General features: G+C 39.6%; 3 protein-coding genes across 3 annotated transcripts; 1 reads left to right on the top strand and 2 right to left on the bottom strand.

Annotated features, from left to right (window-relative positions):
* Positions 1-6,516: 6,516 nt before the first annotated feature.
* On the bottom strand, positions 6,517-13,494 carry LOC146618106 (peroxisomal biogenesis factor 3-like). Its single transcript, XM_085372435.1, has 12 exons — positions 13,358-13,494; positions 11,844-11,975; positions 11,670-11,751; positions 11,404-11,447; positions 11,124-11,245; positions 10,144-10,210; positions 9,988-10,042; positions 9,657-9,795; positions 9,499-9,569; positions 9,283-9,405; positions 8,230-8,326; positions 6,517-7,601 (listed from the first exon to the last, which is right to left on the bottom strand). Exons 1-12 carry the CDS (start codon positions 13,428-13,430, stop codon positions 7,518-7,520), a joined length of 1,089 nt encoding a protein of 362 aa, XP_085228561.1. The 5' UTR covers positions 13,431-13,494; the 3' UTR covers positions 6,517-7,517.
* Positions 13,495-14,128: 634 nt separating this feature from the next.
* On the top strand, positions 14,129-17,533 carry LOC146618107 (tRNA-specific adenosine-34 deaminase catalytic subunit ADAT2-like). The gene is made up of 6 exons (XM_085373130.1): positions 14,129-14,325; positions 15,584-15,688; positions 16,733-16,883; positions 16,966-17,072; positions 17,267-17,339; positions 17,493-17,533. The coding sequence occupies exons 1-6, from the start codon at positions 14,230-14,232 to the stop codon at positions 17,519-17,521; spliced, it is 561 nt and encodes a 186-aa protein (XP_085229256.1). The 5' UTR covers positions 14,129-14,229; the 3' UTR covers positions 17,522-17,533.
* A 5,859-nt stretch (positions 17,534-23,392) lies between these two features.
* Positions 23,393-54,328, bottom strand: LOC146618108 (androgen-induced gene 1 protein-like). The gene is made up of 6 exons (XM_085372790.1): positions 54,065-54,328; positions 44,751-44,906; positions 40,857-40,958; positions 27,010-27,125; positions 26,542-26,708; positions 23,393-23,834 (listed from the first exon to the last, which is right to left on the bottom strand). The coding sequence occupies exons 1-6, from the start codon at positions 54,203-54,205 to the stop codon at positions 23,815-23,817; spliced, it is 702 nt and encodes a 233-aa protein (XP_085228916.1). The 5' UTR covers positions 54,206-54,328; the 3' UTR covers positions 23,393-23,814.
* Between the last annotated feature and the right edge of the window lie 17,761 nt (positions 54,329-72,089).

Here is a 72,089-nt window from a genome sequence, read left to right on the forward strand (position 1 = left end):
CTGAACATCTGTGCACACTTCCCATCCAGTTTGAAGGTTTTTATACAGATAAACCTGCAATGACATTCAAAGGAACTTCTGCAAAGTCCTAAATTTAGTGGCTGAACAAGAGATATTACTCTCTTTAACACATTTGGGAAAAAACTGTTTTCCTCACCTTCACCAGTTATTGAGGAGGGAAAATAGCATTTTAACTTTGAGTTAATATTAGTTGCCCAACAATGTGTAACAATCAGCAAAATGCTGTTTTTCTCTCTGCACACACACTTGTACGTGTACAGTTTGTGGGGCTGATGGTGAAGAAACAGCCACATGAGAAGAAATGCCATGTGCTTTGACACACTGTGACTATAAGGGATGAGTTTGACCCCCAGTGGTTTTCAGACTTTCAACACAGTGTCATGTCTTGTGATCTACTCTGGACAACAGATACAAAACTGGCAACACTCCTCTGACGAATGGACATATTAATTGTGCCAGTCGGCCAGTTGCGCTGACGTAATTTGCTGCGTGCTGAAATAATGACCGAGCTCAACATAAACAAGCAGAATCATGCAGCGCAAGAGAATGAAGGCTTTGTTTTATGATAAAAGGCCTTTATATGCTGAGTAACTGTGTGTGGTGAGGCACTTTTCCATGAAAGCACTGCTGGGCAGAGGCACGTTCAACACAGCAAAACAGGTTCAGCTCAATATGGCCGCTCACCACATGACTGTTTGTAACAGTTTGAACTCTTGCAGCGGCGCTGTTTGTTCCTGCTCCACACTGTGACTGTCTTTGTCCTGTTTGTGGTACAGAAATGGAAATCCCCTTGTTGTTGAGTTAAAGTCTGACCCGGTTCATGTTTCTGCATGATGATAGTCACGCCTGAACTCTCAACCCTCATTGCAACAGAGGAACAGGTAGTTCCTCTGAAAATACATGCTGCAATGTTATGTGGAAATTCTGCCACACTTAAATCGAGGAACAGAGGAAATTGCTTCAGTCTGTGCAGTTGTCTGACTTCAAATGCTAGATAAAATTATCTCTAAAAGTCTTTATCTCTACCTTACAAAAAAAACTCTTCCGACATTTTTTTTTTATCCTAATTTGATATTTCAAAGTACATCTTTTGAAAATTGGGGTGCCCATTCATTTATTTATATTTTCGTTTTTGAATGTGGCCTCCAAAGTGTGAGCAGTTACCCCAATGTGTAAAACCCCCGAACAAAAACACTGTTCCCTCACCTCCCTCTGTGGGGGAACAGTACTAATCTATGTTCTGAATAATTTAACTTAAACAATCAGTGAAACAGTAAAAGTTTTTTCATATTTAGATTAATTCAATCTAATTTTATGCATTTATTCATACATTAGATCCCTAAAAGAGTACAGTTACGAGGTCCAGTGGTTACTCCTACTTAGCCTAATTCCTTTGTTTCCATTTACTGTAAATTAACTGAGTTGCTCGGTTTGTTGTAATGTATCATTTTATTATTTTAACCATTTAATCCACCCACACCCAAAGGAGAAAAAGGGCTCATATTCTCTCCTCCATATAAGGGAAATGTTCAGGTCAGAGAAGATGAAGTCATGTTGACTCACACTCCACCAGGAAGAAAATGAATGTCATTATGTGTGTCAGTTACACACACACACACACACACACACACACACGACTTTAAACAGATTTTCGATTAAAATCCCAAAAGGACACCACGGCACTGGAATATTAAAAATCAATCTGAGTGAGGTTGATGATTGATTGGTGTTTTGATTGTTCCTGCTTCCTCACAGCTGACCCTTGTACTTGTGTGCAGCCGTGCCTCTTTTGTCTTCCCTGCTGCTGATGTTTAGTCTGTTTTTTTTCCACTGTTTGCACTTTTATTTAGATAAGAAGAGTGCTCACAACATTATTCAAATCTTCTACCAGCTTCTGCTCAACACTTGTGCAACAGCTGATTCATCGATTATTTTGATAGACTGTATACAAAAATAACCCCCCACCTGGACCTTGGGTTATCTGGAACTGTGGTGACACAGAGGCAGGTAAACATTTACGAATTTAGCTGACTCCGGAGCTTTTCTCTCCGGTTGTCTGTCAAGTCTGGAACAGAGACTGAGGTTAGATATGTGAAACTTTAATTTAAAAGCTCAAACTTGGGAAACATGTCAATCAGTTAAGATCTGTCCCTCGGTTGACCTACAGATCGAAACACTTCCTCCACCCAGAAAGGAGACAGCCTAGAGGTTACTGAGTTTCTTAGCAGGAAGTTTTCTGTTAGTGTCTGGCTTAGTTTAAGAGTAATCTTTTCTGTCTGTAGTTTGACATTTAAATTCAAAACATGATGCATAAGCGGAAATGAGTATCGGGGAAATATGTCTACATAATGTTTGTACTGTAATTACATTAACTTGCCTCACAACCTTTAGTATACGCTTCTAAGTGAATCCACATTTTGAGAGCTAACCTTTCACTTTCTTTAAATGAATCTCTTTAAACAAGCATCATCGTCATCGTGCTATGACTGGTGTCATTGCAAATACTATGGCGTTTTCAATGAGACAGTCCAACAACAGCATTCTGACTAAATAGACTGGCTATGAAGTTTTCTGAAAAAGCTGAAAATGGCACTAAAATGGGACATTTTCTGTATTTTCTGCCATACTGTTAAAAAGATGGATGCTCTTCCTGATCATGGAAAAGTTTCAAATAATGAGGTGAACTAGGGCTGCCACAAACGATTATTTTGATAGTCGACTAGTCACCGATTATTTTTGCGATTAGTCGACTAATCAGATCATCATCCATTGGACGTACAGCTTATTGCACCAGCAGCATCTGGTCTTATATAACTATCATTAGCTTACAGCTTGAAGTGTTTGTGCTAACTAAAAATAAAGACAAGATGGTAGTTTATTAATTTTTAATGAAATTTGCAGATTGTTTCGGTGAAGTTTAATAAACTCCTTGCTTTCTAAAATATAACAGGACACCGGAGTATATTCTCCAGCGTCTCACACTTCTGATAATCAGCTGTCTGCTTGACAGTTTTAGCTGTGCAAAAACTATAACTTTAATCTCAGCCAAACCGATTTACTCAGGAACAAATAAAATACTAAAGAAAGCCAAACAATAACATTTTTAAGTTATCTAAGTGACTTATATATATGTTTAACCTGACTAGCGAAAGACGGCGGTGGGTTTGAAAACGATTTGCCGGGAGTCCGGTGTTCTCACGGCTCTAGTTAGCCTTGCCCCCGCCTAGCTAACGAGCTAGTGGGTAACAGACGTCTCCGAAAACGTCGGAGCGCTTTTGAAAATATGTGGTGTCTTGATAAACTGAGCAGATGTTTGAGGTTTACACAGCTACATTCTCGCCTGAAAATATGTTAAACGTTTATTTTGTGACCAAGAAAGAATAATAAGAGTAAAGTTAAAACTAACTAGCTGCCGCCATTGTTGACAACTGCGCTGGGCTGCGCTATGAATTCTGGGACACAGCTTCTTCTTCGGGGTTTAACGGCAGCTGGCATCCTTGTACATGCAGTGCTGCCATCTTCTGTTTCAGTCCGTTATTACACTCTTAAATCCTACTACTCATTCCTGCGTCCTTTGTGATCTTACAAAGCTTCAAACGATGCGTCGACTATTAGTCGTCGACGATTTTAATAGTCGACATAATCGTGACTAGTCGACTAATCGTGGCAGCCCTAGTGCTGGAGCATAGGCCTGGCTGTGTCAATCTTTTATGCTGTCTGTGCAAAACTCCAATATGGGAACAAAAAGTGGTCAGCTAGAGGAACGGCAAAAATCACTGGGTGATCAAGGTGGCAACACTTCTTATTAGACACTAGTTAGTGATGTTCCTTTCTGCTTTCTATGTGGAGTTTGCATGTTGCCCTTGTACCCGAATAGATTTACGCCAAACATGTCCATGTTAGGTTAACCAATTATTCTAAATTGACTATGGAGTAGATAACATGCTGTGTGACTCTAGATTAAAAATCGAATTCTAACCATAAAGTCACTTTGAGTGGTCGGTAAGACCAAATCAGTGCTACAAAATGTGGTCGATGAAGTCGATGGCACTGGTTCTAAATTGAGCACTAGTGGAAAAGGGTTTTAGTCTTGTGTTTTCCGTTTTGGTTGGAATAGTTGCACATTATAACCACACTGTGATTTTCCAAAACTCTAAAGCTTAACTGGAGCGTTTATGATGGGTTTGATATGTTCGAGGGCATGTGAGCTGTAATCTCTTCAACTTTCTCTGATCAGATTTAACCTTCAGGTCATAATAAACTGCATCAGATCTGCGAGTAAACTTACACTTCTATCAAACTAAATACAGACAACATTACATCAAGTCGGCAAATAGAAAAATTTAAACTCTGATGAAAAAGTTAATCCACAAACTACATCTGAATAATAATAATGACAATATTTAATCTGCTTTCTCTTTTTGTCTTAATTTTCAGTGTGACCAACTTTTTTCACATCATAATGCAAGTTCAGCCAGCCTTATCGTGGTTTGCAATGCAAGAAAGCAATGAGCTGGGCGTTTAATAGCACACACGAAGAGGCTGTCTCAATCTATCCATAAGACTACAGTGGAAACAAAATAATGTGACTGTGATTACAAAATGTTTTATTTCTATTTTAGGAAAATCTTTCCACTAAAGTAAGTAATTAAAAGATTATTTATTCCTTTCATACGTCACAAGAGTGACACAATTTTTAACAGCCACAATGATCATTTTCCAATACCAGCATTTTCCAACATGTGGGATCTTATCTGAGGATGATAAGAGCCCACAGTAGAGTGCCCCCTAGTGGCACAAAAACTCCATGACAATTTCCAGTTTGAACCTTTAAAAATACACAAAAGAAAGACAGTATATGAAATCACGTGTCATATGTATTATCTCTTTAATAAATTGATACAAACATACATTTCAGCTGTCATTCAGGACATTATGCTTCAAAAAGGCATAACATCTGTGATTAAATACAGAGTTTTACATTCTCACCCTGCTGCGTTTATTACGCAACTCGGGAACCAGGAACTAAGTTAGTCGGACTGTCACCTGATGTTTCCTCATCTTCTGAGAAGGAAACTAAGTGAAAAATCTGCCTTGACAAACAATTAGTGGAAAGTCAGACTCGACTATAAGGGATGACTTAGAAAACTTAGTCTGACTCGACTAAGTTTTTCTCCATTACAGCTGCAGGAGCATTTCAGGTCATCAAAAGTGATCCCCAACTTTGCTTAAATTAAGACTTTTAGGAGGAGAGATTTTTATGCAGCAGATATGAGAGTGAATACACCTGGCTGGATGTTGTAAATTCTTGCAATCAAAGCCAGATGAGACATAACATATCACACATCATATGAAAACTGTGATGGAGACAGAATTCAAAACTGAAAGCTGGCACTGACTTCTCTGCGATCTCATTCCTCTCAGTGAAATAGTGACTCATAGGGGCTCAAAGTGCAGTATTTATCACAGTTCTACCTACACGATCAGCTGATCAGGTGTGACTATTTCTTTTAAACTCTTTTGCACATGCACTTCTTCCTCCCCACAACCCGATGGCATCTCAGTGTCAGCTTCACATCTAAAAGCAAACAGTGGCTGCTCCTTTGTAAAACTGCAATCATACCAGCGCCTAACTAGTATTCATTTTAACAAGACTGCATACACGCTGCCATACTAACGGAAAGGCATATACAAGTGTGCATCCTTGTGAGTTGCTTGTGAGTTCGATTTCATAAAACAATTCATCTCACAAACTCAGTTTCTGATTTACCGGATGAATTTTTACTGTTTCAAAAATACAAAAGACGTTTCTTTCTCAGAGGACAGCCCAGGGGTAGGTACACCATCCAACATTCAAAGGTTGGGTTACACTTTTCTAGAAACAATGCAAACAACACACAAAGAGTGCAAAGGTTTGTCTGCCCTTGTTGCAAATGCACACACTGCTGCTCTTTCCATCACCGTGAGAGGTATGCACAAATAAAGCAGTGATATGCACCCATGTCTCAGAAAAGGGCCTGATGTAGCATGTGTAGGCAGAGAGTGAAAATATGTAGCACAGCAGGACGACAGGAGAAAGATTGGGCTTTGAATAACAGTCCTGTTGTGTCTATACAGATGAGTCTAAAGCCAAGTGGTCAAATACATGAGCATAAGAAAAATGGGAAAGATTAGAAAGATTTTGCACCAAAAATAACATTAACTTGAAATTAATGAGAAAAATATCTGTGCCATTTAAATAAAATGATGCTGCATTTTCACAAAGACCAGAATATTATACCAATAACTTCAAAACAGGGGAAGCAACTTCATGTGAAGCTAAAGGTTGGAAATAAGCATATAAACAGTTGAAGAAGTGTGACACCTTCTGGACAACAAAGGAACTGCAGAAGTTAGAGTTAAAAGAGCCTCCAAAACAGATCTGTAGCATGAAAACAGATTAAAATTCAATGAAGTCTTTATGTAATTTATAGCTCCATATAAAAAAATAAAAATAAAAAAAAACAGTTAACTACACTGGGTGTTTCCAGGATGAAAGACAACGCCATTGGCATGTCTCAGCTATGCACACTGTCTCTTTCCGTAGCTATATACACTGGATTACAGCATTGGTGACATACGACTGTCACTCCCAGCCTGTCATGCTTCACACATATCCTGTTGTGGAGCGCCCCATTTCAACCCAAACCACCACGTCTTTTCCTAAGACCAGCCGAATGAATTTTAGTGCCCAAACTCAACCAGTAAATAGGAGTGAAAACATGTGAAAAAAGGTCCAAAGGTGACACAAACCACTGTGCACTGACTGATCAACCTGTGACCAGAGACCTCACGCCATCAGCACCCTTCAAACCTCCCAATGTTTGTAGAGCTCTAAAAATGGGTCATTTACTCTCATTCCATCACCATGTGACACTCCCAGAATGAAAACAAACATACAGATTTAACTATCCATGACATTTTCATTAGCTTCTTCATCCAAGTTTAAGTTGAAATATTCTGAAAACACCATCTGCTTCAGCAACCCCACAATAAAAAATACTGATTAATAACAGAAATGTGTCCACACCTGACCTATCTTACAAACAGGCCACTACAGAAGTTTGAACAGAAAAAGAGAAACACACTGTAAACTCTTCTGATCTTCAAACACACAGCTGAGGTGCAGAGCAAACAAAAGCCACCTTACTGGGTTAAATGGGACTCCAGTTCCCAAGCAGCAATGGTCCTAAAGTTGACTGCAGGCTCTGCTCTGACTAAAGACTCAGTGGAGGTCTCATCTTCCTCCTCCCGTTTGGTAATTCATCACGGCGCTGAGCTTGAACACCCCTGCTGTCCTGCCGTGGCCACAAATCACGGAGTGAGAAGTTTGCGAGATGCTGAGGAGGAAAAGTGTCTCAGGAGGAGCTGACAATCCAGGACTTTAATAATCTCCACTCTTCTTCCTCTCGAATCCTCCCTCTGCTTCTCCTCCTCATCTCGTCCAATCCAGACAATTACTTCTGCAGCTCCTGCGGCGTGCTGAAGGTCTCGTAGACATTGGCTGCAAACTCCTTCACCTGGTCGTTCATCAGCAGCTCCTGCAGAGATCGCACAGATTTAAACATGTTTGATTAACATACAACCAAGTTTGTAAGAAAATAAAAGTGAAAATAAACAAATCTCTCAGTTAAACAATGCGATATGTTGTCTTTGTACAATTTTTTTATTAAGTAAAGGATATAAATGATTTGGTTTTATTTACATGTTACACAAATCCTAACTTTTTTGGAAATAAAAAAAATTTATATATACTCAGACAATCCTCTTAAATAATTTCAATCAAAATAAAGGTTTGATAAAGAGCCCAAACGTGCAGATGAATAAGAATAAAATAATCTAAGACTGTTTGAAACACATTAAAGAAAGTGAAACGGATCGTGCAAGATTAAAGATTTCATAACCAATCTGACAGTGATTCTCTAGAACTCATTAACATGTGTATTCTGAAATGAGAGCTGCACCTGTCAGCAGATTGGAACATGTTTGAACATTACGCTCCCAACAGTAAAGAAAATCAAAAAGCAAACGGTGTGGACAATGACCGATTGACAGATAACTAACAGCCACAGCAGCTGCCTGTTCCAACTGTTTCACCCTGAATCTGGCTGTTTGCCATAATGCACATCACTCTGATAGTTCACTCCACCGTCTGGTGTTCGATGTTACCTGAACAAAGTGACTGGGGGTCTCACTGCAGATGGTGTTGATCTGACCGTTGATGATGGGGATGATCTTTGCCAGCGGCAGACTGACTGCAGACAGACTGAACACACAAACACAGAAAAAGACAGCAAAGTTAAGGTAATGCCCACTTCATGCTAATGTTTGCTGGGAAATAACAAGGACAAAAAAAAAAAACCCCACCCACCTCATAACACTTAATATGTGTATAAGGAGTGTGTTTTACATTACATTACACATGGCCGGTATTTATGTTCAGACAAAACCGAGGAGTGATCACGACCTAAACAGAATCATATCTAACAACCCCAAACAACCGAAGCACATTAGATGTTAATGTAGTCCTCCTGAACAGGTAGGACTATATTAATGTCCATTTTGGAATTCCAAAAGGAAAAGCTTAAAAAGAACTACCGAAGTACACGTCTGAGACCTGACTTGAATGTTAAAATCTTCTAAATCATTTGTGCATTTTCAGTTTCAGCTTGTGAAACTGGCTCTCTGGTTACCTGTCTAAATCACTGCGTCAACCCATACTTAATATATGCCCTGTTGAGGAGCTGGTTATGCTCAGAGGTTTAGTTTAAAATCGCCAGGAGGGCCCACATTTTCTTATTCTTATACTCGCAGCACATTTTAAATGCAATATCGATTCTCTGCTGGAGGGACATTCACAGGAATGAAATTGTATAAATGTCTTAATATTTGATGGTAATCTGCTGCTTGGTCTGTTTAACACTGCTGGAACTGCAGCTGCTCGAATGCAGGACACATAGGGATTATTTTGTGTGGAAGAATATGAAGTGCCCCGTTTTATGTGAGCAGAATGAAGCAGTTGTCAAGCCAACGAAGCCAAAGAAAGCCCGGCGTTATTGAAATTTGTTCATAGTGTAACCCTCAGGTCACTAAACTCCAGTGACAGAATAATAATATCTCCAGCTGCTATCACATATGTAGGGATTTAATAAGATTTCTCCATGTTTCAAATGCAAATGATAGCAGTAAAACAAATAAATAAAACAGGTGTCTATGGCTTACCTATCAGGTGCACAGCTGGGGGCAGAGTCACTTGGAGGCGGGCGGAAGAACTCGGCCAGGTTGTCACAGAGACGGGAGAAACCTCGGTTCAGACAGACTTTGAGGACAGTGGTGAAGTCTGGACTGAAGTCAGACACAAAAAGCAGAAATTCACCTTTCACAGGAGCACAAACACAATCTTGTTAAAGCATACCTACAGACAGGTGTGTCATTTACCTATCCAGCATGTCTCTAGTCTCGTTAAGCAGCTTTATGGTCATAATGTCATTCTCTGTGAGCCCGCACGCCTACAGGAGCAGAAGAAAAGAGATCTGTAAGACTCTGTAATGGGGTTTTCCTGTGAACGGCAGTGTAAATCTGCTTTGAGCAGTCACCTGATCGGCCAGCACGTTCTCGTCATCTGCAAGCAGGTACCAGGACAGAGACCGCCTCGAGCTGGCCTCCACCTCCGCTCTGATCCAGTTCAGCTGCTGCTCCAGCTCCAGCAGAGACCAGGTCTCCTTCAGAGACACGCTGGAGATGAGAAATAAACCACGTTGATGTTTTGATGATTGATTTTTTTAATTTAAAAGATGCACAACAAAGATCAATACAAAGAATTTGTTCCACATTGTTTTTACCAGCCTAAGCTACGTTGTTAATAACTTGTTCTGTTGCTTTATAGATCACTGATGGATAATGAAGAGAATAATTGTTGCAGATCACCTTCCCAGTGAGCTCTGTACCGCCTTCTTCACTACCGTTATCAGCTCTGCCAAACCTAGTGTGAGACAGAGACAGAAGTCTGTTACTACAAGAGTCCTGCACTGACAGATGGAAACAAGGATTTTACAGGTTTATGCTTTTGTGTCAGTGCTATACCGTCTCCCAGTAGGTGCTGGATACTTGACAAGTACTGCTGCTGGACGTCTGGGGGGGCAAGAGGGGTCTGCAAGCAGACACACAACACAGACACACTCCTGAATAATATTCACCTCAGCTTTAAACAGGCAGAGATTTTTTGAGCCAATCTAAGCTTATTTTAATCAACAGGTCATTAATTAAATCTTTAACGTATTCTCTTCTATGTTATTCAGTTCAGGCAAAAAGCACTGCTGTGCTGCTCTCTTTAATCACAGCCATGTGTTACACTGCACCGAAAAGCTTCACCAGTTTTACTGGGGAATCAAATTAACCTGTTAACATGTTCGTCAGGGAAACCTTGGGTCCTGGCATATGTGGATATCGATTCAAACATTTTCACACAAACCTTAGATAATCTTTCATTTTACAACAGGAAACAGGTTTCTGGTGCAGGAGTCAGTACACAGGATGAGTATTTCCTAGCTGTGGGTACACCAAAATATTACCCGTCTTACTCTCAGACTGACACAAATCAGCATAACTGGACACAAACTGGGAACTAGCAGGTCAGAAATGGGCATTCTCACATTCTCATATCACTGACAGATGTGGGAAATATTTTCTGACATGTACCACCCACCCAAACAATGTCCACCCTGCCAGTGGACATGTATGGAGCATGACAAAGAACCCAAGGCTTTGCCCTGGGCTCCAAACTCTCCAACAGACAAACCACCCCACAATTCATCACCTCAGTGTGGCAGAAACTGCAGGACAGCCCGAGAGGTTCACAACAGGTCAGGGCTTTTTTGGGGAAACCAGGTAATGTTTAAAAGGTGTATTTTTTATGATCATGGATAAATATTATCAGACCGATATTTAACCTGTCTAATATGTATCTCTCTTTCCAAACAGTTTCCAAAACTCCTGACACAGTGAGCTGCAGCTGATCATTTTACACACAGTCAATCAGTTCTAGGAGTCACTGTGCTCCTCACCATTGTGCTCTTTCCCACTGAGTTATCCAGGTACAGGTATCCTCCAATGATGTTCAGCTGGACTCTCAGTAAAACCACCAGCATACAGGTGCTGTACACCGCCACAACTGTGCGTGTAAAACCTGAACGGAACGACAAGTTCTGTTATCATATTTTAAGTTTTCTTGTGTTTGTTTTTAAATCCAATAAGTCAATTATTATTTATTATTATTAGATTATTTAGAGGCATTTAGATTTTACTCAGATACACTCAGGGACATCTGAACTGAAAAACACTTACTGATGATCTTTAAATCTTCCCAGATCTCCAGTTTATTAGCCGGTCTGTAAAGTAGATGTGAATGAGGGAAATGGTTGTCAGCCACTGTACACATTTATTTCACTACATGAACTTGTGCTAATTTCAAAATTTAATGTTTTCCTCAAGAATAAAATCAACAACTGCAATAATCAGCATAAAATAACAAACAAAAGAAAAATGTAGCCTTAAACAATAAACTTGTGTACTACTACTGTTTGACCAAGTTAAAGAAGCTTTTTCCTCACTTGGACTTGAGTAGTGTTGTGAGACTTTCTGAGTTGAGTTGCGTGACGATGGCTTCTTTGAGCGCTGGGAGCATGGACAGCACTGCAACACATTTAAAACTTTCACTGTAGTGTTGGTCCTCACCTTTTTCTGTCAACTGTTAGTCATAACCAGGTCAAGTGTAAAATAATTACCAGTCATGTTGCAGGTCCTCTGGTTGCTCTCGAAGTGGAACTGTCTTCTGGCCTGAGCAATGTACTCTGTAGCCTCCCTCTCTTGGATCTCACTGAACTTCTTCTGGGCATATTTACCTAGAAGGTATACGCCTGAGGAGGGACGCAGAGAGCACAATGAGGTCACATCAAATGCAGAAAACTATCCTTGGCTTTGGTACGATGCAAAAGCTAACCAGGATTTGCCCTGCAGATATTTATGACATGGAATAATACCAGAGGGCTGTACTTTAAGTAGCAGATTTACAGACTTGTGACAAATTAAAGGTGTTGAATCACTGTGTAAAATGTAACAGCTGAAATGAGACTTGAAATGGATTCTCCAAGTTTCTCCAGTGCAAGGATAAACACTGTTTTTCAAAAGTATATTCCCTAAACCTAACCATCCAATAATTGTAACTGTGAAAACATTATGGTGCAAATTACATAGGACGAGCCATTGGGACTTGATTAAATCACCTTTAGCACCTTTATGGGGAAAGAATTTTAATTGGTGGGTCACAGGTTGACTGGCTACAGTGGCGTAAGGCAGGCATCCTCTATGTATCACATTTATTTGATCGCAGAACCAAACATTTCCTGAGCTTCGATCAGATTGTTAAGCTATATAATTTGCAGTGCAATCAATTCTGGAGATATGTCCAAATGCGCAGTTCTTTATCAAAATGGCTGGAAAGCCCCATGAGTTGTCCTGCAGGCAGCCCTGTGGAAGCACTGCTTTCAAGATCACCCTTTGGTAAAGGTATTACCTCTAAGATGTACCATTTACTGCAAGATCAGTTAGCTGACCCTCTTTCCAAAGTTAAAAGTTGTTGGGCCCAAGATCCCCCCCACCCCCATATTTACCACTCAGTTTTAAACCAGTAAAGTCAAATAGCCACCGGATCCCACTTACAAATGTGTGCATATGTTACGACTTGCTGCAGATGCTATAGCTTATCAATTAATATGGTAAGTGACACTGAATTTTCCATAATGCCACGTGAGATAAAAGGCCAGCAGTTATGTGGAGGTCAGCGTACACTTACTTAATTTTAAACACGAATAATGAACAGCTACACCAAACTTCATTCATTTGTTGGCTATTTAAAGAGCCCCAAATAAAATACACAGTAAGAACTCCAATGAATAGTATTTAACTTAGTAATCAACTACCACATAAAGCAGTGTTAATTTCGGTGAAACTAACTGGTTTCCTAAAAAGGTCTTTTCAATGCAAACACACCTTGTGGGTTGTTAAAAAAAAAAAAAACAGGGTAGTTTCACTAAATATTCTGCGGCACGATGGAGAAAACAAATTCCGAATAAACCAAATACCATTCTTTCTTTATGCTTTTGAAATATGGGTTAGCGTGCATTTCTTCCGTCTTTATTTTACAGGGAGATAAAAAGCCCAGTCTAAAGGCTGTTCTGCGGAGTCTGGCGTGTTGCTGCAGTCTTGCATTAGCACGGCGGCTAACAGGAACATGACTTACCTCCAATTAGAGCTCCGGTGAAAATAAATTTCTTTTTATGGCGTTTTATAAAATTCCACGCAGACGAAAACATCCTCGGACAGAGAGAGGGCCACCAACTAAAACAACAAAAACTCTATTTCTAAATTCTTTCTTACTATTTTACGGACATGTTCCGGATAGCAGCTTGCTAACTCTCAAAAGTGCCAAAGTACTTTGGTCATGGTAACTATTGTAATGACTTCCGGTTATTTATGTCAAAATAAAACCACAAGTCGAACTACAGTAGTCATAAAGTGACTTTGTGTCTGCAACAAGGCTCCTGGAAACATTCTTATTTATTTAGGCAAGGAAAAAACACTTAATATTTTTAAATGCTTTTAAAATATACAATACAATGCAATATACCAATGCACATACAAGCTTTGCAAAACTGATACACAAATTTTAAAATAAAATATTTCAAAATTTGACGAAAACAAAAAATGAATATCTAATATATAGATAGTTTTGGGACACTAGTTTGTCACCATCGTCAGACTGGTCTCTGAAGTAAAACACAATAGATTTTTTTTAATCTTATAAGCGAATCGTATCGAGCCCTAAAAATTTAGTTTCTCCCTGTATAAACTAAAAAAAATTTGTTCTTTTATTTTTGGGGGTAAAATCGATAACATCCGGTTTAGATCCCTCCACAATAGTCATCAACTTGACGTCATTAGACCAGAACGAGCGTGGAGCGCAGGTGCAGCGAGTGGTCCGTCCAATATTATCTTCCCCCCACCGGTGTGAGTTCGTTACATCGGCGTGGCTACGGGTAAAACAGGAATTAAAAATTAGCAGGTGTATTATATGCAGCTTTTTTATATTGAGTTTTGGTCACAGCAGTTGAAATGGGAACAGAGGAGGGTAGTAAAGAAGAGTCTGTGGAGCTGTTCTGTCCGAGTGAAGAGGAAATTGAGAGGTGGATGGCCAGAGCTTTTGACATGGTGAGCTCGTGTTTTTAATCACTCCGTTAACTCTTCAGCCGAGTCACGGCGACTTTGTTTGTTTTGTAAAATTTGCAGTTTTAAAGTAATTATTTAATTTTCATTTAAACTACTCGGTATGTGAACTACGAAGTTTCTATTTTTTTATTTGCCTTATTGTATTGATTGAGGTATTGGTTATTTTTCTAGATAATTTTATATAGTAATGCTACTTAGATGTCTTTATTTGTATTTCAGTTTTTCTGTTATAGCCCTCTGATGCCCTTTTTCTGCTGTTTATCCAGGCTCTGATCATGTTTAGGGATTAAGTAGTGATATTATATACAGCTGGAAAAAAGTTTCTTTATAATAGTAAATAATAAATAATGTAAACATTTGTCAGATGTGGTCACACAGGTGTCTCCGTGAACCTCGTGGATGTTTGTAGATAGCACTGTGATCTGTAGTAAACAGGTGGAAGAGAGTGTAATGAAAATCAGAGAAAATCTGTGTGTGAATGAGAACGAGATAGGTGTAATAGTCAAGGTAGACGAGTATAAATACCTGAGGTCAACCATCCCAAGCAACAGACAGTGCACAAGAGAGATGAAGAAGAGAGTACAGCCAGGATGGAGCAGGTGGAGACGAGTGTCAGGGGTGATTGTTGACAGAAGGTCAGCAGCAAGAGTAAAAGTGAAGGTGATGGTAGTGAGACCTGCTGTGATGGTTTGGAGATGTGGCACTGAGAAAAATACAGGAGGCCGAGCTGAAGATGCTCAGATTTTCAGTTGCAGTGAGCAGGATGCACAAGATTAGAAATCAGAGGGAAAGCTTAAGTATTTGGAGATAAAGAGGCAAGGCTGAGTTGGTTTGGACATGTGCAGAACATTTACTGGATAAAGGGTGTTGAATGCAGAGTTGCCAGGCAAGGCCACAGAGGAGGTTCATGGATGTAGTGAAAGAAGGGTTAGTATGGCAGAGGAGGATGATAGAGATGGCAGGAGGCAGATGATCCACTATTATAATCCCTAAATCCTTAATAATTAGTGTATAATGTTAAAAATAATTTCATGTGCCTCCTTTATGATATTAAGAAATGTCTAAAAGTTTAATCTAGAGAACCCTAAAGACACCACGCTCTCAAAGCTGTGAGCTGCAGCCAGAGATCTGTGCACAGGTGTATTGGGGATTTTTCTCTTCTGAAGTTCTTCTTAACACTAACCAATTTTCCATCTTTAGTTGCTTCCTGTTAACTGCCTTTTTAAATGTGTTGCTGCAGGCGAAAGAAGCTCTGGAGAATGGAGAGGTGCCTGTCGGATGTCTCATGGTCTACAAAGACGAAGTTGTGGGGAAGGGAAGGAATGAAGTCAATGAGACTAAAAATGTAGGCAAAGTGTACAGCACAGTTATTTGTCTCTGCAAATGGAGATGTATGTATGAGTGGTCTTCTTTCAAAACTCATAAGTCAACAACTAAGACAAAGCAAAATGAATAAATTATAGAACTGATACATTAACTATTGGTGAGGAGAAGAAGAAATAATATATTGGTATATTAAAATGTAACAAGTTCAATAGTTTGAACAATTATCTGTTCAAACTATTGAACAAACAGGTCCCAGAGGGTCTGGGTTGATGGTCTCTGTACAGTAATCCCCCACTGTGTAGTTTGCTTTGACCGACCTAATTAGTTTCTGTAATCTGCGAGTGTCAGATCAATCACTGATCAATATTTGTCCTTAAGTAAGCCGGTGACTCTGCAATAGTGAGTCCTCTGCGGCGTGTGGAGTGAGAGCCCATAACTGAGAAAATCCTTTCATGGTGTGAACAGTTTTCCTTCCAAGTAAATGTGGCTCAAACTAAGGAAAAGTCCCCGCTGTCCCTGCATCATGTCTGATGAAAGATGAGCAAAAGGGAAAACACTTTGCTCCTTTTATTTGGTTGCTTGGGTCATTTTTGTCTTAAAGTCTGAATAGCATTATTTTTAAAGTCCATACAGGTACAGGAAATCCTTTCAGCTTTACATTTGAGTGCAAAGAGAGATGGTATCAAAAAGTGTTTTTACTGCTGAAGAAATTCAGAGTTAAAGCGTCACCTTATCTGGACCGAAGTGCAAAAAGTTCCCACCTGACCTCCACAGAATCAGCTGTGCTTTTTTGTTTAATGATTTCAGCCCATCTCATTAAATTACAAAGAGTCTTTTGTAAGTTTTGAAAGTTTCAGGGCTGAACCTCTGTTTAAAAACTGCAACCAAATCAATTTAAAGCCACTCTAAGGGTCACACTCGCCATTGGCTTTTGAGCATCAGTATGATGGGATATATCAGAGTTTCAATCAGCTGTTTAATGAAGTAGAGGAACAAATACCTGAGCGTCAACACGATACCTGAGGTTTGCATACGTTTCTTTGTGCGTGGTGGTTTTTTTCAGGCCACTCGGCACGCTGAGATGGTCGCTCTGGATCAGGTCCTGGACTGGTGTTGGCAAAGCAGCTTGGACGTGAAGAGCGTGTGCGAGCGGATAACGCTGTACGTCACCGTGGAGCCATGCATAATGTGTGCTGCAGCGCTGCGCCTCCTCAGTATCCTCGCCTCACCTCTCTGCTAGTGTGTGTGTGTGTGTGTGTGTTGGGATTCAGTTGTTGTTCCTTTACCAGCTGTCAGACATCCCCGTGATCGTGTATGGCTGCAGGAACGAGCGTTTCGGAGGCTGCGGCTCAGTCCTGGATGTCTCCTCTGCAGACCTGCCTCACACTGGGACCCAGTTCAAGGTCAGTGTTTGCTCCTGATGTCTTTCTGGATTCCGCCTGCATGTTTGTGGAGTAGTTTGTGCTTCCTGCAGCTGAGCTCAGAAATCTTTAGGCAAGCAGATCAGCTCCTTTTCTGAATGGGATGTTCAAGAGTTACATGAATGTAAAGTCCTTGTGTGGTGCAGTGTGTATTATATGTGTGTGTGTGTGTTCAGTGTATTTCAGGTCACAGAGCAGAGGAAGCCGTAGACATGCTGAAGACTTTCTACAAACAGCAGAATCCAAATGGTGAAAAACAAAACCACTCTGCATGTCTTTTTTTTCTCCTCCTCATGCTCCATTATCAAAATGTTTTATATTTTCATACTTTACTGTTGCTTTTTTTACACTATTATTCCTTCTCTTCTTTTCTCACAGTGTTAAACTTTCTGTCTGTTTCAGCCCCCAAACCCAAAACAAGGAAGGAGTGATCTCCAAGAAACATCCTATTACAAGGATTTTTTTATAATATTATTAATTAAATTATATTTTACATACATTTTTGTCTATTGTTTTTTTTTTTTTACTATTTGTCTAACCTTTTCTTTACCTATTAATATGACCTTAATAAAGGACATCTTATTTACAGTTAGAATTTAGCATTAGTGTTTCTGTTCATGCAGACTGCCACCAGAGGGCGCTATAGACCAGCGGTCTTCCTGTCACTGAACCTCCACATAGAAGAAATAAAACTATAGTCTTTGGACTAATAAATACTATATTTAAAATAAATTTATGATATTTTCCAAAAGTAAAGGCTCAAGAATGTCAATAAGAAATAATTTTTAGGAAAGAGGAGGCAAATCTTCACTGGATGTTGTGTGGGTGAACTTTACACGCTCTTTTCTCCGTCTTGCGTATTGATTTGTATCGTTCAGAAGCACACTCTTGGCCTGCTTCAGCTCTAAATGTGATGCATACCACTTCCTGTGATATTTTTCCGAGAACGAGTCAGGCAGTGTGAGAAACTAAGGAAGTGTGCTTGAGAGCGCTTCTCAACGGGAGTGACCTTCACAGCTGCTCGTATAAGAGAAACACACATGCTGACACAATTCAGCTCGTTTCACTTCCTCTCAGACACACACACACTCTGTGGTGTGTCAGTTGGTAGCATTAGCAGTTAGGTTGTATTGACAGTGTCTGTGTGTGCGTTGCTGGGTATGTGTGTCTGTTTCATGTGTCCTGCTGTTTTTATTCCTCCCCCTGGCTCAAAAAAGGGATTGATGGAATTTAAACTTTTTTGCACTTTCTTTTGCTCTTTGTCTTTTCAAGGTTGTCACCACTTCCTTCCTGTCTCCTTCCTTCCTTTTTGTGGCTGATAACTTCCTTCCTTCCTTCTCCATTTCCGTCCTTTTATTTGTTAATTTCCCACTCCCCTTCTTTTCCATAATTTTGTAAAAGTAGTTTTTTGTCTTAACTTTCTTCTGCTTTCCGTCCTTTTTCTGCTTTTTACTTTTTTAATTTGCCATTCTCATTTTTTGCTATCTTAAAGTAGAAAGTTCTTTTATGTCACTGCATAATAAAATAATAATAATGATGAAACAGAATAACATTGTGCTAACACGATCAAGCTGCATATAATACACCTGCTAATTAGCACTATGTAATAGACTAAGTGCTACATTTTAATCACCAAAACTGAAGCACAAACTTATTGAAGCTCAAAGCAGTTCATGTTATTTGTTACATAGTAATTCCATTAAAAATGCACCAAAAGCATAAATGTGACGTTCAGATCAGCGACTCTCTTTAGATAATAAGAGTTATAAGCTTTAGCAGTGATGCTTAGCAGACGGCTATCGCACATCAATAGTCTAATATTCCATAATGTTAGTTAGTTTGTTTTTCCCCCATATACTACACATGGCTTTCTGATGTGCTGTTTTGAAACTTTAAGATTTCTTAGACGTGACGAAGGAGGCCCTAATTGTTAAACTGGACGCTAATTGTCTAATTACTGACATCTCATTAGCCAATGAGTATATCATTTTGATACTACCGCCAATCCTTCATTTTAAAACACAAGAATCATTTTCTAAACAGCTTTAACTTTTTTAGCCTATATGACTAAAAATGAGTGACTGAGCCAATAAACTCAGCAGGAAAGTATTTACGGGGGTGAAGTCAGAAAGCTGTTTTTCCACAGACTCTTACAGGCCTGGAAGTTTTGTTTTGTTTTTATTTTTTGCATTCACAGCTATCGCCACACTTCCACATTGGCTTCATTTTTCCCTCCTACACATAATCCAGGTAGGCTACGCTGCACAAAAAAACTGTATTTATATTTATATATATTTATATGAAAGTTACACCTATGAAAGCTTTGCTGCTGACCTACAAATGAATCCTGTAGGATACACTTCTGTGATAAGATGCCTTTTATAGGGTGAATAAAATGCTTTCAGTCTTCTACAGGATCAAATCCATTAGGATTAGTTCCCATATCAGTTGGGATACTGATATGGGAACTAATCCCAATACTTTCTGTATTTCAGCTTAAAATTGACTTAAATATTACACTTTTAGAAGGAAATTGAACTAATCAAACACGGCAGTGGGATTTGAAAATACTTATGTGCCATTATCATTCCTCTTCTCACCTGTTTTTATTGCTGAGCTTGTCATTAGTTGGAATTGAACTTAACTTGAAAATTAAAGCAGTTAATGGCGAATGAAGTTTTCATCAAGAGTCACAACTAAAGTTTGTTAAATTCCAAATGGCTGTTCTATAGAATCTAATTTTGTGCAAATGTTGGTGTCGCCTCCTGCTGGTCGTTAGAAAGAGTACAGGTTTCTGGCACGTTCACGTGTTGTCTTTCATTTACAGTCTGTGATCTTAGATGGTGTGATGTTTTAAACTGCCTTCTTCCTTTTTCTTTCTTGTGTTAGCAGTTCCTCACCAGTTAATTTACTTCAGCGTTTTTCCACTTCCTTTTATGACCTTGTTCACTTTCCCCTTCATTCCCCCTTACTATCTCTTCTATCATACAGGGGTTTTTTTTTATTTTCCCACTTCCACTTTTTCGTTCCTTTTATTACAAACTTGTAAAATACATGCACACGTTCCCACAATATTTTTTGTTTACTAAAATCATCACAAGAAGCAGCTGAGAATTTAAAGCCGCGTAGGTTTTCTCATGAACCCGTTTTCCTGAGGACAGTGAGCTCACAGATACATCAGATATATCAGATACACAGTTCTTTGTATTCACGTGAAACACGTGCCTCAGTCCAGCTCCTCTCTTCTCGTTAGCATGTAAATATATGCTAATACATGCAGAGCAGAATATTCGAGAATGTTTTAATGTGTCACCTCAGAGTGGAGGAGTTGATGTGTTAATGAAGAAACAGCGCGCACACACACACACAGAGCAGTGCAGGGTTGGCTGCGAGGCGCTAATGAACAGAGTGTGTTGTGTCAAACTCTCCTTTCCAAAACGACAGCGAGAGGAGTCTCACACAACCACACTTCTACACACACACACACACACACACACACACACACACACACACACACACACACACACACACACACACACACACACACACACACACACAATGGAGAACACCAAAAAAAGGAAAAAGCTGTGTAATACGAGATGTCACGTTGTGTAAAGGTGTTTTTATTATATTACTGTCACAAGAGAAGAGGTGTGTTTGTGTTCAAGGAGGAAGCAGATGCGGGGGGAGCTTAGCTGCTGACAGGAAGTGTTGCATTGATGTGTTTTTTGTGGGTTCACAATTTTAACCTTTGCAGTCTAAAGAAATCGAACTAAAAGGGTCGTGCTCCACCTTTCTGCTCAGCACAGAGGGGGAGGCATCTTAGCTTCTGCCTCTGCTTTGTTTTGCAAATTCTTTTAAGTCAAATATGTTTCAATCAGTCTGCATATATTTACTTTATGGTCCTAACTTCTCTTTCATCCTTCCTGCGTGTCTGTTTTCTTTGTCACATCTGTCCAACATTGAGAAACCCACCGCATTACTTATTTTCTGTTTGTTCCCGCTTTATTATTTTTTTCTGCTTTGGTAATTTTCTGCACACATCAGTTTTATTTTCGTCTCCTTATTTAATTAGTTCCTCTTTCATTGTGGGTCCAACTGCTTCGGTTCCTTCTTTCATTCTTGACATATTTGCTTTCAGCCTCGCACATCTGGGCGACAGATCTCGATTTATTTTGTTCTGGTTTATTCAGCAGAGGCCTTGGCAATTTACAGCTAACGGGGTGTCATGAGTGTCATTCACATTGTGTCTTATTGTTTACAGACTTTATAAATCAAAGTAGTGTGTAGACTGTTAGCATCTTGTAATGTGTGTGGGTGTAATTAGGGATGAATTTATATTTCTATTCTTGGTTTTAGAGGCCTTATGAAGGTTTTATGACTAAACCGATGTTTTTATTAGTCTGATTATCTGATTATTATTCTCTAATTGGATGACTGAATTCTACCTGGTGTGTGAGTGATTATACGAACACTTTGTACCAATTGGAGGTCAGTTCGACCAAAACCTTGTGACTCAATCAAAAAAAAAGTGTTAAGTGACACAGTAGGAGAAATGTATCATTCATTTTTGCAGAAAAGGCACATAAAGTGAAAAAGGGGGTGTGGCTTGAATCTTAAATGACAATGAATCTGATATGTTGCAGATATCAAATTCAAAATAAACCTTATTTCCTATCAAACTACCTTATTTGTTGAAGAAGATGTCGATGAATCTCACCATCATCCATGGGTTCAACTTCTTATATCAGTGTTGGTCGAGTTACTTGAAAAAAGTAATCAGTAACTAATTACTGATTACTTATTTTCAAAAGTAATTAGTTACTTAGTTACTTTTAAAAAACATGATACACAATCTGAATAAGTGATAAAGTGATGGATCTTTCAGCCCAGTTCTACTTTTTCTGCATAATCCATCATATAAAATGTAATCAAATGGAAAAGTCTCTTTTTAAAACTTGTTTTATTAGTTTTAATCTTTTAACTTTATGCATGAAGCAAACATTAAATTATATGCAACATTCTCTGACTGGAAGAAATTAGTTTATCATTTAAACCTATTTTCTGCACATTCCAGCACATAAAATAAAATCGTTTTTTGTGTTTCGGGGTTTTTTCGCTGTAAAAAGAAGTTTTCTTCCCACGCAGTGAACAGCGGACGCTAATGTTTTTGTCACTTTTACAGAATCAATCTCAAAGTAAGGTCAGTACTTCCACGCTTCAAACGCTGCACGCTCATCCTCTCTCCCGCACTCGATATATCATCCATTTTTGATCTGCACACAGCTGTTGTCACGAACGTCGCACTTGTTTATGTCATTGTCATAAAACACTCTCGCAAACGAAATCACGGTTTCGTAACGCAGCGTGCTTACGGGAAAGTAACAGTAATATAATTACCTTTTTTGCAATAGTAATCCCTTACTTTACTCGTTACTTAAAAAAGGTAATTGGATTACTGCCCATCTCTGTTGGCGACAGATGTAGTGAAGTACACACATTGGAGGACCTTTGATGAATCTGTCTTTCAGTCTCAAGTACAATATTCAGCTTTCAGACACCTTTTTTTTTTCCAGGTGTTTCTTTGATTAGATGTGTCGCCAGCTTTGCTGATGTTGTTGCAGGAAGCCTCGTCTCCCGTGACATGGTCTTGCTGTATTTCTTCAAATCAGATGGACTCTGGTCTATAGTATTCGGTAGTACTGACATAAATCTGATTGGCACACTAAAAAGGACAGAGTATGGTAAACGAGTCCAAGCATCACAGCTGAGCAGAGAGCACTAACTACTCTGTTAGATCCACTACTTCAATATAACTGCCAGGAAAAAGCTACTTTCTGTTGCCCCCTTTGTCACCATTTGACATACCTGTAAACGCCATATTACAGCTGTCCTGATTATTATCAGTGGCCTCCAACAGCATCAATCAGGCAGGTCATCATGTAAAGTGTGGCTGTATTTCCTGTCTTGTGACTTGCTATTAATATGTTTTGAACTTTGAACAGTTTGTTAAATCAACAGTCAGCCTCTGCACAGAGCTGCTGCGGTTGTAACTCGCAGCCAAGACGAACCTGTTCTCGTAAGTTTCTTTGGTTTTTTGCAGCATCGAGTGCAACTCTGGATTCACATGAAGAAAGAAAGTATTTTTAAATCAGACTTTATTGATAATTTACCGACCTCTAGTTTCTTTCACACATGTAGTGAGAGCGCAGGATGAATAGCACTAATAATAATAATAATAATCTTCAACACAGCACTGGTTTTCAATCATTATGAAGAAGCTAATAAAGAAATTTGTTCACTTGAATGTGCTCATTCCACAAAAACAAGTCCCATTAATGTGTGTTTCCTTTCCCTGCATACATGTGTTACATACACGTGTTTGCTGCATGTCAGAGTTGATGTCCTATGTTTTATGAAGATGTATGTATGTGCATATTTCGTCCATGTTTTGTCCTCGATCTGCAGGATGGATGCTTAGCTTTCGCTTCTGAGGAAACGAAAGAAAGCAAACAAAAAGATGAGCTCTCATTCATTACCTTTTTTTCTTCCTTATTTACATTTAATCGATGATGCATCTGTCTTCTTCTTTTTACTGCGTAATGTTATGGATAGAGTTCAAAAAGTACGTGTCTTTTCCACGTCCAGAGATGTCGCTTGTTTGTGTTCTGGTGCTGTCCTGTGAGTGCGGGGCAGGAGCAGTCCTCTGAAACGATTCTGAAGATCACTCACCTTTGACCTTTTCTTTGAGACAGAGACAAAAGGGGCCAGATTTAGTGAAAAAGATGGCAGGTGACCTTTATGTTACAAAAAATAGAAATCTGAGCATTTTTTGAGCAAAAACATGAGCCCGCACAGAGCCACCTTTGGTCCTCAGAGTGTAGGTGACACAGGTTAATGAGCAGGTGTGCGGCTACTCTTCAGAGCGCATTTATGATTATTTGGTCCTTTTAACTGTGCATTTTAAATAATATTATGTTTTTGTTGCATTTAAGAAGAAATGCTCATGTATAGGCACGCTGTGAACACACAGTTACTATAAAGATACATGTTTTTGTGCAAATTAATCAAACTAAGTGACCTAATTTAATAATAAATAAAATAGAATAGCTTTGAAAATACTACAAAAATAACAGTGACAAGCTTCATTTCTATAGCAAAGCACTCACAAGGTGCTCCACAATAAATAGCAGTGTTAAAACATTACAAAGTACGTAAAATGAGTAAACGTGAGGCTTGAACAAAATTATTATGAAACATCAAACAAAAGCCAGCCTCCACATTTTGTTTTGTTTATTTACTGAGGGGAACTGATTGTGCTGATCGTAAGAGGAAAATTGTTCCACAGTTTGGGCCAAAACGGCAAAAAGCAGCCAGATTCCAGCCCAGACCTGGAATCTATAACAGGAATTGATTGTCTGATCTGAGGGACTCAGGGTCGACATGTAGTGATTTTAAAGTAATCAGTGAAATTTTAAATTGGATTCTGTAGCGGATGGGAAGCCAGAGTAATTCTGCGAGGGCTGGAGTCGAGTGCTTGTGAGCGATATTTCTGCTGTGTTTTTTACTAACTGTAGACAGGAAACTGCTGCATCACTGAGGCATGTTTACAATGAGTTGCAATAATCTCATCAGAAGGAAATGAGGATATGGATAAGATGTTCGATTGCATTATTTGGAAGAACTGGTTTGACCTTTGCATTTGTAATCTGCGCACAGTGAGGCCGGACAAGACTTTTGATATACTGATTGAAACAGAGACGTTGACAGAAAAAATTGCACAGGTTTCTAGGAAATTGCTTCGGGTCAGTTATCAGGACACTTTCAATATAATTTTGACTCAGGTCCACCCACAGACCAGGCATGCCGCTAAGCCAGCAGTGTTGGTGGTGAAAGCAAGAAATCTGTCCACTGTTGTTTGGATTTAGAGTCCAAAGCTAGGGGGACTCAAAACTAACCTTTTAAATACTAAACACCACAACTGAGCTTCAGATAAACTAAGAGGATAATGAACCAGGTCATAGACACAGACTGTGACTCGCATTTTAGTTGTCAAAACATGAACTTTTTTGTAAAATTCTGTGTATTTGTTGCATAGTTTTTGCACTTTCAGTGCATCTGGAAAGTATTCACAGCACTTCACTTGTTCCATATTTTGTTATGTTACAGCCTTTATATTCAACTTTAAAATTATGCACATAACACCCCATCATTTGAAAGTAAAAAAAGGTAGCTTGAAGTTTTTGCAAATGTATTAAAAACAAAAACGTAACATACACATAAGTATTCAGAGTCTTTGCTTAATACTTTGTTGAAGCATGCTCTTTTTAAGTACGAAGCTAAAAGCTTGGAACACATATTTATGGGATGTTTCTCTCATACTTCCTTGCAGAACCTCACAAGCTCCACCAGGTTGGATGGGGTGTGTAGATTCAAGTCTGGGCTCTGGCTGGGGCGCACAACGGCACTCAGAGAGGATCCTGAAGCCACTCCTTCCTTATTTTGGTCGTGTGCTTAGAGTTGTTGTTGGAAGATGAATTTTCACCCCAGTCCAAAGTCCAGAGTGCTCAGGAGCAGGTTACCATCAAGGATGTCTTTCTTTTTGCTCTACTCACATGTCCCTCGACCCCAACTAGCCTCCCAGTTCTTCATGATGACAAACTTCCCCACAGCATCATGGAGCCTCTACCATGCTTCACCAGGTGATAAGTGGTGCCTAGTTTTGTTTGTGTTTAAATTAATTTGCAAGAATTTCAAGGTAACTCTTTACATTTTGTCATTATGGGGTACTGTGTGTAGAACTTTGAGGTAAAAAATGAATTTAACTCATTTTGGATTAGGGCTGTAACACAGTCAAATGTGGACCAAGTGAAGTGCGATGAATCCTTACAGATGCACTGTAGAGAATGGAAAGAATCACTTACAGCAATGATGAGTGAAAATGACACTTGTTTTATTGCTAAAGAGCAGCGTGCAGCTACAGAGTCGCAGGTTCTGTCTTACGGCAACAATAAAAAGGTTTCCGCTCTTAAGCGTCTGTCCTTGTGTGTTTTCAGATCTCTGCTTGGAGCCTGATTTTGACTCTGTCGTCTCTGAGAAGCTTGTATCTAGTGACCGTTATTTTACAACGTTCGATTGGTTCTGAATCACATTTTATTCAACTTGAAAATAACAAAATTATTTCTTATTATTTCTTATTACTTCAAAAGGATGTTTTACGAATTTAGCCCTCGATGTGTGACAGCTGAAGGGATTTTTGAGACTCAAAATGTGGTTTTAGTGTCAGGGTTACAATTGGGTTATGGTTATGGTAGGTTTAGGGTCAGCATTAGGCATTCATTTTTGATGGTTAGGGTAAGTGGCTATGGAAAGCATTATGTCAATCAGATGTCCCCACAAGATATAAATGCCCAGTGTGTGTGTGTGTGTGTGTGTGTGTGCGTGTGTATACCTGTGTGTGGTTTCTCCCAGATGTAGCTGTTGAGGATTTCTCCGAGGACATAGAAGACACCAATTACTGCCACCATTGCACTGAAGAAGGCGACTCGAGCTACGGGTGCGATGCGCTCCAGCACCGGGTACACCCACACGCCCGTCACCTGGTGCACCCAACATGTCCTGAGCAAGCAGAGATATTGATGGGCTTTATTTTACACATCAGTTACTATACTGTAGTCCTTTGGCTTAAGTTGAACTAGAGGTAGACTGGATGCTACACTGACTATTAATGTATTCTGTGGCATAATAAAACCAGTAGATTTCACCGCAAAGCTAAACATACGGAATTGTTGTTTGATTACATACTGCACCTTTAATTCTCCCATACTGCTAAATGTCAAGGCACTTCACTTGTTACTTATTTAGGACGTGTGGTGTACGCGGCATTTATTGACTGCTGAGAAGAGTAAACATTCATTACCAGAGGATATATCCCACACCGAAGCAGCACACCGCCGCCAGACCCCACAACCTGCTGGGATACCGATGGTGGGTGGTCCGCATCTCGATGATGATGAAGGGAAGGACAGTGGTGTGCTGAGCGAAAGAGAGGGGAACAGATGAAGGTAAGGATAGCTTCAAAACAGTAAACATCTTTCTGGCATTCATTGAGAGGTTTCTCTTGAACTACCCAAAACCGACAAAAGCAAAAATGGGAATTAGGGAACTAATTGCCATTTTTGGCATATTGTACCCAATATTCATCGCAGCTACATCATGGACAAGGCTCAGTGCAGACTTAAATCGAAAGATGGTAAAGTGACTGCTGAAGCTAGTTAAATCTTTGAAAAAGAAGTGCTTTCCTTTTCAAAGATTATTTTATATTACTAAACCAAAGGCTTCCAGTTTCAAAAAGTCACAGTTACACAAAACATCGGGAAAAAAAGTTCACAAATCTTACAATCCTTACAGGACAAGAAGGTTACGGCTTAGTTTTAACCTTGAGGTGCTGAAGGCCACGGAAACACTAGCATGATAATTAACATGGCTGGGGTTAGAGCTGGGCGATAGAACGATAACGATATGTATCGCGATATAACTTTTACTCGATAGAGAAATTAAGCTATCGCGATAGACCTCGCCGCTCTTGTCCTCTTTAAAAAAAAACAAAACAAAACAAAAAAAAGGTCAGCCAATCCAAATTAAGTAGCACAGAGCCGAACCAATCACAGCCGCAGCGTCACGTCGCGTGGCTTGTTACGTACAGCACAAGTGCCAAGCCACACGTGTGTTTGTTTGGGAAGCAGCCAGCGGGTAATGGAGGAAATTAGTGTGCCGACTAGAAAAATCAACCGAGCGTGACCGAAGAGAAAACAGATGATGGTTGCAATGCCGGAGAGATTGTCGAACGGAAGAGCCAAAGAAGTTCCGTAGTGTGAAGGTATTTCGGCTATTTCAAGTCTGACAAAAAACAGAGTAGCGTGCACTGTAAATTGTGCCGAAAGCAAGTCTGGAAATACAATAAACTGGTGCATGCGTCACACTGTGCGCCACGTTATTGTTTCGGTGAAATGAATTTCTACAATACTGTTACTGTTAATTCTACTCTCTGCAGTGTTTAAATGCTTACATATACACACAGTTACTGTCCCTCCACACATACGACTCGGTTCTGCTTCTATGCCCCAGCTTTGTTTACTTTTTCCCACCGAGGCTTCTAGACTTCTGATTGGCCAACATTTCTGCACGGTTAGGAATCTAGCGCCACCTGCTGCTTTGGCATGTTCATAGCAGCGTTTTCCTTCATTTCTGCCTTTATGTGCGGACGGGATTATTTTTAAAACGAAAACGGAAAATCTCCGTTTTCAAAAATACCCGTGTACGTGTGGACGTAGCCTCAGTCTCTGACTGGAAGCGCTAATTCGTCATTCGGCTTTTGTCAGACTAAAGTAACTGTTAAAACTGTTTGAAAAGCTAAGCTATACAACAAGGAGAGATGGAGAGATTGAGAATTTCCTTTTAGTTCTCAGTTTATTTGATATTGACAAAAGTTAGTCAGTTTTGTCTGTTCTTCTGTAAAACAAACTAAGATTTATTTTTAGAATTAATATTTTGTTTCTAAGTGGAATTGACAATTTAGTCTGTTTCGTTTGTTCTATTTTGAAACTTAAACACTTTAGCGGCTGCCTTTTGTGTAGTTTGCAATATTTGCCTTTATCTATCTGAAAAAGTCTCATGTTCCTTAAGTACATCTACCCTGTTGAACTTATTATGGGAAATAAATATTTAAATAAAAACAAGCTGCTGATTATTTCACATTTTACTTGTGAGCAACGGCACATTTAAATCTTACAAATATAGTTATTTGGCTTATATCGTGATAGATATCGTTATCGCCTGAAATGAAAAAAACATATCGTGATATGAAAAAATCTCATATCGCCCAGCTCTAGCTGGGGTAGAGACTGAAGATTTTTAAGACTGAGATGATATCCTAAAAGTTTCATTTTCCAGTTAATTTAATTGAAAACGACTTTATTATATTTTTTTTGTTCGTACTGTGATTTAATTTTTTTACCAGCTTGATAAGGTTGAAGTCATAATGACGTGGATAAGAAAAAACGAAAGGATTTTAAAACGCTTTTTGATTGAAGCTTAAGTTCCTTTATTTAGAAACAACCACCTAATGGCCATTTGTGGTACTGCACATGAAAGCAGCCAAGCTATAAACAGCTAACACTTTATTATTATTGTCATCACCATTATTGGAAAAATCTCGATTATGAAGACAGAGCCATGACTCTATTCTGCTCTGTATTCCTTTATCCAACCAGCAAAACAAACAAGGAAATAACACACTATCCACCAGCGTTTAATTTTCTTTAATTGATTCATTTCTGCAGTCCCAGAAGTCCAGAAAAACTGGAATAAAATAAATAAAATAAGATCCCTGTACTCTTTTTACATTACATGTAACCCCAATTGTCACTGGTTTGGTCTGTTTTTAATTATTCATTCATCTCTAAATACAGAATGTGTGTGTGTGTGTGTGTGTGTGTGTGTGTTCAGGCACCAGAGTTATCCATCTAAACACAAAAGTGCCATTTAATGGAGGTCACGACATGTGGTGCTATTTTCTCTGAAGCCATTTCTCACAAAAACACATGAGAATTGTCATTAATGTGACACACTCACAGCTGTTTGCACACGCACAAACACACACTTCCTGCATGCTTGTAACATCTGTCTTATTCATAATCCACCAAACATCACTAATTCAATCATTTCATCCCACTATTAAAGTCCACTAGTGTGCACTACTATCCAGCAGGGGGCACTCACACACATGCCTACAAACCAAAAATCAAGCATAATTGTCTCAGTAGAGTTTAAACCTCTTACTTCACTTGCTCTCAGAGGAGCACAGCTGTCGATCGGTGTGTGTGTGTGTGTTTGTGTGTGTGTGTGTGTGTGTGTGTGCGTGCCTAACCTGAGAAGTGTCAAACAGTTGAGCCTTTTAGTCTCCAGCAGTTGAGCTTGTCGGATTTGTTATGTTACAATGGGATGATGTTCCCAGACGGACAGCTGGGAGTGATGCTGTTTGTACGATGCTGTGGGCTACAGTGGATGTACACGCTGGTGCATTTCTCCTATAAGAATTCTTTATAAGGAAATTCATAAACAATAAATGCCTGCATCAATGTGAACAGCTAAAAATGGAGTACCCAGCCACAAACTGAAGAAACAGCTGTAACAGAGGCGCAAAAGACAACAAAACTGTAATTCAATCAATTAGCTACACAATTATGCAACAGTATCCACGCTTCACTCAACAAAGTAACAGATTAGCGGCTCCTGTGCGAGTGACTCAGCGTATCTCAGCAGGTTCACTGTAGGAGATGATCTCTGCTGGTGTGTGAGAAAAGTCGCTGCAGTGACAGAAACTGAACGCTTTCAAGTGCCACCTTAGTTACTCATGCATAAAGTTCAGGTAAGCAGTAAATTATGAAGGATCCATATGGTTAAAAATAAGTAGCCTTAAAATGTAAATAATTTCTGCCATTTATGGTTTCCTCTTTATATTCACATGCCGCAAGGGCCAGAAGGTACGAATGCTAATGTGCACCACGTTCACCGTTTTATCATCAACATTCGACAACATCTTTGGCTTTGTAGGTGGGATCATTTTGTGCAGAAACAATCATATGAAATGCCATTTTTATGTGAGAACCTGAAGCGGAAAGATTGGTTTAACAGAGGAAGTTGATAACTTCTGCCATTATCTCAGATGGGTTTCAGACATGTCTGTGAAGGTTCTCAGTCATCCAGGTCATCGTAGTCAAAGGAGCTTGCAAAGAAAAGCGTCTGGACTTCTTTAAGTTGCTTAAGTTGCTTCAGCTAAGACAGAATGATTGGCTGAGTTTTTTGTAATTTAGCCCTCTGCTCTACCTTGTGAGCTGTAAATGTCTCAAATAAATCAGTATATACATTTCGACACAGGAAAACAATAAGTGACCTTCAGATTACAGCAGAATTTCAGTGTTAAGTGTTCAGTATTAAACTTCTCATTGTCTGAGAGACAGGATGTGTATGTAGCATACATGCCAGTAAGTAACAACACTGCATCATTTACAGAAAACAATCTTTATCAGATCAATAAGTGGAGTGGCCCACACTGATTAGCATCACTTTCGTTTTTCCCAGCCTGATTAGCTGATCTTGTGGCTTTACAGCCAGACTGAAGAGCAGACAGAGCTAAGTGATGGCTGGTGCTGGATTTTTTTTACAGTTCATAAATACATTTCAAAACAACCACCTTACAAATAAACGAATGAATCTAAAAAGAAAAAAACAGCAAGGAAATCAGTAAGTGGTAATCTTTCCTTCAATCATCAACGGTAGCATGACTTTTGTGGCTTGCCAGGCTTTAATCAGATGCTTGCATAACACCAAATGATTATATAATAATGCAGCCAATATGCATAATTTCTAAAGTCCCTGAAAGCTACACAGGCTACAAACAAGTGACATACCCATACTTGCTGCAGCTTACAGCCTTCTGAAGAACCACAAAGTGCATTTGGACTAATGAGCTGATCACGATGATTATATATGTACACTACGGTGCAATGCAAACATGTAGACTTTGTTTATCTCAGTCAATGCTTCTGAATGAAACTGGAGAAAATTGTCCAGTCTGGCCACAGTGCTATTAAGCAGTTTCAAGGTCTCTTGCTAGCTAACATGTGGTGCACGAACAATGAAACCGGATTCATTTCTAATCAAAGTCGCAAATTAAGTGGAGCGAAACGAGGGAAGCTTGCAAATAATAAAAAGAAAATTGAAAAATAACTCCTAAGTATGTCATTGCGTGTTTTCACAAGCTTACCATTAAATTAAAATATTTAAAATTTTAATCCATGTGACAGATTCTTTCATTTACTAAATATCGTGTTTAAAAGTGAATTTAAGCAGGACGCATGAGGCCCACTCACTGGCTGTGAATTCACCGGACAATGACCGCACCATTCTCTTATGTGTGCAGTTGGACATCACAAAGTCTTTGCGCTTGAGAATTAGCAGGCAAAAACAACAGATTATTCCCAATCTATCTACTGTATATATCCACAAATATCACACATGCACCTTCTTCAAAGAGGGTCAGAAAAGTTCAAGGCTGCTGTGCATGTCTTAAAATGGCTTTAGTTTCTGTGTCTGTAGGGAATCGGAAGGTTTTGACGTTCAGTTACAGTTTAGCAATTCTCAAACATTCTAAGTGGTTTTCACAGCAAATTAAAAATTTCTGAGTGTCTATTTGTGAACGCAGCACTGATCTGTACACTGACCGCGGTGTCAAAGCCTGACCTTGACTCCTTTTCAGGCTTCCCTTGAAGCACTCGGAAAGGTCAGCGTGGAGATGCCAAGAATGCACAAACTGAGTAACAATATAGCTCTGTCTCCTAGGGTCTTAAATTTTAGGTTTCTCCTCCTTCATTGTACTGTACACACAGACACACAAGCAAATGTCCTGACGCTGCATTTTTCCCCCGTGCGCCTCAGAGGAATTCCAGTCTCCCGGTCAAGTATAAGTTTAGTATCTGCTGAGAGGACGCGTAAATAATACTCCCTTTATTCCCTCTGTCCCTTTCGCTCTCTATTTTTGCTCCTGTGTCTCTTCCTTTGTTGTTCTCTCTCTCACCCTCTCTATGTCCATCTCCCCCCAGGAGGTTTGCGGTTACACTCCAGCAGCCAGCTTTCGGCCTCCGTGGAAAATCCCCCCTCGCCAGCAAACAGCAGTGGTGCGATCCTGTGGTCTGGGGCTAAAAATGGGACAAACCATCTCACACAGAAATACACAGCTGGGGGCCGGGTGGGGTCACATGACTGAGGGCAGCTTCGCGAGGTCAAACATCTTCCAGCGGCAACGAACCGCTGAAACTGACGCATCAGAAAAAAAAGCTTTACTGTGGGAAAGGATTTAAAAGGAAACCATCTGACTCGCAAGTTCGAAATTCACCAAAATCAAAAGAAAACATTTTATTCGAGAAACACTAACCATGCTATTGATTGGCTCTTGAGAAAGGTGCTACGGCTGAAATTATGACACTCAAGTGGTAGTTAGTATAACAAGTAGGCAACTTTGGTAATTTTTGCATCACTGCAATCATCAGTGGGTTTTAAATTAAACGATCAAGATGTGACTGAAGTGCAGACTTTCAGTTTTAATTCAAAGACTTAAAAAAGTATTACATTGACTGATTACAAATTACAGCCTTTTTTTTAGTCAGAGCAGTCCTCTGTTTTCAGAAGCTCAAAGGTAACTGAACAATTGATTGACAACCAGTATCATGACCAGTTGAGGCCTGTTTCCTTGTTATTCCAAGACAAATTAAGCAGACAAGAGATCTTGAGGTAAACTTGCACTTGGAAGCATTTCACAGGAACTGGAAATATTAGATCCAAAGAAGGAATGTCAGCTAAGCAACAGCAAATGCCTAGAAAATGTGGATGATTGCAGAATTCTGTCCATGGTTAAGGAAAACCCGCTTCCCAACAGCTGAACAATCCAAGAATATGGTGCACCTACCTCACTGGAGGTTTCATTCTCCAAGTCTACAATCAAGACATGCCTTCATGGATGGAAATACAGAGGTTTTACAACAAGGTGCAAACCACTGGCTACACCCAAAACAACAAGGTCAGATTAGACTTTGCCAGAAAACACTTAAAGAGCCTGCAAAGTACAGAGAAAAAAATCTTAGGATAAACCCACTAAGGGTTTATTGATGATGTGACTGCTGACAGAAGGAGCCGGATGAATTCTGAAATGAATATGTTTGGGTAACCTTGAAAAAATAAAATTCATGATTGCATTCATTGTATCCAGGGATACTGTGGTGGGTATTATTCTTTCAGAGTAACTGATGATGAAAGTATTAACTGGTTACAGCTCGTTTTACTAGCCGTGTCCACTTTAATCAGTTTAATTTTCCCATGTGTTTATTTAAATGTATGAGAAATATATGATTGGTGTATAAAATATTGAGTGAGTGCCATTCTAGACCAACACAACTTCTTAACTCTCCACAATAACATCAAATTGACTCTTTTATTAAGTTAAACTGACACTTTTCATATCTTTGCAAACTTTTGTAACCTGAAGAGAATTCAAAATAAACTTCAGTGGGTTTGGGGGGAAATATTTCCCTCCCTATAGTTACAGCTTTAGAGTTTAAGCAGTCAGAGGGAAGCAGCTGATGCAGAGCTCATTGCTTAGTCTTTTAACCCTGCACTGATAAAGGTTTTTAACTGAACTCAAGCTGAACTCTGAAAATCAAAAGATAAGTCTCCTGTTGACATTTTTCTCAGCTTTCCAACTAAAGGAGCTTATCATGTCACAGAGGGACAATCCAGTTACACTTTCTATCACTCACTGAAAACGTGTGTGAACTTGAATGATCCTGCGGCAACACTGCCAGTATTTAGCATGATGTTTTTCTTGGAATAAGTTGCATATTTAACACCAATATTAAAGTTTCTTTTAGCTATCTTCTACTTCTGAAGCCTACTCCAGAGTACTGATCTTTAATGAAGCCAAATGCCCAAAATGTTTTGATAAACTTAACTCTTTGCTTTATTGCATCAACTAAAGGTAAGTAAGACAAAAGAAGTGAAAGCCCTAAAAAATTACAGTATCTCAAGACATTTGCACAGTACTGCACCTTAAATCAGAATCAGAATCAGAATCAGAATACTTTATTGATCCCTGGGGGAAATTATTTTTTGTTACAGTGCTCCATTTTAAACCAATAATAACTGTAATAGTAAAATTGGCAAAAACCTGCAGCCTAAGTAGCATTTTCAATTTCCCCAAATCAAAAACGATGCTTTCAGTTTGCTTGTTTTAATCAACCCACAATTCTTGCCTCCGAAATTAGTCAGTCTTGGATAATAAAACAGCAGCAGCTCACCTTCTCACTGTGGAGAAGCAATTTCTGATAATTTCCTCTCATTTGACATCACTGCAGCTCCACATGATATGTAAAAGGTAAAAATAGGTTTTCACATTGGCACAGCGAATGAGTCTGACGAGCACACACGGAGTGATAACGATGCAGGCTGAGCAGACAAGAGATGAAGGTTAAGTGTGGATGCTGAATGAGGCTTCTGTGCATGTGTGTGTTTGTGTGTGTGTGTACTGAAACTCCACAGCCAGAACCAGAAGAGCTTTAATAACAAAGCAATGACTGTGTGTGTGTGTTTGTGTGTGTGTGTGTGTGTGCGTGCGTGTGTACGTGCCATAAGTCAATGGTGTCAGACCCAGTGTGAGGCTATAATCCCCTGTTGCTAGGAGAAACCTTGTGGTGTGTGTGTGTGTGTTTGCCTTTATAAACTGCAAGATTAACAGAAAAAGAAAACACACACACTATCAATCTGCTGGTTTTGCTACACTTATGAACACACTGCTTTGGCCACCATGGAGAAGCCTGACCCTCTGTGGGGCTGGGACACTTCTGTTTTAAGTATACAAGGATATAAATATAAATAAATGATGGTCAGTGTTTTTGTTGTTATTTGTGTAGTTTTCCTAGACACCAACACTAAGCACAATGATGGAACAGGATCCCATCCTTGTACTTATATTCTCCACATTTCCTGAATTTCTTTCAGCTTCGGTGTGCGAGCCTCTGCTGTGTGCCGCTGTCATTTACAGCCATGCTCTTTGGAAGCCTTTCTCTCACTCTTGACTACCATGTCTCACAGTGTGCGCTTCTTATTAGAGTTTTATATCTTTTAAGAGTTCTTAATTATCTTTATCTTATTTTCATTTAGTTTCCAAAGTTGTTTTGCTTGTTTCACTTTGTCTTCTGTTGTTAAGAAATGCACAGTAAGACAATAATAAAAACACTAGACACAGTCAAGCAGGCTGTAAAACCTATAAAAAAGACCTCTGAATTGTTACTTTCAGTGTAAAGAAATGTCTGAAATGTCTTGAGAAAAAAAAGGCAATTTTAATAATACCTCTCACTTTATCAACATTATAAAGAAACAAACCTCTCTTTTAAATGGTGAGTAAGAAGGAATTTTTCTTTTATTAAACTGAATATTAACAATAAAACAAATTAATTTTCTTGCAGTTAATGGTTCATCAGCTTCTCTGGTATATGAAGTTAATTCTTACCTCCTCTTACACATAATGCAGAACCAAGCCAGTCCACATCCAGGGCTTAAAAAATGTATCTAAGATGCTGGTTTTACATAAAATACATGAACATCCCTTTAGTAAAAGGACTGATTTATTAGAGCCCACCTAATGTAGCATACGTAAGACTGATACTGATGCTAATATTCAGTGATTCTGATATATCGGGTGATATTTTTTTACTTTCATACAACGTTGCAATGTCAACACTCTAAGCATGGCCGAAGGGTGTAAAATACAGAAATCAACAGACAGATCAACAAACGGCTAATATCAGGCGATAATATCAGTCAGCTGATAAATCTTTTTTTAAAAGCAAGAGGGCTTTTTTTTTTCTTTTTTTTTGATTTCCTCTCATGCAGTTGCTTTTATTTTCTTGCATCTTAAAAATGGAAAAATGAGAGTTTGAGCTGCACTTAATAAATGGGTCTAGATTGACATTAAAATAAAATTTAAGTTGCAAAAACTGCGCCTTAACTAAATTAACGAGTGAAAGCAACAGTAAAAAGGAGGACAAGCTGCAAAACACCAAAGTCCAAAAGGGTGGCGTACCACAGTCTCAGGGCCCCGTCACGGGATGAGAACCAAGTAAAACTAAGATGAAAAGAAAATGAATCTACGAGTTAAAGAAACAAAGAGCACCACATTCGAAACAGGAAATGAACCGTGGTCTCCTGGCTGATAAACCTGTCCCTGATACTGCCACCAATTATCCACCCCACTTTGCACAGCACTGCTAAAATAGCAGAGAACATTAGTTATTCTATTACTGCAAGTTTAGCAAAAGCATCCCAAGCACGGTTAATCTGAATCAAACAACAGGGCAAAATAAGTCTCTTACTCATTTCTGTACCCCACCCATCCCCCTTGTGCAGTCAACTGAGGGGAAACATACTTAACTTTAATCCCAAACCCAAGCCTGCAAATGACAAAAGAAAGCAATCTGCAATCTGTGTGTATAAACTCATTGCATAATGAGCATTAGCAAACAGCGGATAAATCACGACAGTTCAGTTACGAGCCTGCAGGCAATCTTCTTTTTGTTAACTTCCAATTAGCTTCTAGCTGTGAGAGTCAGACACATTATTACAATATCATGTCTCCTCTTTCTCCCTCGGTCAACATCACTCAACCCTTCCCTCCTCCAATGGGAACGGCCATATGGTTGCCGTGGTAGCCCAGATAAACAAACAACAGTGATACCATGGAATACCGCAAAATATTTACAACCACACTTGGACTCACACACACACACACACACACACACACACACACACACACACACACACACACACACACATACAAAAGACTCCTCACGTTTTCTGTGTCTAAGGGACACGCATGCACGAAGGCTTTGGTAGTGCTCTGGTTGTTTTGGTCTTTGGCGATGGCACCATAGCAACAATTCTATTACATCAACTCCTGGAGTATGATACATCAAACTACACACACACACACACCATCTTTGTCTTTTTCATTTCAGCAAGCGTTAACGGGAATGATCACCTCACACGCCTCTGTGGATCACTTTCTGGCTGCAGGAAGTTTCATGAGGTTTTGCATATCACAGACAGAGTTCTGGAAAATTTTCCGATTATCACTCACAACACACACAGCTGACAGCACTATCAGCCAGGAGGTGTGGTGTGCTGGTCGTTGTCTAAACATGAGATTAAACCTGCTTCCTCTAGATGACAAATCAAAGCGACCCGCCGCTCGCTCTATTCAAATTTAGAGGTTCACCAGCACCAGTGTTCTCCACTGATAAGATTTATTAAGGTTTATGGAGTTATGATCCACTGACATGACTAATAACCCAAGGAGGACCAGCTTTACATGTCCTGCCATACAGAAACCTAATATGGCGATTCATCAATCAATACAACTGTTTAGTGCCACTTCTTCCACAGCAGGCTGAGGAGAGGGTTTCTAAAACATCCTCCAGGTTCCCATGACAGTCCTGAGGCAAATGCATGCCAGGGGAAAGATGTATGAGTCCTGCACTTGATGTGCTCACCCAAAGTGCCTGATACTGTGCAAAAAATATAAAAACTTTTAGACATTGCCTGTCTCTGCTTTACATTTTACGTCTTTGAACATCTATTATTCTACACAGAGGTAAGATAAGATAAGATAAGATAGAACTTTATTAATCCCTCGGGTGGGTTCCTCTGGGAAATTCGACTTCCAAAAAAAGCACAGCAACGACCGAAGTTACAGTTACAGAACTGTTATATATATATATATACACACACACACACACACACACACACACACACACACATATATAAATACAGAGACAAATATAAATAAAATATACAAAGGGGATAAATAGAATAAATAGGAATAAAAAATAAAAAATAAAAATACAAGGTCCTCAATTTAGTTAAAAGTTCTTTAGCCCTGACTTGAGACAAATGGGATCACATTTTTAACCATTTTATTTTCTTAACTTGGGGACAAATTCTCCCTCTCAGCTTCAAATCAGATGAGTCTAGAACTTGTAATGTCTTTTTGTAAAAGTGCACAATACTAGACAGAGACACAGCCTGTCGGTGTGGAGTTTTCACACTTTCCTGAAGTCTGTGTGGGTTCTCAGGCTTCCACAGTCCCAAGACAAGCTTGTTAGGTTAATTTGTGAATGTAAATCAGCCACATGTGTGGATGTAAGCATGTAGCTGTCTCTCTGTGTTAGCCCTGTGACCACCAAACCACGTGTACACCCCACCTTTCACTCTATGAGAGCTGCCATAGGCTTCAGTGACCCCTATGAACAACATAGACCAGGGCTGCCCAATCCCGGTCCTCGAGAGCTACTATCCTGCAGCTTTTAGATGCATCCCTACTCCAACACAGCTGAATCACATGGTTTGATTACCTCTTCAGCATGCCATCGTGTTTGGCAAAGGCCTGATAACAAGCCATTCATTTGATTCGGGTGTGTGGGAACAAGGATGCATCTAAAAGCTGCAGGACGGTAGCTCTCGAGGACCGAGATTGGGCACCCCTGACATAGACTGAAAGAAATCTTAATGGTTCAAATTAAGTCCCAAAAGCTGCAGTTCCTCTAATGACCACTAGAGGCTGGCTCAAAAATGTATGTCAATCCCCACAGACACTCATGTTAAAAAAGCTAATGTAACTGCAGAAATAAACATGTTTAACGGTTTTGGTCTTTAGAGATTGGTCAGATGTTGCACCAACTCACTCATTTAAAACGTTTGGATTATTAGCGACGTGGTTCACCAGCTGCATCAGCTACTTCTAATAACTCAACTGGACCCCTTCATGAAGTTATAACTTTGATGTGCAGTTTGCGGTTAGTCTACACAGTGCATCCATACAGTTTATACACACAGCTTGCTGATCAGGCTTCTACCACTCGCTGATGCTCATGGTTAATTCTGGCTCCAGGATGCTAATGGCTAAGCTTTAGGCTATTATTTCAGCTCTAGAAAAGGGGAGGACTCTAGTTCCCAAACATGAAATGGTTTTACTGGTCTGCTCAGATATGTTCCACAATCTTTTCTGCTCAACAGATGTATCACCAGCTTGGGTGAATACTGAGTATGCATCAGTACCAAACCTTCCATTAAAGTTATATAAAGCCTATCAGCATATTGGGGATACCCTTCTCATTTCTCACTTCTCCCTCACAAGGGAAAACACCTATTTCAGAGCAGGGCGGGCAGATGGTGGTTTCAAAATATGTGCTGACAAAAGTGTAAAGAAGACAGGAAACCTTTTTTTGAATGGTAATTATCTTTCACTCGGTGCGCCGTGTCAAAATAAATCACATTCCTAAAATGCACATTTTGAGGTCTTTTATTTCATCCAACTCTAAACTCCCACTATCATCTGAAAATCCTACACCTGAAAGCCTAAAAAGGAAAGATTAAACTTACATGTTCCTCGCGTTCTTCTTTGATGTATTATGAGGTTAGATAAAGCCGTTACAATACAAATGGTTGAATCCCAGAAAAGCTGAATAATTGGTCCCAACATCCCAGACTCATGTTGAAAAAGTTTGTGAGGAAAAGCTGCTCTGGCTAACTGCATGTTGATGTGCTCAAGACTGAGTAAATACCCTTCATACAGAACAAGCTACGAAGAAGAAAAAATGTGTTTCTATGGGTATGTGTCCAAATAATTTTACAGTTAATTTGAAGCACTCAACTCTAATTTGGACTACTCCAGGCCAGGAGAATGATTCTTATCATGGAAAAATATGGAAATACGTTACCTTTAATTCATGTGTGGATGAAAGGAATGGCTTCTTGTATTACACTGGTGAAACTAACTTATATCAGCAGATAGCAGCAGAATTTAAAAGCTGCCTTCAGTGACTTTTTTTAATTATTAATTTGAGCAATTCTTTGTTTCTTTAATCATTCAGTGTTCATTATTATTTATCTAAAGTTGAGAAGAAGAGGAAAATTTCCTTCTTTCCATTTCTTTCAGACCTTGATGATTGCTTTATATTAATCCAATGAATTTAAATACATTTACTGCATCTCATCACTTTCCTTCACCATCTACCTCTACAGCTCTGCCTTATGTGTTGTAATCTCAGTAAGTCGTATGATCAGTTGAACCACAACATCTGTAGAGAAAATCCAACTCACCATGCCGTGGTTGAGCCACTGAGGAATGAAGTTGTCCAGTAATTTGGGGTAGACCAGTTCTCTGTCATACAGGTAGAGGCTCCAGAAAGTAAACACCACAAACTGGAGAGAGAGAGACACGCACACAGAAAAAACCCCAAAAAGTTAGCAACTAAAGTGCAACACACTTTATGGAAAAGACATCAGTGCCAGATAAGTGGACAAAAACAGTGACTTTTAGCATGCAGCACAACGTTTCTGAACTAGTCCTGCCTACACAACGTCTGCTCTGTTGTCAGGTCAGTGATGAGAAACATTCCTCATATCCACCACTTACATTTCATTACACTCTATCAGTGGTTATTTAATATGTTGACGGTACCCCACTGGGACAATTTACCTTGGAAAATGCAGTTAAGCGTTACAGAGACAGCCAATTCAATGTTTGTGACATGCTACACGAGTAAAAAAGTCAGCAGAAAGTGAAATCTCAGTATAATTTAATAAAAACAGACAATAGAGAATCGTTCAGGAGGCAAACTCCAGCACTAACAAATGAAATCAATGTGCAAATGCAGTTCCTCTAATGGCCACTTGAGGCAACAGCAAGTCAATGACCATGAACCTCTTGGTTCAAATAACAGTTTTTCAGTTGTTGTTTTTTTAATTAAATTATTTTAACAAATATTATTGCTTGTTGTGAGGTACAGACTATCGAAGGATTGTGTGCTGTATTTTTGGTGAGTGAAAATTTAGTACTTGCTAGCACTAACTAGCAGATATGTGTACTGCACCTGAACAGTTTATGATTCAGCTTGTAACCCTCTCAACCCAATTTGATCTTTTCTGGCTTCAAAAACTAAAATGGCAGCAGTCTGGGAGTCTGGAACTGAGTCTGGGAACCAATAGGTGACAGCATCCATCTTTTGGATACAGTCTGTTAAAATACAATATGCTTAAGATATGTATGTTGTTTATCTAATTTTTAATTTAACATGTGGATGTAATAATTTAACATGTGCATGCATGTTGACTACTTACATCTTTTAGTTCTTAGGCAGTGAAAACCTGGCCCCTGGCACATGCATTAGGCTACACTCTACTTTTTACCTACTGTTAGAGATACATATACACTGTCCTCATTTATCCATTGGGTAAAGAAGGACATTGGAGGGAGACACATGAGGGTCATCTGTGATACCTTCTGCATGCCTTCTGTAAACCAAAAACTTCCCAATGATACATGCAGCTATTGCAGCAATCAGATTTCCCACATGACCTGAACCCACCATAAGCTGACCAGCTTCCAGTCTAATGTATCTTCACGGTTTGGATCAAGGCCAGTCCAGGTTCTGTAAGACGAGGGTGGAATTACCTGACAGGCATCTGCGTTCCAGTTCGAGGCATCTGAACCAACCAACCTCTTTTTATACCGTGACTGGCATGTTCTCTGTTTCAACAGGCCAGTGGTGGCGGGAAACAATGCGTGCACTTTGTCCCCTGTGGGGCACCCACAATTTTCCACCACACCATACCGCGTGCAAATGCCTGCAATATATGCACACTCCACACTCACGCATATATGCAATGCACAAATAGAGCTATAGCAACATATGCAGGAATGCACACACTTCCTTTACCAGACGGGCAAAGTTTGAGACATTACCTGTGGTAATGTAGTAGCTGCACCTGTTGTGCTGTATGTAACCTAAACTGTGAGGCCAATTCACACGCACCAGTTAACAGCTTCTACAGGTGTGTGTGTGTGTGTGTGTGTGTGTGTGTGTGTGTGTGTGTGTGTGTGTGTGTGTGTGTGTGTGTGTGTGTGTGTGCCAATAGAGCCAGGAACTATTGGGTTATTTAGGTTTAGAGATCAACTGTGTTTGACACTAGTGTCTGGTAGTCTATAGCATGAATATTTATGATCTTGTGCCAGTGATCTAACAGCCAGGACACAGTAATAGTCAGGTAGCCACACAAATTCTCCAGTATGCCAGCTGTGGGGCACGTTGCCTAGTAAAATCTTGAATAAAAGTGTGTGTGTTAAGCAAAAGACTGCCAGCCTTGCAAAAAAAATGGATTAGACAGAGGTCAAAGTCTGGCTGTCTGGATGATTCGTCAGTGCTTTCTCTGTTCTGTTCATTCACAGCAGGATTGAAAAAGATGAAGCACATCATACCATTACACCCATTTTTTTAACCTCAGTAAATTTTCACATCCAGTTAATCTATGTTCTTTCTCTTTACACAAACTCTCACAAAAGGAGTTCACCCAGGTATGTGAATGTAGCCAAAGTATATCTGGTGACTCTTTTCAGCATTTTTTTCCATCTAACTGAGTGAGCAATCGCAGCTGTTGATCTTCTTTCACTTTTACTTTTAAGTTGCTGCTAACCAGCCGGGACCCTTTTCATCTCATGTTTCCCTACTAACACGCTGACCATCCATAGTTGCGGCAGAGCAAAAATTAGCTTTTTAAGAGATGATTTTATTTATTAATAGAAAAAAGCCATCTAAACCTGCCTGACTCTGAGTGAAAAAATAATTCCCATCTAAACCTAATAAGTGATCGTGCCAGCTTTGGTAGCAAGAACCGCAATCAAGCATTTGTGATAACTGAAAATGAGTCTTTCGCATTGCTGTGGACTGATATCAGCCCCCTGTTCTTTGCAGAATTCTTTTAATTCAGCCACATTGGGGAGTTTTGAATCATGCCATTTAAGATAACTTAAATTAATACTTTAACTAGGCCACTCCAAAACCTTCTTTTATCGAACCATTCACAAGTGGACGTGCTGGTGTTTTTTCAGGTCATTGTTGTGCTGCACAACCCAACTGAGCTCGAGCCTCAGGCATGAACTGATGGCTGGACATTCTCCTTCAGGATTTTTCTGGTAGCAAAGCAGCCTCAGACCACAACACTATAATCACCGACTATCAGTACGATATTTTTTCTGTGAAATACGGCGTTAGTTTTATCCCAGGTGTAATTACTTTTTCTACACAGGATCAGGTGTGTTTGCACAGCTTTTTTCCCTTAATAAATAAAATCATCATTTAAAAAATGCATTTTGTATTTATTTTTTTAATGATTTGAAACATGAAAAACAAATATTAAAAATACTAAGAAATCACTCAGGGGGAAATTGGTTTTATTCTCCTATTTCCTAGTTGTTTCCTTTTAGTATGGCTTATTCTCGTTTGCCTTTTTTTTCTCTTTTTACCTTTTATTTCTTTTTAGAATGTCGATATTATATATTTTGTTTTGTTTTTAGGTTGCTTTTAAGGTCTAGCCAGGGATTATGGATGAAAAATTAGCCTACGGCATTTACAGCAATGTTTAATAATGAACATTGTCCCTGTTACAAATAAACAAATTAAATAAAAAAAGTTAAAAACAATAATTGTTGGCACCAGACAGTGTTTAGATATCACATTGTAAACTGTAGACCTTTGTGCTTTGCAGTGTGATCGTTTGCAGATACCTGGTGTAATGAGATTTTATAGTTCTGATGTTTTTAAATAGTTTATTGTTGTTGTTATGTGAACCATCAAGGTCAAAGGCTCTCGGGCTAACCCAACCATGCGCCAAATCAGAAAAAAAGCTCAATTTAAAGCATCATTCCCAGACATTAATCACCCCATGAGGTGAGACTGAAAATGTCAGACAATTTTTATGCGGTTGACATTAACAATTTCCATGATTACAGGTTGGTAGGACACTGCCACCACCCTCAGGAGTGGAAGAAAAATAAGGGCAAGAGAGGCGTTAAGAAAAGGGGAGCATGGCGGAGAGTTGATTATACTAAAAATGGATTACTCCGGCCTTCAGTTCCTGCAAGGCAAGCCCATCCATTCCCGGGCTATTGTGTGTTTGCCTGTGTACGTGCTTGCCTATGTGCATTAATCCTCTCACCGCTCCGACAGGGAAGGCCAGGACGGCCATCATCCAGTCTCGCAGGCCAATCAGCTTTCTCAGCTGCCGCTCCTGCTCCCTGCTGTCGCCTCCCTTAGTCAGCAGACTGGACACATCGATCAGGACACACAATCCGAAAAACACCGCCTGGATCACCTGCAGAGAGGAACAGGGGGAGTTCAGCGAGCTCTTTGGCAGCACAAACACTTTCTCACAACAAAGAGATGAAGAGAGGAGGAGAAAAAGAGCTTAGACGGTCAAATTCAATAAAAGTGGTTGAAAGAAAAAAAACAGGCTGTGCCCAGGCACATAGTTACAAACCACTCACCTGAAACTGTCATGAACCAGAGCAACAACACAGTTTCAAACCTCCTCTGGCATTAACATCAGTACAAACGCTGTATGCTGGGAGCTTCTTGGCATTGGTTTCTATGCCTGTAGGGGTAATCTGCGGGCGGGCCAGTGTTTTTGTCCTTATCATTTATGTTTCAAATTAATTCAACTTTATTTATACAAATCACAACAACAGTTGCTTCAAGGCACTTTCCATTATAAGGTAAAGACCCTGCAATAATACAGAGAACACTCCAACAGATCAGATCACCCCCTATGAGCAAGCACTTGGTAACAGTGGGAAAGAAAAACTCCCTTTTAACAGGAAGAAACCTCCACCAGAACCAGGCTCAGGAAAGGTTGGCCATCTGCCACAACTGATTGTGGATGAGGGGAAGAAGACAGGATAAAGACACGCTGTGGAAGAGAGCCAGAGATGAATAATAACGAATGATTAAATGCAGAGAGGCGTATAAACACATAATGCTTGTTTACCAGTTCAGCTGCCGATTAGCTCTTCAGCTAAAAGGGCTACGACAGCTACCATGTTAAGTGTAACAGTTTCTCCCATAGACTTCTATTAAGAGTTATTTGAGTGCTATATCTCTATCATTTTAGTAGTTCTGGCTTAAGTTTGCTTCCAGCAACCAACAAAAGCCCACAAATATTCTCTTAGCAGTTAGGATTGGGTTTAGTAAAGAGCAGCTGTTGGTATTAGCTAGTTCAAAGAAACTGGCACCGTGTTGAAAAACTTTGTATGAAGTTCCTTTAAAAGGGGTCACCACAGTGGGCAGCATTTATCTGCCAAAAATGTGGAAATCCCTTGAGTTTGTTGGCAGATCAAAAAGTGAAATAAATTTTATTGACTGAACAGACATTCTGTGTTCTAGTAGCTGCATTTCCAGCAGCGTAAAAGCAACTTAGCAGCTGATTAAAATTAGTTATACCTTATATACATTTTCTGCATCGCTAAATGAACACATGCACATTCCCCTACCAACGTGACACACAGTTTGCGCTTCATTTAGTCAGTGTGGCACAGTTTAACAGCTTGTAAGTGTAAAGCACAGAATCTGTAACGTACTGTAATGTACTTAAAAACTGAACGATTTTAAAGTGAAACTCAGAACAAGCCTAACCAGTTTGTTCAGCAGAGGTCGCCATGGTGATTTACACAGTTAAAAACACACACGAAACTCTGCCTTAAAGCTCAACAATGCTCGCAAAGCCATTCATTTTGCTTCATAGTACAACTTCAGAGGGCACTCTGGAACTTCACTGTTGGCGTTACTCGTGTTTGGAAAACCACAAACACAACAAGCAGCTGATAGAGTCGGGCTGAGCGCAAATGAAGAATCCGCGATTTGCTGTGAAAGTGAAGATTATTAAGATTAATGAAGTCTTTTTAAAAAACTGCACTGTGATATCATCCTAACAAGGACTGATATAGAAGTACATTAAAAAAAACTGTTAAAAAATATGTTTCGATATGAGTCTGAGAAAAAAAATGTCAGGAAAGATATTGGTTTTTATTAGTACTTTAATTACTAAATATCATTGTTGTTTTTTAAAAGCCTACATTGGTCAGTCTCTATCATAGGTTCACAGCTCTGGCTGTGAGCACAGAAGCTCCATCCACCTGCTGCTCAAACCTTCTACTTGTGAGGGACAGCCTATCACAAGAGTGTTTGCAGAGAAACAGGCAAAGGGGGAGGAGCTAAAACAGCTAGGACAACTAAGGGTCATTTTTAATCAAACCTACTCTTGTGTCCAAGAATAAAAACATGGAGCTGGAATCCAACATTATAGGTCCACTTTAAATAACTTAAAGTTTCAGTGGGTTTTGCTCTTTTCTTTCTAAACTTAATTCAGAAATCCAGTGAACAAAAATAATTTGCTGCCTGCAAAAGGGAGGAGGGATATTTCCAATTCATGCCCATCACTTAGCAACAGTGCTCTCAGGCTTGAAACACTTAAATGCCAAAGACATCCTGCACAGTTCCTGTGTTAAACAGAACCTTACTTAAAAGGCATTATAGTGTAGTTACTGTATATCGAGCAAAGAAAATGGTAAATATACATGACAATAGGCCATGCCGTAATAAGATGCAAAGACCCCGAAGAGCTTTCCTTTAAGCAGGTACAGTGAAGAAACTAGCAGCTATAACTGGCTATTATTGTCGCTGATTACCTAAAACATATAGAAAACAGTTGGAACAATCTCTAAGGGCACTGCTGCATGAATCCCTGAGAGCAAAATTGAGCTTAACAGCTCTCAAACTGACTTCTGGAGTGTTTGTCCAACATGAAAGAATCATCCACCAGCAGGAAACACTGTGACCTGCGTGCAAAAACTATTCCTCACGAGATGCACAATATTTCAATAAAACCACACGTGGCTTCTTTCAACATGCACCAAAAATACTTCACACTTCAAATGCTCGATTTCAATAGAATCTCCATTAAGTGGGCTGTGGTGAAGGAGAAAACCAGCTCTGTATATTTTACCCATCTTTGCGTAAGGAAACACTTTCAACATGTTCGCAATGATGGATGTGACCTTCGCTTCCAGAGGAAGATGGAGAGGAGGCACAGACTACCTCTCCTCTCCTCAAACCTCCCTCTGAGACTATTAGGTATCGCCCGGTGTGATGATGGCTGGTCATTAGAGGCATTTTGGCTTTAAAACATAGTTATGGGTGCTTCGGTATATACACGATTCTGCTGGTGAATACTGGCATTTTACAGCGGGCAGCCTAAATAAATGTGTGTGTCTACTCACTGAAATATGTGTGGACAGCAAATATAAATCTTAGACAGCTAGCATGTCTAAAGCAGCATGCCTGCTACATAAATAATAGGTTTCCATGAGAACTATGAGCAGCAACAGCACACTCACAGGCACGCACACAAGAAATTCTGAAATGGACCTAAAACTCAAGCCCTCGTTTCCGTATCAATACTGCATCAATTTTGAGGCTTTTGTGTTCCTCGTGAGAAACTGATACACACAAACGCTGGAGCCAGATGTTGCAGTGCAGTGTGTTTCCTGGCTGCTGGTGTGTACAGGTCTTTAATGGTACAGTTAACTGGGGGAAGAGGGCTAATGTGGAAAATATGACACAGCTATTTCCCATGCTCACAAAGACACAGGTATGCTCTTCAGAGATTATTTTGCCTTTAAAAGGGCCTAAACTAAAGTTTATACATGCCAAATTGATCAATCCCACAGATTTATAAATATGTAGGTATGTGTATAAATAAGGATTATTATTATTGTTATTATTACTACTACAAGTAGAAAATTAGAAATCCACTTACCGATAGGCCAGACAAACCTGTTTCAGCTGAGCGGCTATAACTGGTGACAGGCCAATCAGTCACAGACATATTCAGTTCTGAGCAAATTTAATTAGCATGTGCTGCTGCCTGACGCGCACCTTATCAAAAAACGTAGCTATAGAAACGTGGCGTGCTGATTTGTGCAAAGATATTTCTTCAGAGGAACAACATGTGATATGTAACGGGTCATGATTACATCTGGCATCTTCGTAATGCTAATGCACTAACTGGTAATCAGCGAGCGCAGCCATCTGCTGTTTTTGTTTTTATAGCTCTGCTGATCCACGTGTACACTCAGATGGTTCGGGCAAATTGTGTTGCAGCAATTTGAAGGTACACTTCTGAACTCCCCCCCCAACATGTGCCTGTATTTGAAGTACAGAAAGAGACGCCATGCATTACAGAAACCTTACCACCGACTAGTATTTTAGAGGCTAAACTGCAGAGCACTGTAGGCACGTAACATGTCTAACATGTCACATCAACTTGGATATACTGTAGCTATTATTTAATTTAAAGAAATGTTGAATATTCTGTTAGGAAACTTCCTTGAATGAGAACGACAAAAGGTCCCCTAACCTGCTGATAACTGCAACATGTTTTTTATAATGATTATTTAAAGAGAAGTTTTATATAAAACAATTATTGTAAAGTCTAATGTATTCTAATCCTGACATGTTGTAGAGCCTGCAAGGTGTCCTTATATTGGCTTTCGAGAGATAATGTGCCTATTTTAGAAACGTCCAAAGTCTGCATTAGTAGGTTGGAGGGGTGGAGGTGACATTTTTCCCCCCCGAGTTATCACCCAGGACACACCTTTGTCTTTTGCACTTTGCTTCTTTTTTTCACCTCACCTTGTACATTAATGAGCCATCGCAGCCAGGGATAAGAATATGGCTAGTGGCCAAAATCGATTACATTTGTAAAAACTGTGAAGCACAATCAGTGGAACATGAGCATTTTTATATATGATATGTGTTGTTGTTTTACTTTTCTTTAACAATGGATGTCAACCAGTGAATGAACAAACGCATCGACATCCCAGCCGCATTTAGATAACGACAGCAAGAACTCAAACGGTGCACGCAAAACAAGAAATGTCAGCTAGCTTCCTCTACAAACACAAACATTGCAGAAAGAAGACAACCACTGGCTGGATATTTCTCTAAAATTGGTTAGCTTTTTATAGCGACTTCACACCAACTTTAAAGCGTGCTTGTGAATGACTGCCTAACAGAACCGGCCTCTAACAGAAGTCCCTCTTTGTGAGTGCATGTGTGAGCGCATTGTTCGGGATGAATGAGAGCTGTGTGTGTCTGCAGTTTTGTGCCTCTCGTTGCAGCATAATTTCCTTAATTTAATAACACTTGAGAATCAAGAAAACTGATTGTGAACACTAATGTTTGGCCTGTTGCTGCCTCTCAGCTGATATGTTAAGCAGCTTTTACAAGTACAGTAAAGAGCGCCGAGACAAAATGCCCGTTGTGCACATTTTATGGCCTCACAGCGACACATGTGCTGCAACTATTGAAGGAAATACGCGGTGTACTTTAGCCCAAGCACTTCATTTTGCGTTGCAGCACAAAGTAAATATTACCAGTGCAAAAACTTCAGCTTCCGTCATTGCAGCCCTCAGGTTTTAGTAATCAATTGCTTTGTTCGACTGGCAGCAACTATAATAAACTATATAAAGTATAAACTATATAAAGTATGTTATCAGTAATTAACAATATATTCAGAATAAGAAGTTTGATAACAATAAACTCATCTAACAGAGACAAAGACAATTTTAAAGCACAAGAAAACAAACACAATATCGCTCTGTCAGCAGTCACCACACAAATGAAAACTCAGCTGACACGATTTACTGATCTCTATAGGAGAACTGATTTTATTAGAGTCACTACTGTAAGTAAATAATGGCTGATGATTAACCTCTGGCAACTCTCATGATGTCTGGCTACCAACGCAATGCTGCGCTTTGTATCATAAAACTAATCAGATATCTTTCTAGATATTTAGGCACAAGGTAATCACAGGTAAATATCATATCGTATATGTGCAACGCAGTACAGCCCCGTTTAGAAAGCATAAAGGCAGCAAAAAGAAGCATGAGCGCTTCCTTGTTGATGAATCACAAAAACTTGGAAACTAAAGTGAGTGAGAAGAAAACAAAAGATTTTAATGCAAAAAAAAAAAAAGAATTAGGGCTGTTATTACATCAGGCTTTCAATGCAAGAATAAACCACAGAATTCACTTCAATGACATTATTGCACCATCTAAAAAAACGTTTTAATTAGATCTTACTTTTTTTGTTTATATCTCTGTGTTTGTTAATGTGTGTTCTGCACATTTTTAGCAAATAAAATACAAATATGTTTAGCAATGTGACAAGACAACAACTGCACAAATGGATGCAAAAAGAGCACATGCACTGAATGGACAGTGAGACGTTATGATACACCATGTAAGTGTACAAGAATAAAATCTACACGGGCACAATCTTCAATGAACGCTGACCACTGATCTCACTCAGGGTTGGAGCCGCAACGTTCAAACGCTTTATTATTCAAGATTAGGGGATGCTGCGCATTTTCACTACACCATATTTAGTCTTTCAAACTGACAGACACTGCGCTCTCATTGGTCCACACCTTGTCAATCACAAGCTTCTGCTAATATCAGCTTTCAGTGTTGTTTTAACTAGAGATGGACCGATCCGATATTACGTATCGGTCCGATACTGACGTAAATTACTGGATCGGATATCGGAGAGAAATAAAAAAAATGTAATCCGATCCATTAAATATCAAAAAAGCACCTCACAAAACTTGCGACATGGCATAATTCGGCTCATAACCTAGCATGTCGGAGCAGTGTGCGTCACGTGATAGAGCGACTGTGGCTGCGAGACCTCTCGGCAGTCTGGTTCAGTATTTGGAGCCTCGCTACCAAACCGGCATTTCATCTCCGAGAAAGTTATACCAGAGAGAAGTAAAGCAAGTGTGTAAGTTCATCTCTGAATGTTTGTAAAGCATTCTCACGTTAAGCTTAACAACCGATTTATGGAGCGACTGCCTCTTCTCTCTTCCTCCCTCTCCTGCTGCTACTTCAATCATGAAACTGCTTAATGATCAGCTGATCGGCTTTTCTGTAGCGAGTCCGTCTCTCTTGTTTGTTTTTGGCCCACTTTGCACCAGAAAGAGGAAACCAGCGGCTGAACAACAGCAGCACGTTTAAGCTTGATAAGCTGTTTTTAGAATTTATTTAATATTACTTTGTACACCAGGATCTTTTCCTACGCAGCTGATGGCTGGTAACTGTGCAGGGGCGGATCTAGCAAAGTTTAGCCAGGGGGGCCAATAAGGCATTAACAGGGAAAAGGGGGCACAAAGACATACTTTTCTTTCTTATTCTCATTTAAAATGTCTAGCTTTTAATAAATAATTATCTGAATCTTACACCCAAAGTTTTAATCTGATGAAAAATGTATAGAAGTCCATTACTGTATATAGTAACTGTTAAGTCTAATATACCCTAGTAAGCTATAGTATTTTTTCCTTTGGGAAGGTACCATCTGTGAATTCTGCAATTCTGTTGAAGAAAGATGTTGAATCTATTTAATTATTCTTGAAAAATAATTGATTTCTGTGCATTTTGTTTCCACACTGCATCAAATTAAAGTTGATTACGTCGATTAAGCATCATGAGGTGGGGGGTGGGGGTGGGGGGGTTCCCCTATTTTTATTTTTTTTTGCTGGGAGTTTTAGAACCCTATTGGTTAGGTTGTTTACTCTTTAAAATACCAGAATAGGAAGGATGGAGTAAGTTTAACTTTATTAGATTGATCAGTATTGCTGAACTATGAAATATTTTGGGTGCAGTATATTTTTTGCATACAGGTACAACAGAATGGCTTTAGTGTTTGTTTGTTTTTTGTAACTTGAGTATGAACTTATACAAAAAGCAGCAAGATATTAAAAAAAATTTTTAGTGATTAAAAACACTATATCGGATTCATATCGGTATCGGCAGATATCCAAATTTATGATATCGGTATCGGACATAAAAAAGTGGTATCGTACCATCTCTAGTTTTAACATTATGTGTCTTTAGCCCCTGAGAGGTCACTCTCAAGCACTTAAACATATTTCCTTTGCTGTTAACACAGAATTTATATCATTGGGTCAAGCTTCTTCTTGATTTTGATTGGCCACTGAGAAAACAGGGACACTGAGCACTGAAAAAATTCTGTGCATTGAGCTTTGCAGGTGATTGCAGGCACTTATCTTCTATTCAGACACTATACAGGAGTTTTTGTGTTTTGTCTGGGCCTGATCCTGTGTGATGATCTACACCTGATGAGGGGTGGATAAAGGTATCAGTCTTTATGTTGTGGCTTTTGAGTCCGGTCACAACGATTACTACCTAAATCCAGGTTATATCATTACTGTTTACTGGGGTCACACAGAAATCTAAACGTTTTCCTGTAGCCTTCTATGCAACCAGAAGACTTTGTGCAACAACAACAGACACCTTCTGCTGGTTTAAGCCACTTTCTCCAAACTACATCTGTCTTGTATGATGTCTGTAAAGTGGAGAACTAATTTATAAGTTAAAACAAGCAAAATTTGTTCACAAGCAGGACCTACAGATAACTTGTGCATATTTTCACCACCATATTTTTATTCCCTTTTGCTATTAGCGTGAGTGTGCACGATGATCAACATCATCAACCCGAAATGCCTTAACCGGCACTTTATAAAGGCCACCAGGAGTTGACCCTAGTGCTGTGCGAAACAACTCCGAGATTATGGGAAGTCTATGCGAAAGCATCCCTCGGTGTCCTTGCTCCATGGCCTCGGTAAGCACTTTGGCAGATAGCTTCAAGTTTCACTGAATAAAACATCAAGTCTATTTTATAGAAATCATTTCATTCTGCAAGTCAGAAAAGAGAATTTTCCAGAACGTGTTCTTGAGAAGGTGATTAGAGTCTGATCTAGCCCAACAGTGCAAGCATCCCAGTGGCTATGTCCATCTTTTATATATATAGTCTATGGTCTAAAATGGACTTGAGTGTAAATCCCACTTTCTTAGTACAGATATGTTCTGGGCTGCAGCTTGTTTCAAACTTCTTTAAAACACATAAGAAATAACTGAGAAATTGATTGACAGTTTATTACCGATTTTTTTTTCTTGTCCAACAATCAGCGAGCACTAAAAATCCCACATCCCTGTCATTTCTGAGCCTCTCAGTCCTTCGTCATCATTTTTCTGACACTTCCCAACAGCAAGCTTTCACAAGGTTCGGTGCATCCGCGGCGCGCTCCCGAAAGGGGAAGCCTTTATGACGGGAGAGCTTTCTGCCCCACAACGCACCTGTTCCGGTTCACCTCAGCACCTAACCACGTTGCGAGCTTCAAACGCGACTGCAGACAAGTGAAACTCCGTGTAATTTACCCCTCCCTCTGCCACTGCCGACGAATCATCGAGTCAAACAAAGAGCGCAAGGAGGCGGAATTTAAATGTGATCGCAGCGCCACGCGCGCACTCTCTCCAGCGCGTGCATCGCCTCGAGCTGCGCGGTAACTTCACCGGGGTGTTTAGGGTTGAGATCAGATTAGACGTGAAATCTCACCAGGTCGATGAAGGTGAGAAACTTCCAGCTGCCTCCGTAGGTCTGGTGTGCCGGCATGTCTAAGGCTTTGTAGTGGCACAGGATGGAGAAATAAGACAGCAGGATGGCGACCCGGAGAACCTGCGAGGGGATCAGCGCCATGATGCTCGCTTTGCACCTGTATCTGTTTGTCCGTCTACCTGCCTGCGCTTTTTTTCACCTCCCTAATGTCTCTATGTGTCCGTATTTTTACTTGGTTTAACCTGCCTGCCTGTCCGTGCTTTTCCTGCCCCCCTACTGTCTGTGTACTGCTTCCGTGTTATGGTGATGATGAAAGGGGGAGGAGTGTAATCTCCACAGTCCGTGCAGTTATAGCGGGACTTACAGTATGTTGCTGTTTTCTTAAGGAACACGTAGCTTGAAGAATATTAGAATAAAGCACACTAGGACAATAAAAAAAACACATCAAAGCTTAGTTTAGTTTAAATCCAAAATAAAATTGTAATTAAATAAAAATCAATCTGCACTTAGAGATACAAATGACCCAAAGGTTCGGGTACTGTGCATTCATTCAGCTGGTGGTGCAGAAAATGTTGATGAAACTAGTGGGAATAAAGCCAGTAGAACAGTAAACGCATACCAAGAATACCTGTTTAATCAATAAGTGAATGAATAATTTCACTTTGATATACCAACAAACTGACACATCATCTCCTTCACAGGACTATGTCATGGTAGCCCTATGATGTGTCAGAGCTGTAATGTGCAACCAGCCAACATATTAAAAATAAGTGTCAGCAGTGAGAGCACACTCATAAAATAACTAATAAAAAACAAATTAAAATGTTTGTTTCACCACTGTGTGTAATAAATCATCAGATTTATGGCTTTCTGCAGCATTAGTCTCTTATTTGCAACAGTATTGTATGTTGGTGTTACATTTTGGGCTTTTTTTAATAGTTTTTTTAATCGCAATTTTATCATCTAATAACAGCTGATTGAAACAGGCAGCACCCATCGATTCTATATGCACATATGAAAAATCATACGACACGTGAAACAAAAATCACACAGAGGCTGAAGTGAAAAGCTGATAGCTGCTGTAGTGATGGCCGTTATCTTAGACTGGGGTTTTAGGTTTTATAAGGGCCAGCTAACAAAAGCATGGCATTGTTTAACATACTTTTTTCTTTTTTAAAACCTGAGCCATACCAAGTGTCTCTGGTGAAATTATGTTCAGCATCCCCATAATTTCGCCTTGCACTTTGTCACTGCCAAGGAAATAGTTTTGAAAGGTGTGGCCTTTTCTGGCTTCATGGTCAGACAGTATTTTCTGTTTGATTTAGAATTATTCTTTTTCATTGACATCATCTAAAGAAGCAACAACATCTGAGAAGCATCTGTTAGTCTGGAAAGGGTTATAAAGCCATTTCTAAGGATTTTGGATTCCAGTGAAACCACCATGTCCATCCATAATCGCCACCCATAAATAGAGAAAACTTGGAACAGTGGTGTGCCTTCCCAGGAGTGGCTAGCCTACCAAAAATTACTCCAAGAGCACATCAGTGACTCATCCAGGTGGTCGCAAAAGAAACCAGAAAAACATCTACAGACCTACAGGCCTCACTTCTCTCAGTTAATGTCAGAGTTCACGATTCAACAATATAAAAGCGACTGGGCAAAAATGACATCCTTGGGAGAGTTCCCAGGTGAAAACCACTGCTGACCAAAAAGAACACAAAGGCTCGTCTCACAATTGCCAAAAAAAACATTTTGAGGATTCTCAAGACATTTGGGAAAATATTCTGTGGACTGACGAGAGACCTTTTAGAAGGTTTGAGTCCCTGTTACGTCTGGCATAAAATTATTTATACAAAGAACGTCAAGCCAGCAGTTAAATTTGGCAGTGATACAAATCTTAAGATTGGACCAAATATCTTCAACAGTGATGTGAAAGAGTCATTACCAGTTACACTGTAACAGCTCCTTCTGGTTTTCAAGAGTGTCCACCAGCCTGATGGTGGACTTGGTTCATTTGTTTGTCATGCACTTCAAATATTGTTTTTTTTTTTCTAAACTATACTTAAGCTTTAATGAAAATAATGAATGTAAATGTGTGTCACCTAATTTTATGATGGAGGGTAAACCTGTGTGTTTTTAATAAATCAGTTGCTGAAATAAAAATCGACTGATTTAAGCTACCGGTATGTAGAGTATCTAAGGAAGCTCTGCAGGCGAGCAGAGAGGTGATGTTGTTGCTATGGTGACGCTGAGCAGCTACTCAGGCAGAAGTGCTGTGCCATCTCTGCACTTACAGCTTTATGGATGGATGGGCACACGAACAGATAGACCTTACACAAGTCTCTTGTGATTGTCATGTAATGTGTTTCAGTGTGTTTAGTGCAACATAAGTCACGCCTGTGACTGAGCAGCCTGTTCCACCTGCCAAAATACTGTAAAGACCACACACTTGTGCCTAAAAAGGCTCCCTTTTTGGGTTCCTTTGCCAGGCCAAATGTTGTGGTGAAGCTCTGTTTACAGAGCCATCTGTTTATCTGTTCATTTTTTTGTCTGCCAGCAAGACAACACAAAAACTACCAAACTGAATTGTAAAGGAACTTAGTGGCTTGGTGACACATCTGCAAAGGGTCCATCATTTTATAATTTTAGTGTTAATAGTCATCCTTTTGAGTAAAAATAACATGCTTTGGATGAAGATCCACTTTTCATGTCTAATTACAATGTGAAGAACTCAGTGCTAATGATGAACCTACAGAGATTTGTCAACAGGATGTGCAGCTCCATTCTAGTATTTTAGCTCATATATTTCATATATTGAAAATTTCTATTCATTTGGATAACATAAGTAGGCACAGTACAGAGGTTATTACTGACACCTCACAGCAAGAAGATAAATTAATGATGGAATAGGAAACTTCAGTCAGCCTGACTAGCCAAGGGGTGACCACAAGAGGTGACTGTACATCTATCCCACCATAGCTGCCCATCTGGTTACACCACACAGCCAGTGGTTGTGGTGGTTAAGTGGCTAAGCTACATGTCATAGACCTAGAGTTACTTTCTATTTAGTTTTATTTGCAAAGCCCCAGTTCACAACAGCACTTGTGACAAAGTACCTTCAAGAGTAAAGATCTAGAGAGAATACAGAGAGAGCCTCAGTGATCATGTGATCTAAATAACACTTGGTGATGGTAGGAAGGAAGAACTCCCCCAATTCCCTTTCAGAAACAGGCTCATAGAAGGATGGTCATCAGCCGTGATTGGCTGGGAGCTGGAGCTGTACCAATGCATGAGGAAAAAGACCAAAAACAAAAAAACAGGTTATGGGGGTTTGTTCTCAGTTTGGTCCACCTAATAAAAACTTCAGCTGAAACCCAATTTTGTCACCAAATGTTTTCACCTTTTCAGAAATACGTACTTCTCCACCACAGTGTGGTTAGGAGGGGAAAAAAACAGGGGTAGATGCTATACATGGAAATAATACCTGTCAATGACTGGTTCTTATACAGTAAAGCACTTTTCTACTCTACCTTAGTACTCAAAGAACTCGCTTTGTACAACTTTACCTCATTCACCCATTCATGCAAGCACTTCATTATATGCTTAAGTGCTTTCTAGTTAACATTCACACACATCTAAACTTCGATGGGTGGATCTGAGAGCAATTTGGGGTTAGTTTTTTGCCTAAGGATATTTGGCAGGCAGACTGCAGCAGCCGGGGTTTAAACTATGAACCTTCCAGTTAGCAAATGATCTGCTCTACCTCCAGAGCTACAGCCACCCACGAGGTTGTGTTTTCCATGAAGGAACACCAAAACTCAGGAAGTGGATCTAAGTCCACTTCCTGTTCCAGAACATTCAGCATTCCTCCTTGTTCAGAATAGACATTGAGATGATGGTTAGCTTTCCCCTCTTACCTTGTTTGGACTGTCTGCCTGCACTGACGGTTTTGTAAAATCCAGTCCCTTTTAGCTGCTAGATACTTTCCGTGGAACCAGCAAGAGTAATGAATTGATTTGTGACATCTTTGTTTATAAGAGTAGTGACGAGTGATTTAATTTTGTGTATCTATCAAGTTTGGGAACTCATAAGAAACAGGTCAAAATCAATACATCCATACTTATAGGTCGAGCCCAAAGCAATTAGTTCCTTTTCCATAAAAAAGTATGACTCAACACAGTAGTTTATACTGTAAAACCATTCACACTTGGTAAAACTGTCGATCTCTGCACCCCCAGTTTACGTTGCAAGCTTCTTGTTATAAATTGGAGGGGTCTGAGCTTGAAGTCAAACTGGTAAAGCCCCCTCTTAAAATACTGAGTCATTTATTTAGTCGTGCCAGAGACATTATGACTTCATCCAGCTGCCTGCCTCCAAGGCTTGGAACAAGGAATACTGAATATGTTTTGGTGATGATCCAGATTTGGGAAGATTTGGGATTTCCGCTGTTAAATTACCATAACATAGTGATAGACGTGTCCAAATCCAAGTAGTCAGTTCCATTTAAAATGCAAGTAATATGTGTGAATGCAACTTTGAGATTCAGTAACAAAGTGTGAACAAATCTGTTGTCAACTGCCATTGTTGCTTTCCTAGTATCTTTTGTAAACACAAAAGATTCCCAACAACAGAGCTAACAGAACAACTCCACTCGAGATATTTAAAGATTGAGTGTCTTGCTAAAGGGCACCTCAGTCGTCGTTGCTGAGTGACTGAAAACAGTGTCTTATTCCGACTGGCAACTCAAAGCAGTAACCATGGCTGCCATGGGAGAAAGCTCTTAGTACCGCTTGTTTTGGGGTTTGGAAGAGTTTTGTGGAAAATGCCAGAATGATTGGATGGAATACTTTGACCCTCACAGATCCCTGAGAATCCTGGAAAAAGCTGGTGCTTCTGAGTGTGTGAGAGAGTGTGTGTGCATGTGTGTCAGTGTGTGGCTGTGTGTATAAGGCTTGTGAATGAACTGCTGGGCTGTATCTGTGCCCAGTAAAAGGTAAGTAAGGATTATTTTGAATAGCAAATCATAAAAAGCTAAAAAAGTATAACATTTTGGAATAATAGGTCCCACTGTTGAAGGGTTCAGGTTTGAGTTTAGGTCAGATTAATGGGGTAGCTGCTTGGGTAGACTGTGGCATTTAGTTGCACTGATTAAGGTAAAGTAAGATTCTAGGAAACTATGTTAGTATATGACCTCACAAAGATAGCTCTGTTTCTGTCAGTGTGTTAGGGGCATGTGAGTTTCCCATTGTGGAAATAAGTCAGTTGTACCAGGATGCCAGTTTCCAGCCTTGTGGAGACACACTTTTAATTCTATGGAGGGTCTGCATAGAGCTGGCAGAAACTTGCTTCCTCTTTCCCCTTTTCTCGTTCTTGTTGTCTTCCTCTTTTCCTCTCCAAAATATTCCAGTGTGGAAACATTATTGTGACTGTTGGGGAATAAGAGGGAGAAAGTAAGAACAAGTCAACATATTCCAGAGTTTAAAAACTAACCACACTTCCTGAAATAACTTGTAGAACAGCAGTAAGATCTGAATGACTTTATCCAGCTCGCATTTGTTTTGGTGTTTTGCTCTGAGGCTCTTTGTGATGTCTATCTAGAAAGGTGCTATACATATAAAAGATTACTTTACTTAAATTGTTGTGGAGGAATATTGGTCCTCTCTATGTTCATTGAGGTTTGAGGGGATTCATTTACCCACATCTCTCTTAAGGTCCTGCTACAGCACTTCAGTTAGGTTCAGGTCTGGACTTTGGTTGGTCCATTGCAACACCTTGACTGCTGTCTTCTTTCTATTTGCTCGTGTGCTAGGCATTATTATCCTTTTGAATGAACCAATCTGAGCTAAGCTTTAGATGTCACACAGGTGACCTCACATTTGACTCCAGAATACTTTGGTATACAGAGGAGTTCACGGTCAACTCGTCGACTGCAGGGTGCCCAGGTCCCGTGGCTGCAGAACAAGCCTACATAATCACCCCTACATCACCGTGCTGACAGTTGGCATGAGGTGTTTGTTCTGATATGCTGTGTTGGGTTTTCACCAAACACAGACACACTGCTGTGGTTTTGTCTGTCCAAAGGACATTCTTACAGAAGGTTGTTTTTGTTGTTGTTAAGAAGTCATGCATTCAAATAAGTCATACTTGTTAAGTCTTTTTATGGTTATACAGCCATGAACTTTAACTTTTAACATGCTGACGCCTGATTCCTGTAGGGTCTGAGATGTATCTCCTGGGGTTTTTTTTTTAAAAGTTTCTCTCAGAATTGCACAGTCTGTGGTGAAGTAGTAACTGAGACATCCACTCATGTGAAGATATGTGAATGTCTTGACTGTTTCCACTTGTACCTTTTCATTGTAGAAGGATGAACTTGAAATTGTAATAACTCTTATAACTCTTCCCATCTTGATAGGCAATTTCTCTAAGCTTACAGTTGATATCTTTCCTCTGACATTTTGTTCATCTGGACCAGCACAAAATCTCCTTTTTTTATATATAGGTGCTCACACTTACTGGTGATCAGTTATGGAAGTGCATTTGATCAGCAGCACCTAGCTATTTCCTAAAAATGTCATTTTATGTAGGTTTGTTTACTTTATGTTATCTTTAAAGCTCGATGAAACCAGTAGGTGTGATGAGTTATTAAAAAGAAAATAAAGTTATTTAATTCCAAATATTTTGTAAATTAAATAATACATTATTATTCAATTAATCAAGTCAAAGTATATAGCATTTTGACCAAACAAGGTCTATCTGCAGAAGAATAAACACAGGTCCAGGTGATTTCGCAGATACTCTCTGTCTTGCTTTCTTTTATTTTGAAATAGTAGTTATGATCCACCACAAGAGAGTAAATGAAAACAAAATTCTGGGATAGAAAAAAAATAAAGTGGGGAACGATTAGACATTTTCTGATTGGCTTAAAAAGTGGAAGCAATAGGTGAACAATGTCATGTTATAATGACAGCAACAGTAAAGAATATAAATAGATGTCAACAGAATGCTAGTTGAGAACATTATCCACATCATGAACATAATTATTAATAATCACACTGATTTTTAACTCCTTGTTTTTCCAAGTTCACAATGAAGACACTGGTTGAGTGTGTCTGTGTATCACAGACCAGCAAGGGGCACTGTTTAGCCCTAAAATCTCTGGTATGGTGCTATTACTGTTGGAAGTATCACACCACCTATGAAGATGCCCCTTTGAACGATATTTTCATGTGGTTTGACCTTTGCCCTCCCAAGCTTTTATGTAACCCTTAGGCCACGCCTTAGTAAAATGTGAGCATGTGCAAGTGTCTGTGTCCACCAGCAAGGAACAGAAGATGGTAAGATAAAGAGTACAGTACGTATGTGTGTGTGTGTGTGTGTGTGTGTGTGTGTGTGTGTGTGTGTGTGTGTGTGTGTGTGTGTGTGTGTTGAATATGCGTATCCTTGTATGAGTAAGCATTAGTAATCACTCAGCTGTCATAGAAGTGCTTTGTCTTGCAAAGCGTTACAGTTCAACTCAAGCACAAAGCTGAAGGCAACTACTTGACTGTCTGCATGTGTGTGTGTGTGTGTGTGTGTGTGTGTGTGTGTGTGTGTGTGTGTGTGTGTATTCACTTCTCTTATGTAATGGATTATTCACAACTTCCCATAAATACTCAGCAGGTTCCTTGTTCACGGTTGTTTTTCTTTACACTGAGCAGAGCATACAGACCATGAATAGAGAGGATTAAGAGTTCCAGTCTGGGACTACAACCAGTACATTAAAGCTTGATAAATGACTCGCTTGATGGGATTGTGGCCATGCTTATTATTTTAGCCGATACTCAATGTGATGAGAGAATTGGCACCAAAACCATCTCTGTGTCATAGAAGGTTCTGTGAATACTAATGCTAAGTAGTTGTAAATGGCTGATTTAATTTGAGTCATGTGCCATGATCTCATTTTTCATGAATTGCCACTCAGTACTTCTTATATCAGCTTTAATCAGAAGAACCAAATAACCTGTGTGTGAGGCGAATCTTGAAATCCACAGAGAATTATGACCAAGCAGCAACTTCAGGGGCCGAAAAATAAAGTCAGTGTGTAAGTGCCAACACACGTTTGGACGTTCGGTGTGTTTTGCAGCATATTGATGTAATTATCTGACAAAGAAGATGGCTTACTGTGTGAGACAGGCTGTCAAAAAGTGTGTGCATGAGTTTTAGTGAGTAAAATTGTCTTTTTGTGCATGATTTGGTTCTTCGGGCTTCATCAGGCTGTGGTCTCCACCTGGGTCTGGGGTGGTTTGCGGCTGAGTGTGAAGCTGCATAAGAATTGTCACCTCCAAAGCACTGGTTCTCATTTGGAAAAAGGAGGAATGATCAGTTCATGTCTAGAAAGACTTGCTGCCCCAAGTATCTCAGATTCTTGTTCGTGATTGGGGAAGATAGATTGGGGGGAGCTGGAGATAGACAGGCAGACAAGTGTCGATCTATTGTGGTGAAGAGAGAGCTGAGCATGAAAGCAAAGTAGTTGACATCTGACCAGGACACCTCCTAAATGCCTCGTAGGTAAGGTGCTTTGTGGTGTCTGTAGCTCAGGAGCTACCCATACGGAAAAGAAATAGTAAAAACTTATATGTGATTACTCATGAAAGTGGCCACTTTCATGAGTAAATCATATAAGGCTTACATGATTTACTCATGAAAGTGGCCACTTTCGCATTACTTTCATACATTGTTTTAGTAAGTATCCAAAACATACAAGTTTCATTATATAATTTTTCAACGGATCTTATATCTGTTTTCACACTTATATGCTTTTCATACAAGTTTCACACAAGACAGATACAAACTTTATAAGATTTATATATATCTTTTCCATATGGGTAGAGCCGGTCATCTCCTAATCCAAAGTGGTTTGATCTCTGGCTGCTCCAGCCTGCATGCCAAATGTCTTTGGGTATGAGACTAACCCCACGTTGCTCTCTGACGCATCCATTGGAATGTGAATGTGTGTGAATGTTAGATAGAAGGCACTTCAGTGGGACAAATCATAGCGATAAGTGCTTGTGTGAATGGGTGTAAATGGGTGAATGAGTCATGTTGTATAAAGCGCTGTTTAAGAATCAGTCCAATTATCATTTCCTATTGGAAGGAAGCCCTGGCAGAAACCCAGAAGATACTTGAGAGATTGTATATCTTTGCTGGCTTGGGGGCAACTCCATGTTCCCCTTGATGAGCTGGAGGAGAGCTTCTGAGCTTCTCAGTGACCACAGATATCATTTAGATTAAGTCAGATACACCATGGAAAGGTGGAGCCAAAAATGAGGTGGGTTGTAAAGTGGCTTGCAGAGCCAAGCAAACACAACTTCTTTACAGTAACAGTGGGCTGAAATTGACTTTGTGCTTTTGTACCTGAACTGATGTCATGCTTGACACTAAATAGTCTCTAAAAGTTAACCTGTAATCATCAGAAGGTCATTTAAAATAATGTGTAGCTGTTGTGAAAGACTTTTGCTAGAATCCTCTGAGACTTGTTTAGAGGATCACAAAACGTTCTGTCTGATGAATGAGTCGCAGCTCTATTTCCTCTCCTCAAATCTTTGAGGGCTACAGTCTTTGTTTTGGTTTTGAAACAGAAATTAGATTACGCAAATGTACACTAATGCAAAACTGGTAATACAAAAACATGATATTTTTCTCAGGAACTGATGGAAACCAAAACAAAGATAAAGTAAAACTGGAACTTCTCCGTTGACTGTACTCAGAATCTCATAATAAAACGTCAGCTGTGTCAGTTTGCTGTGAAATGTTAGTGGAAAGATTTTTGTTACTTTTTAATAAAACACTTAAATGATTTTCATGATAGAAAAGAAGCGTCTACTGTGTACTACAGACATTTCACTCTGTGTTACTCTAACTCTTTGGTAAGTATTTTTATATTCAGCAGGATGTGGAAGCAAGTTGAAGCTAAAATGATGATGATGATAATTAAAAATAATACTGACCCAGACTGCTCCACCAATAACATACATGAAAAGCAGTTTTTTCTTTAACATCTCACATAATTTAAGAAAAAAGTATGAGCCATGTGTGATAAATGCTTTTGTATTATTATATATGGAGACATTCCAATTTTAATCCATTCGATTACCCTAAATTTACATTTTTGAAAGAGCAAAAAAATAAATAAATTAATAATAATAATAATACTAAAATCCACATCTAAAAAGCTCTAGGGTTGGTAAATGTTATTCCTTTTTATATCGCAGGTGATGCCTGTTTTTTCCCCTCTTATTTTTAAATTATCTTTCAAAGCAGAGGCGTACTGCATGGCAGAAGAACAGTGTATAATCAAAAGATGTTGATGTGTTTCATTAAAGTAGAATGACATATCCACCACATGAAAACGGCAGCTGGCTTGAAAGAAAAACAAATTATTAAAGCTGTGAGTCATACGAAGGCATTTGCTAGAGATCGACTAATGGCATTCAAGTGTTTTCCACGTGTTTTTGTTCATGTATGGCACTGGGGCCTGAAATCCTGCAAACATTTCTGTACGTATACAATATTTGTACAGTATACATTGAAAAACACTGCATGGTCTCCAAGACTGCATTCACCTTCCCGCTGGGCTTCGTATGAAAAGCAGATGCAAATTGTCACATCAGAAAATGCTCCAGCTCCCTGTCGCCATGGTGCTGTGTTACCACGGTGTCGCCATGGGGACACCGGGGCCAGTGGTGATGAGGTCATATCCCGATGAGCCTCTTATGGGAGATGGCAGACATTAATCCACTTATCTGTAACCGGCACAAACACACCCACAGATACAAATACACATGAACAGGAACACAAAGCAACAATAAGCATGTATACAGGCCAAGAGAGAAATCTGTCTGTCTGTCTGTCTGTCTAGTGTGGCAGTAAACAATTCATTGTTCCCCTGTGACATCACATCATTATCACGTTAGGAACGCCCACATGGAGAACAAGACGAGGCAAGCCAGCTATTATGACAGGGTACATGATGTTCAGCCAAATGCTGGATAGTTCTTAAATCAGACGCAATAACGAGTAACCCTTGCGAAGTGTAGCTTAGAGCATGTGTAGCACGTATGAACATACTTCTCCCGGCCCAAATCCCTTCTTTTACTCAGGTTTTTCAATGCTGGGTCATTGAATCTAACATTGGAAGTCAGTGTTGATCAGATCAGATGAGGTACTGTGTGAAAGTGCTTAGCCACCCATCGCTTCTTTACATTGTTGCTTGGAAAATGGGAAGTACATGCGGCAATTTTTGAAACATGTGTAAACAGATATGGAAATTTAGTATATAAAGCAATAACAACAATATTCGGTCTGACCACCTTCTTCAATACAGCCAGAACTCTTTTAGCAGCTTTCTTGTAATTTCTTGACGTAGTCTTCAGGAACGGTTCTCCAGGATTGTTGAAGGACATTCAAAGCTGTTTTGGGCTGTTTCTGCCTTTTGATGATCCCACTCTGCTACAATGAAGTTAGACTCTAGGCTGTGGGGAGGCCAGTCCATGAATTGAATTTCAGTTTTCTTCAATCTGGGTATGTTTTTACTGCATTGGGAGTGTTTTTGGGATCATTGTCATGCTGAAAAGTGAAGCTATTCTGATGGTGCTTTTGTATGTGTTCAAATGTAATCAATTTTGACAAAATGTCCAACAACACTGGGTAAAATGCAGTCCCAAACCATGACAGAGCCTCCACCATGTTTTACACATGGATGTAGACATTTACTTTTGTATGTCTCTCCTGATGTCCTCTATACTGACAACAATTTGAACCAAAAATGTTTAATTCTCTCCACTGGACCTGATTTTCAAGTTACAAGAACTGGGCTGATTTTCCTTCCAGTAATTTAGCATACCTCAGCCACTTCTTCCTTCCCCCCTTCAATTAGAATGGCTTTTTGACAGACATCCTTTCACTGAGACCATTTTTGATGAAGCATTAGATGAATCAGCTGAAGAGCCAAATGCATCTCTCATGTCCAGCTCGTGGATTTTTTCCCCCCAGTTTCATAATGGTATGACTTTCAGATACTGTTCCTCTGCTGTGGATATGTAGGCCTACAACTTTTCTCTTCCACTTGTCCAGTTTTCTCAAAATCTTTAAGACCACACTGCACACCATGCTGAGATATATATGTTTTTTTTTTTGTGATCAACATTTTATTGATTTAAAACGGGGTTGGGGGGGGGGGGGGGGGGTACAGACATATACAGCACAACTGTAAACTGCAGTAGCAAAGCAAACATTAGCAAACAAGGCATAGGGACAGCAAAGAAAAGACACAAAAACACAAAGTTAAAACCAATTATTGCCTCTTCCAGGAGATAACTCTGGATGAGAAGATTTTCCAAGCGTCAACAGTCGTGGGTCGAGCTTTATTTAATTTTGCTGTGGTATGTTCAAAACCAATAACATGGATAAGACATCGTCTCCAGAATGATTCCATACAAATGTCAGGACAGAACCATTGCTTTGTAATAGTCTTCTTTGCGGATGTAAATCCAGCGAACAACATTTTGCATTGCATTTGTTTTAAGGAGATTTCAGAGGTATCATTAAGGAGACAAGGACCAGGATTGGGAACATAAAAAACTTCCAGTACCTCAGATAACACAGAGTTCACAAAGACCCAAAAATCGGATACCACAGGACAGTCCCAAAACATGTGCAAAAACGTGCCAGGTGATGAATCATTGCAGATGTGACAGTAATATGTAGCCTGTAGTTTCATCTGGAACCTCCTATAGGGCGTAATGTATGTTCTGTGTATGGTTTTGAAATGAATTAATTGATGCGCCAGGTTCTTAGAAGTCAAACTCAGATTAGACCACACTGTATCCCAGTCTATATTAACCTGTAGTTCTCCCAGTTCCCTGACCCAAATAGATTCAATGGGCAGGGACTTCATACCATGTTCAGCTAATTTGTTGTAGATTTTGGAAACAGAGGGTCTGCCAGATTTAGGCAGGATCCAGTCCAACATGGGATGAGAGGGAAGAGGAGAGTCCCAGGGGACACCGTATGCTTTTAAAGCGGATCTGAGCTGCAGATATACAAAGTAAGAAGATGCAGGAAGAGAAAAACGTGTCCTTAAGTCCTGAAATGAGCAAAGGCCTTGGGCGTTGAATAGATCATCAAAAAGGTTTATCCCGAGTGAGAACCAAGAGGGTTGAACAAATGGTCGGCTGCCACATAGTAACTTTAAATTATGCCAGAGTGGTGAGCTTTTACAAAATTTAACTGGAGCACCCAGCCGCCGTTCTATCTTCCTCCATACCTGTATAGAGTTGGCAATAATAGGTCCAAATTCGTTGTTGTTGTAGAGCGTATTGGCGGGAACATTAGCAAACAGAAGATCTTGTAGTCTATGCGGTGCTGCCTTGGCGGATTCGATCATTTTCCACGCAGTAGTAGTCTCTGGGTTGACCCACGTACTAAGCGCCCTGATTTGGAATGACCAGTAATAAAACTCAAAGTTTGGTACTGCCAGGCCACCAAACAATTTGGGCCGCTGCAATGTTGACAAACGTATCCTAGGCCTTTTGCCATTCCAAATAAATTTAGACACCGCAGAGTGTATGTCTTTAAAATAAGTTAGAGGAGGAGAGAGTGGCAACATAAAAAAAAGGAAATTAAGCCGTGGCAGTATGTTCATCTTTACTGTGTTGATTCTACCCTGAAGCGAAGTTTTTAAATTGTCCCACCTTTGAAAGTCGGATTTGATCTTATTTAGCATAGTAGTAAAATTCTCCTTGATTATCTTTGGAATACTATTATGAATTGAAATGCCCAGATAAGTAAAAGTGCTTTTGATCTGAACACAACCGGGTAAGGAAACTTTCGTAGCTTTATCGTTCAAAGGCATCAAAGCAGATTTTGACCAGTTTATTTTGTAGCCAGATAGAGAGCTGAAATGGTCAAAGTTTTTAATCAATGGATGGATGGACGTCTCATAGTTGTCCAAAAACAGAATAATATCATCCGCATATAGAGATATGATATGATTATGACCACCAATTCTTATGGGAGAAATCGTGGACTGTCTAATGGCTTGTGCTAAGGGCTCTAGAGAGAGGCAGAACAGGAGAGGAGAGAGAGGGCAACCCTGCCTCGTTCCACGCTGCAGCGTGAAAGGGGGAGAGACCAGGTCCCCTGTTAAGACACTAGCAAGAGGTGAGTGATATAGTGTTTGAATCATAGCAACAAATTTCTGCTTAAACCCAAAGTGTTTTAATACCATCCACATATAGTCCCACTCTAGCCTATCAAAGGCTTTTTCTGCATCAAGTGAAAATACTGCACATGGATTCTGATAGCTGTTAGCGGCATCTATGATGTGCAACAGCCGTCTTATGTTATCAGATGCAAGCCGCCCTCGGATAAATCCTGTCTGGTCTGCATTGACCAAAACATGGATAACTCTTTCCAGGCGCAATGCGAGAGCTTTTGCAAGATATATATGTTTTCAGCTAATAGCTCTTTGGTACTTTGTTAGGATAAACATACTGTGTTAGGCTCCTTTATAATGCTTGAATGATTGAAATGTCAGTGAAAATAGATGAAAAATGTTCAAAGAAAAACTTCATCATACCATCAGAAAACCTGGAGAACTAGCCCTCCAAATCACTAAAAAATGACAAGAAAGGCCTGGACATTTACACATCACTGCATGTCATGACACCTAACCATGATATTACTGCCTTGTCACTATACTGCCTTAGAGCACTGACCACAGGACCCACTGAAACTAACAATCAAAACACTGAAGCGCTCACCTTTGCTTTAAAACACGACAAATCTCCGTTAACGAGCTACCGCGGATCGCCCCGTGTGTGGGGCTGGACAGCGTCAACACGTTAACGAGCAAACTGCGCTAACGCAGTAGTTCCCACCCATGTAATTGAGCATTGCGTGTCACATCCAACATACTGTTTTACTTTTGTCCATGACGCGCTTACCTTCAGGGTCATACTTCACATGAAGACCAAAATAGTTCCAAAGGCCAGATCTGAAGGCGGGTAGGGGAGGTTCAATTTGCCATGTTGCAACGAACTTAGCTTCTGTCTTGCTAGCTTGCGCTGCGCTCAGTGGATCTGCGCTCGACAGTGCAGCCTAAGCGGAGTAGTCGAACGCAGATCCAATGAGCTGTCAACACAGACAGCATCGTCAGAAGAAAAGTTGAAAAATTTTGCATTGTTCGATACATATGCGTACCGAACCGAAAGCACTGTATCAAATGGTTCAATATCGATAAAGTATTGTTGCACCCCGAGTATTTATATATTTATCAATGTAGTTTGTTTTTTTTGGGGTTTTTTGCAGCCTCATCAGAGAACAGATTTTTCACGATTGCTTGCAACTGCCCAAACCTTGAAGCTTTTTCAGATCTGATTTATTTATATTTTCCTTTTGTGAAGAGGTGTCATAAATGTTTATAGTTTTATACTATAATATACTATAATATACTATAATATACTTTTTATACTGTAATATACTCACATATCTATATTATTGCTAATATATATTGTAATATATCTATATCACTAAAGCACTTCTGGATGGATGCAAACTGCATTTCGTTGCCCTGTACCTGTGCATGTGCAATGACAATAAAGTTGAATTCTATTCTATTCTATTCTATTCTATTCTACAGATGGAAAATCGACCAGCTTTTGAAGTAGCTCCACCGACTGTCCTATGTAGCAATGTTTTTCCCCCTTCCAGGTCTCTACACCAGTAGCATGACTAAAAAAATGATGAAACAAATCAAATGAAAAATTGAATAATTCATGATAGCAGAACCTTCTGCTATACTTTTTCTTATTTTCTGTTTTAAATATATGTTGGAAAGGTCAATGATGACATTAAACAAGTTTTAAAATGAGGTCAGCGTATGTAAACTAAAAGCTCAGGTGTTTCATTGCTCTGTCATATGGTCGTCATAGAAACACAGCTCTACTGGTGAGCACAGAAGCCCCACCCATTACTCAAAATGTTTTGCTTGTGAGGGGCTGCCAATCAGAAGGGAGTTAGCTTAAAAGGAAGGCGGCCTTAAAGGGAGCAGAAGTGAATTAAGCAAAGCTGTTTTAGTAGAGCGCATGAAAAAAATATATGAAGTTAAAAAATTTGTGGATATCTATTCATCCAGGAGCCTATCCCAGCTGCCATAGGGAGAAAGGCGGGGTACACCATGGACTTCTCACCAGTCTGATGCAGATAAATGGAATATGTTCCCTTTAAATCATCTTTGGGTTCAATTTACTAAACCGTTTTGCTAGTTTTAGCTTATAAATGATCAGTCATATTATTAACTTTATATAAAAGATGATCATAGCTACTGGGCCTAAAAAGCAAAGACAATTCAGGAGTTCCTCAAACCAGTTCTTCCAGTTTCAAAAGGATTTCTTTGCAAAGTCTATGAGAAAACAATCCTTGTCTCTTTTTACTTCTGACCTTTGTAAACACATTCCTTATGAGGTCTCAGGTGTTTATATCAAGTCTTACTGAATGCAGTATTACGTTATATTCCCCATAAGCGTCAAAGTGGATGATAAAGCAAGCCAAATTTGAGTAACTGATTTTTTAGTCAGTACCAAATCAGTCTCTGATGACTTCTCGGCATCTCAGACTGCCGATTGTTTGTTTAGAACTCAAGTGTTCTTTGAATAGCTGGAATTGCAGGGGAGCAACTGGCATCACAACTGTGAGCGGAAGGTGGGATTCACACTCTGCAAAATTCACACCACTCCAGACAAACACTATGTCCTGGAACACTGGAAAACAAATTAGAAATAAATCACTTGCTTCTTCTGGTGGCTCTATTACCACAGGAAAAGTGCTTGAAATGTGACTCAGGACAGTCATATGTTGGTTTCTTTACTGTAGGCCTTGAAATAATAATGCCACAAATACAACCCTTTGAGATAAAACTTTCACGGTGTTATCGGCTGTGGGCACCAGCGAAGCCTTGACCAGAAAAAAAACAAAAAACCCCCACAGTGTTTCTAGTCCCTTCACTGATGGCTCCATCTTTGCCGAACAAGATCTTTTCCTCTTTCTCTTTCACTCTCACCTTGGGTAACTTCTCTAAAAGGACGGATGCCATCGAGACAATTATCAGACCATTATGTGTCATTATGTGTTCCCGGGTAAAATGGGAGCCATTTGAAGATGTCTGAGGGCTGTGCAAAAGGCCTGACCTGTTTATTGTCAGAGTGAATGGTTACGTCAGAGCCCGTGTCTTTGGCTAATGCTGTACCTGTCAGAGGCATCAAACCTGTGAAGCTGCAGGTACAAGGTCCAGTCATTTATAAAATCTGCCACCTGCTACTGAAAGGCACTTGCACAGCCTAATGTAACTTAATAGCACAAAGAGATAGCCACATTCAAAAAAAGAGGCTTTAACAAGCCTAATTCATTAGCAGGAGGGCTGCCTAAATGAGCTCTGCTGTATTTCCAAATGTGTTTTACACATGAAAGGAGCCAGAGTAGGTATTGTGTGAATACTAAGGGCCCACCTAAAAATATAGTGCAACCCACCAGATTGATGCACAATTGTTGCACTCACTTTCTTGGATTTTCAGTGGTAAGAAACATGATTATAACCATTAGCACACGGTCATCTTCTGGCATCATTATGGTTATTTTTCAAACTGTTCAACACCGGCAGAGTGTTCTGAACTAAAACTAGAATATAGTAGCTACAGTTTTAGTTTCATGTGATGTTGGCTCTTGGCAATATGTAACTCTGAACTTCAAAAGCAACTGACATAGTCAAACCCTAAAACAGTTCAACATTATTAGGAATACGTGAAGATTAATGTCACTTCATATGGCGCTTTAGCCAAGATCCAGTCAGCTTAGCTGAGCATAAGTATTGTGCAGCAGGATTGGCTGGCTTCCCTCAGTCCTGAAGTACATAAAGTCAAACAACCAACACTTTTGCTGTTCACACACAAAAATCCTAAACACGTCATAGTGACATATTATTCTATCAGAG

The sequence above is a fragment of the Diplotaxodon limnothrissa genome, linkage group LG15 (assembly GCF_057381915.1).
Source record: "Diplotaxodon limnothrissa isolate DT_005_m linkage group LG15, D_limnothrissa_male_GT1.1, whole genome shotgun sequence".
In the NCBI taxonomy this organism is placed as follows: Eukaryota; Metazoa; Chordata; class Actinopteri; order Cichliformes; family Cichlidae; genus Diplotaxodon; species Diplotaxodon limnothrissa.

Excerpts from the sequence above, each read along its gene's own strand:
- LOC146618108 (XM_085372790.1), bottom strand. The coding sequence starts at position 54,205 with ATGGCGCTGATCCCCTCGCAGGTTCTCCGGGTCGCCATCCTGCTGTCT. Across the intron at positions 44,907-54,064 it reads TTCTCACCTTCATCGACCTG|GTGATCCAGGCGGTGTTTTT; the intron begins GTGAGATTTCAC and ends TCCTCTCTGCAG. Across the intron at positions 27,126-40,856 it reads AGTGGCTCAACCACGGCATG|CACACCACTGTCCTTCCCTT; the intron begins GTGAGTTGGATT and ends TCTTTCGCTCAG.
- LOC146618107 (XM_085373130.1), top strand. The coding sequence starts at position 14,230 with ATGGGAACAGAGGAGGGTAGTAAAGAAGAGTCTGTGGAGCTGTTCTGT. Across the intron at positions 14,326-15,583 it reads TGGCCAGAGCTTTTGACATG|GCGAAAGAAGCTCTGGAGAA; the intron begins GTGAGCTCGTGT and ends GTGTTGCTGCAG. Across the intron at positions 15,689-16,732 it reads AAGTCAATGAGACTAAAAAT|GCCACTCGGCACGCTGAGAT; the intron begins GTAGGCAAAGTG and ends GGTTTTTTTCAG.
- LOC146618106 (XM_085372435.1), bottom strand. The coding sequence starts at position 13,430 with ATGTTTTCGTCTGCGTGGAATTTTATAAAACGCCATAAAAAGAAATTT. Across the intron at positions 9,570-9,656 it reads AGAACGTGCTGGCCGATCAG|GCGTGCGGGCTCACAGAGAA; the intron begins GTGACTGCTCAA and ends CTGCTCCTGTAG. Across the intron at positions 7,602-8,229 it reads CCCCCAGTCACTTTGTTCAG|GAGCTGCTGATGAACGACCA; the intron begins GTAACATCGAAC and ends CGATCTCTGCAG.